Consider the following 72,089-nt stretch of genomic DNA (forward strand, 5'->3'; position numbering starts at 1 on the left):
TGCTTGATTTGGGAAATAGCCAGGCCAGATTATAGGTAAACAATTATATTTAAGGGTTATAAGGGGAAACTCACACCACAGGAATGGGAAGTCCCGCTATGTCCACAGGAATCACCCAGAAAGCGCGCAGCTGGTCCATCCCAGTTTTCTTGTTGGGCTCCAGGTAACCATGCCTTGGGCTCCATTTCTTAAAGGTGATTGGTTAACAGCGAGCTTCCCCATCATTGTCCCACAGCCTGGGTCCTCACAGACCACAGCCTCTGTGAGAGTTTACCCTGAAGAAATATTCCCCCAAAGTAAGATGCAATGACGTTGTATCTTCTCAATCACACCCGATGCTTCAATCCCAGTTAGCCAGCAAATTTCCCCAGAAAAGCAAAGGGTTCACTTCTAAATCCGCTCCATTCAAAGTATCAACAACTGATCATGACGGAGTTTCTGCTTCCCTACATGAGTAAGTACATGAGTCAGGCTTCTATTGCCTTTCCCTATCCCACATTCCCAACCTCCCACAACATCTCACTAAACTCTGAGCACTCAATGGCCTTTTCGAGGCCAAATTCCCACAGTCCTTTCATACACACACACACATCCCCTTAAAAAAGCAAAGCAACAACAACAACAACAAAACTTTTCGGGTTCATCTCAACAAAACCACTCTTCATGGTTCTAATTTCCGAGTTACTTAGGTTCTTGTTGTGATGACAAAACACTGATCAAAACAAATTTAGGAAAGCAAGGAGTTTATCACATCTTACATGGAAAACCAAAGTAGGAGCCTCCAGGCAGAAACTAAAGCAAACACCATCGAGGAATGATGCTGACTCACTTGCTTCTAATGGCTTTTCTGTCCTGATTACTCATACCAATTGCAGTCATTTGCTCAATGGAGGCACTGCCTAACAGTGAGATGAACACTCCAACACTGAACATGAATCAATAAGATGCCCCACAGATATGTCCATAGGTCAGTCTGTTAGAGCCAATTCCTTAATTGAGTTCCCTATTCCCATGAATGCCTAGGTTTTGTCAAATTGATCGAAACTAACTAAAACAATTTCAATGCCTTCTTAGCAGTCTGTTGGCATTTCTTTCTTGTCATGATGACCTCTTACCTCTATAACATTGGGACTATAAACCCTTTCTTCCTTAAGATTCTTTTGTCAAAATTTAGCAGATTTTGTCCAGCAATTAGAAATCATCAAAGATAGGAAGTAGGTACAAAACATTAGCTACTTTATGTATGTCATTTTCTTTTACTTTATAGCAAAGTAAAATGTTACTAATAAGAAACTATTTCATTTTAACACCATCCTATACACATCTAGTTTTGTTCAGACAATAAATTATAGAAGACAAGTACTTATTTTTATTTTGATTCAGAATAATGAGGAGAATTTGCAAGACTGTACCATAATTTATAGTTATATAACTTCAAAACAGAAATTTTGTTTTCAAAATGAATATCTGACTTTCCTTGTGCCCCATTGAAAAATTACCTTCTTTATTTGATGAACTGCAAGTTTTGCCCTTAATTGTGACCAAAAGAATTAAAAATCTTACCATACATAATTGTGAATACTAAAGCCAAATATTTTTAAAAGTATAATAATGTTAATAAGATTTTCAAGAGTTTTTTTTTGTATTTACTAATTTAGTCTGTATACAACAAGCAGTTTATCTACTGAACTATTTTCCAAGGCTCTTCCAAGACAGCTTTAAAATAACAATCTTTGTACCTCTGGGGGAAAAAAACCTCAAGTGTCTAGATATATTGAGACATAGTGCAAAACACTCTCTAATAGTACTGTTAGTGTTCCAACAAACATACAGAACCACCTACATTTGATCAAAGGATATTTAATATAATATTAGGAAACTTCCAATTGATTGGCATTTTTACAATTGGTTTTAGTTGATTGATTTACACGATGCAGAAAAATATACCTCACTTTTCAGCCATAAAGTCTGAAAGCATAGACTATTATACACAGAAAAATTTTATAACACAGAGAAACACTGAAGATATTAGTGGTCAAAAGAAACATAAAACATACTGGGTGAAATGTTTGGCCAGCTGTTATTGCTCCCACAGAAACTCAAAGCTGTCCTGGGTTAATTGGTGGTTGCTGCTGCTGTTTAATGGAGTACACCCAAGTGAAAGAGATATTGATCACAAACAACTCAAAAGAGATAAATAGCAGTTTCATGAGTATTGTGTTGTTTAGGGTATTCTCGTATCTTATCATTGGGCAGGTTTAAGGATGTGATGTCTGTGAATGTAGGGTTGATTTATTTTAATTATATAAAGGCATGAGGTGCACACACGTGCTCAGACAGACAGACAGACAGACACACACACACACACACACACACAAACACACACACACACACACACATATATATATATATATATTATAAAAAGATTAAAGAGATAAACAGATGAGCAGACAGGTAGATAATAGATATGAGATTGATATTTTTCTCACTATAACTTAGTAAATACCAGTATGAATATAGTATTCTCTGTTTAAAAATAAGCATCATAACTGGTATATTTCAAATACTTTATTAAGTTAAATTGATATTCACTCCTTTGCAAAACAGAGGACAAGAAAACTAAATGACCTAAATACATTAAATTGTACATTAAAATGTACCAGTGGGAAAAATTTAGATCAAAAACATCATTAACAGATTAAAAAGACCTGATTTTCCAGGGTTATGGCTTCAGAATATTAGACTCAAATACAGAGTAACAGTTCTTTACCAAAATTATGAAGAACCAATGGAATTTACTGCCTTAGTATTTTGATCAGTTAAGAACGTGATATGACAATAGGTGTTGTCATTGCTGCATATTTCTAAACCACAATAATTGTTCATTAATAGACATTATTTATTTCAGTTAATGGGCATTATGTATTAGGAGACATGTTCCTTCCTTCTTTCTTTCTTTCTTTCTTTCTTTCTTTCTTTGTTCTTTCCTTTTCCAGTCTGGTCTCCAACTCATAGAGGATTGTCTGCCTTTGCCAGATTGAAAGATGAGTGCAACCATGCCTGGGTTAAACATGTTCTTATCTGTGATTACAAGTTTACTCTCGTGAACACAAATATTTAAAGGTCACTATAAAATGCTAAAAGTAACCCAACACGCAATAGAATAATATGTGCTTCTCTAAAATGTACAGAAGTGAACTCTCCTATTAAAATACTGTCGTTTTTATTTTCACAAAACTTGCCACTGGGGTGAAATAAGTGTAAAAATTGCTGGTTGTGAATTTCCCTCATCCCATTTGAACAATATTTGACCTTTTATAACTCTTAAAGAGTACCAAGCATCAAATTAAAATTGCTCACAAAATAACTTTAAATGGGTTCATTATTAATACCAAATGAATGAAGCATTGGGGGTCATTTCAAGTAATAGAATGAAAATTACATGTCAAATCTTGAAAGCCACTCATTTAAACCTTGGAAAATGTGTTTCAACTTGCCTAAATTTAAGCCTGCCAACTTGAGTCCAGATGCAACTTTTCCTGAGGTGTATGCAAGTGATATTACACTAGCTTGCCAGACAATTTAAATTGATATTTTGTTAGAAACAGAATATGCGGGAAGAAAAGATGAACACCATTTTATCCTTAATCATAAGTCAGTTTTATTCTGTGTACAAAATATAGAAAGTCCTGAAACCCTAGGTGCTAAAATGCAGCCTGTGAAGAAGAGCAACATTCTTTTCTTTCCTTGTAGAACCTAAAGAATTCATGAAAACTGAGAACAAATGGTATATCCCAAATAATATCAGAAGCACATGAATTTGCAGCAGCGATTGTTAAAACATATCTATCTTTAATTTTTAGAAACATAATTGTCTAATAAACAAAGCTAGTCACTCATATACACAATCTAACATCCTGTTCATCTAAATTTACATGAAGCACTATCCTAACAACTCTATAGGTAATAGTATTTTATTATCTTCATACTGATTTTGTCTCTTCAGTGGAAGAGTAGTATGTAGTAGTTATAAGCAAGTTGTGTATTTTGATCTTTATATTTCAAGTTTGACCCATCTTAGTGATCTTGCTGAAAAACAACTCCTTACTATAAGACATGATTGACCTTAAAATATTTTAAGTCCATAGATAAACTCCTCAGTAGGTTTTAATTGTCTAATGTTGTTTAAAGATTATATCTACCTATGCTTTACTTTTCCTATTCAAAATGTGAGACCTAATTTCAGTACTTTAATCCCAAGTTGCATTGAGATGCTAACTTATATTTACTGAAATTTATAGAAGTAACTGTGACACACAAGATATGATACTAATGGTATTGTTTTGCCGAATTCCATTCTCAGTTTAAGAACTTCCATGAGGACCACATCATATCAGGACCTGCAGTAATGGCCTTGTGAGCTAATAGCCCATCTTAAGAAATTCAGACACAGCCCTACACAACACCCCATAGTGGTTCAACCTGCCAGATTATAGAGATTCAGGAGCAAACAGATGGAGCAGAAGGATATTCTGCATGTTCAGAAACTGTGAGTTACAGATATTTGTTGGTTTAAGTTTTAGGGTCATTGATGTATAGACAATTTCTTTACTTTGTCACCATTTGGAGGTGAAAAGTTGAGTAGAGCTAGAGTTGGAAAGTCTACTTAGAGAGGCAGAGCTCCTTCCTTAGTTTATGGAGATTTCATCCATTTATACACTGTATCTTGATTGTATCTACTTCTAACTAACCCTTTGCAGCTCATCCTGATTCCTGCAACAAATCCTAACTTCCAACTTCATGTCTTCTTAATTTTTAAAACAAACCAAAGTTCGGTTATTACTGTCTATATGCTCATGTGGCAGGGGTCATTCCCTGGGGCCTGGAAGGCTGACCAGAGGGCACCTCTCTCCAGTTAAAAGAGACTGCCTCTCCTTCAGCAGCCATCAACTTACATTATCACCTCACATTAGATGAGGCATCAGAAGTAACTTGTATTTCATATTGGAATTTTTAACTTTCTTGATCTTGTAGTGATCTTATGTGGATAATCATAGCTATTGGGAGTTCATATGAGTACTAGCCAGATCATTTCCGGAAACTATGCTTTCACAATACTCATTGGTATCTTCCAACTCCTACACTTTTCCACTCCCCGTCTGAGATATTCCCTGAACCTTAGGAATAGGAAAAAAGATGAGCAATAATATCCTTTGAGAGATGTGAACAAATATTTACCAACCCCAGATAAGGATCAATGACACCTGAAGTATGAATCCCAACAAGGTTCAGACAGGTCAACCAATGTGTTTTATTGGAATTACCTATAGAAGTGTAAATGAATAAAACACAGAAGTACCACTAAAGGTCACCCCAGTCCGGTTATAAGCTGGTGATGCTGAGGTACTGGCTCGAGTGTGTGACACCTGAGATGAAGAACTGGGAGAGTAGGAGAATAGAGACACAGAAATGTAGTATGGTGTGGGAGAATTGTCTGTATTCTGTCAATCATGTTTTAAATAAATGTTGATTGGCCAGGCCGGAAGTGTAGGCAGGAAAACCAGATAGGAAATGGAAATGATGCTAGGAGAGCAGGAGAATTCTGGGGAGGAGGAAGTTGATTCCTCCCACTCCTGCCCAGATCACCGAAGCAGCAGGATGTGAGCAGCCCCACTGAAAAAGGTACTGAGCCACATGGCTAACATAGATCAGAAAAATGGGTTAATCAAAATGTGAGAGTTAGCCAGTAAGAAGCCTGACCTTATGGGCCAATCAGCTTTATAACTTATAGAGATTTTTGTGTGATTTTTCTCTGGGACTAAACAGCTGGGGGGCCAGGCAGAACAGAAAAACACAAACAAGCTGGCCCCCTCATGTTACAGTAGTAATTGAATGGCTTAACAAAATTTAAAGACAAGTGAAAAGAGCTTGATATCTCACTATTTTTTAAGTTAATTCAAGCACAATTGTCAAAGAAGGAAGAATTTGAACAACACTATTGTACATTGACAACAATACAATGCCCAGAAAACATGTGTCATTAAGTGAAGATCACAGTGCTTGTTACAGATTACCTCTCTATTAACTATGGGTCACCAAAGCCCATTGAAAGTACTATTGGCTATTCTAAACATCCTCTTGATCTCGCCTCTGTCTCTGACTCTCTCTCTTTTCTTCCTTCTTTCTGTGCTATAAGTTTTGTTATTGGATTTGTCATCTACTCTTAGATTTTCACTGTCACATTGGTGCAAAGTATTTATAAAGATACATTAAATTATTGCTCACTTTGAAAGCTCACAGCACACTTCTGCATTGCCTCAGTGCTGGTGAGGGATCTGTGACCAAGGACAGATAGCAGATATGTACCATGTGGGTATGTGTATCATGGCAAAGAGTCATAATTAAGGCAGAAATATTGGAGATGTGGAGGGGTGGTGTTCATTCATTCTGTAACTTTCATCTAATATGTGCAAAGAAATTAAAAGATCACTTGATAATAATTTACTAGTGACAGAAGGGTTTCCCACTAGGCCCTACTCATCAACATTCAAGTAGCTCACCACCCTCATCATAGGAACCATTCCTTTGATCACATAAAATTGTAGAAGAAAAGAACCATGGGTAAGCACACACTATCATTAATATTCTTTATAAGATACTTTATCTGTTTAAAAATTCTCCCATTCATTCTTATGGATTTTTTTAATTCATTTTTCTCTTTCTGAGGCTGTAATTAGAGCACTTATCCCTTCTATTTTTCCAACTACAAACCTTCCTCTATACCTTTTTTTACTCTTTTTCATATTCATGTCCTCTATTTTCTTGATTTGGTGTTATATGTACACACGTTTGTGTGTATACATAAAATATTCCGAGATATACTGCTTAGTTTGTATAATGATAAATATGTTTCTCCTGCTAATTATTTAGTTTTAGATAACCAATTGGTGTCTTATTCCCTTGTGAAGACTATTTTTCTCACTCTCTAGTTGCCTGGAGTTGGTTTATTTATTTATTTATTTATTTATTTATTTATTTATTTAAATAGGGTTGAGATTTCTTTTGTTTGCCCTGTCCACTTTGACAAGTCTATTATTATCTCTGTTCAGCTTCTATTTAGGCAGTCACATAGGCAAAACATTTCGGTTATAACTTCAGATATTACTAAGAGACACAATCACCCAGCAAACCCTCGATCCTCTTGCACTTATACACTTTCTACCTCCTTTTTATAACCATTCCCGAGCCTTAGAACCAACCTTTAAATTTTAATATTTCTTCTTTATTTAGCTTTCTGATTCAAATACACTCTAACAATATGTTTCCCATGCAGATATCTGTACACAAAATATTCTTTTTCAATGTTGACTCACCATATACCCCACTTTGATGCATACGTAGGACTTTATTTAATTTTTTTTTATTTATTAAAAATTTTCACCTCCTCCCCGCCTCCCTTTTCCCTCCTCCTCCCCACCTCTCCCTCCCTCTCTAGCCTTAAGAGAAGTCAGGGTTCCCTGCCCCATGGGAAGTCCAAGGTCCTCACCCCTCCATACAGGTCTATAAAGGTGAGCAACCAAAAAACCAGGCTCCCACAAAGTCAGTCCATGCAGTAGAATAAAAATTCAGTGCCATTGTCCTTGGCTTCTCAGTCAGCCTTCATTGCCAGCCATGTACAGAGTGTCCATTTTAATCACATGCTCCATTGTCCATGAGTCCAGAGTGTCCAGAGAGTCCAGAGTGTCCATTGTCCATGTCCATTGTCCATGAGTCCAGAGTGTCCATGTTCAGAGTGTCCATTTTAATCACATGCTCCATTGTTCCCAGTCCAGCTGGCCTTGGTGAGCTCCCACCATCTCAGTGGGTGGACGCACCCCTTGTGATCCTGACTTCCTTGCTCACGTCCTCCCTCCTTCTGCTCCTCGTTTGGACCTAGGGCGCTAAGTCCAGTGCTCCAATATGTGTCTCTGTCTCTATCTCCATCCATCACCAGATGAAGGTTCTATGGTGATATGCAAGATATTCATCAGTGTGGCTATGAGAGTCTGCTGCCCAAGGAACAATCTGGGGACCTCTCCTTGGGCCTGGGAACCCCTCTAGAGACAAGTCCCTAGCAAACCCTAAAATGGCTCCCTTAATTAAGATATTTACTTCCCTGCTCTTCCTCCATCCCACCTATCCCATTCCCCCAAGCTTTCCCAATCCTCCCCTTTTCCCCTCTCTCTACCCATCTCTTCTTACATCCACACCCCAGCCCCACCCCCACCCCCGTGCACCTAGGTTTTGCCTGGAAATCTTGTCTCAAAGGCGTTTTCTTCCCTGGACCTTTATGTATTCATATAGATTTTGAAATTGATTTTAGCAGAGATCGCTAACTTGAAATAACATGAATTTATGCATATTCTTTAATCCATAGATAATTTGGCTATCATTTACTGAGGAAAGTTTTCTCCAACATATTTGACATTATTTTTCTGGATTTAAATAAAATACATCTAAATGTAAATTTTATTTCTCATAAGTAGATGCATCCACATTTGTTATTTTTTAATTTCTTTAAAATGTACTTTTAAATTTCCTAATTATTGTTTTAATCTAAAAGGTCATACTATCCATAGTTAAAGGGGACTCTGGCAATGCAATAAAATTGTTACATGATTTTACACAATATTTTAATTCTATGTGGAGAATACTCAGTAATCTGTGTTTGTTTATCTGCTTTATATATATATATATATATATATATATATATATATATATATATATATATTATCTGAAACAGTTCCTTAGTATGAAGTCAGGAGCTCCTAAGCAGCTTAGCCCTGTAGACAAGCAACTTTTCCTGGCAATTTCTCTCAGACTATTCTCTGCCAACCTTCCTTCTGATGAGAGGAGGGTGTAGTTATGGATCACATATGTGTGGGACTTGACATGGTTACTCTATAATCCCAATACTGTGAAAACAGAAGCAAGGCAATATATTTTATGAGTCCCCTAGTGGCACTGCTTCGCAACCTGCTTTCCCTCCCATGGAGAAACACAAGAAATTAAGAAATAACTAAAAAATACAAGTTAATTTTTAGCTTATATTTTTCTGGTGACTCTTCACCAACACAGGGTCTACTATGCTATTACTACTATGAGCACCTGAAGCAAAAACATTCACAGAGAAAATTTTCATCAATGAATAGACCAAAATCTAAAAATAAATTTTATGCATGGCTATTGACCAACAACCTTTTTGTTGTGATAGGATATTATTTTAGGTTTCCCGATGGTTCCAAAATATCAAAGAAAGGCATGTCCCTCATTTATTTTGCCATAGATTGCAGATAAGCATTGTGTGGTTGTTGCTGAAGTCTCCCATAAGCCTTGGGCATTTGTATGCCTAGCTCACAGTTGCTGCCTCTTTGAGGAATTTCAGGAAGTGAGGCTTTGGTAGCGAAAATATTCAGAAGACTTTGAACTTTCAAAGAAAATTGAGACAATTGTCTAATTCTGTCTTCTTCCTGAGGTTCATAGTTGCTGTTAAATTGATATGATAAGCAACATTCTTTTAACATTCAAAGTAATACATACACATATTGCTCTTCATCATAACAATCTTGTTTCATTTGTTTCTAGAAATGAAAATATTCTTGCCCACATTTTTCTTACACCAGTGTGTCATGAAAGCATATATCAACATGGAAATGTCACTCCTTCTCCTGAAAATTTGCACATGACAGTACTGACCTTTTCAGTGTTCTCTATCATGCCTGGCTGTTTGTTCCAATTACAGGTTCAGGTATGGTAAATTGGGAGACCTGGCATGGTAAGCGAATCAAATTACAAAAAAACTGAAAAGGTCATGATCGGTTGGTTTTCTCTTCTGAGAATATGAAAAAATGGAGAAATACAGTGTTTTAAACATGGGTAGATACGATATTATGTACAAATTTCTCAAACCACTATTAATGAAAAGTAATGACCAGCACAATTTTGTTATTGTAACATTAAATCATTTTAAAGAACGTGTAGAAATATGTGTTCGTATGACAAATTTATATAATAATTCCAATTTCAGCTTTTTTCAGGAACTGGTATTTATTATCAAAGTCATATTTGATGTCAACAAGATGCCACAACTACAAAAAAAATGTGCACATTCAATCTCAACGCAAACAGTCAAATGGAACCCTAATCATTAAAATATTAATTCAGACCATCCCAAAATGCAACTGAATTTTTAAACATCTTTATACATCCAGCCAACAAATTAAAATGCTTAACAAGAAAAAATACAAATTCAGAGGTCTGGTATTGATGTTCACAAGAGACAAAAAAATGGTTAACAAGAAAAAATACATAGAGAAGTCCGGTGTAAGTCTGATAGGTTTACCTTTATAAGTTACTTGACCTTTTTCCTTTGCAGCTCTTAATATTCTTTCCTTAATCTGAATGTTTTGTGTTTTGATTATTATATGGCGAGGGGATTTTTTTTTTTGATCCAGTCTATTAGGTGTTCTGTATGCTTCTTGAACCTTCATAGGGATATCATTCTTTATGTTGGGGAAATTTTCTTCTATAATTTTGTTGAATATATTCCCATTCCTGTGGGCCCTAGATTTCCGATTCCAATTCTTTTGTTCAGGTGGTTGGCATCAAACGGCTGCCCTCCAGGTCCTAACCCCATGCCAATACCACCAAGTCCATGGGGAAGTTGCTATGGTCATTCAGGAGGGGAAAAAAAAATCTCCCTTTGGTAAGGCCTTCTCATCCATTTTGACGTGCATTGGTCTATCAAACAGAAGGTAGCCATTAAACATAGATATATCTTGCACAGCTTCAGTGGATTGTTCAAAAGTCACAATGCCTATTCCACGACTTTTTCAATCTTTATCTTCTAGAATGTCTACTCGGACCACCACACCAGCCATACTAAATACTTCCTTCAGTTTCTTCCAGCCAACTTTATAATCCAGATTTGCTACAAATACTGTGCTTCCAAGTCTTCCGGCCTATAATGCATGGATAATCTCATTTGGGATGTTAGGATTACTTAGGAGACTGGGTGGGATATTAATCATTCCTGGGCCACCTGGTCCCATACCCATCCCACCAGTGGTAGCCATCACCTTTTTGCATTGCTCCCCTTGCATGTTCACCATCAGGATCTTCTTTGACTTTAAGTGGTCTTCCACTCAGACTATGCTTGTTTAATAAAACTTCCGCAGCTTTTTTTCATGCTCTCTTCCATCTTGAATTCAACAACAGCGCATCCCCTTGACTTTCCTTCAGTGTCCATTAAGTGCTCCACTTTTGTTACCTCACCAACTTTCTTTTTAACTAGGTCTTTAAGTGACTGCCATTTCACATCAAAAGGTATGTTGGTGATGAAGGCTCTGTATCTTTTAGTTGGGTTGGTATATGGCTCCTCTTTTTATGTTTTTCTCCTTCTGCTTCCCATTTTGTGTAGGTCGTTTTCCTTCACCCTTTGGGCTGGGAGCCCCGTTGCTGCTCGGCAGGCAGGGCGTCCCGCCCTCTTCCTCCATTTTGGGCTTTATCGCTGCCACTTCAGCCACTGCTTCCATCCCTGCCGCCATTTTCTCCACATCTGGCCTTTGTATGAGCGAGTGAGCCATGCCGAACTACGCCTGCATTCAATTTCAAGTTTTAAAATGTGTAATTTGTTAGGTCTCTTTGAACTAAAAAACTTAAGTGAATTGATACAGATATTAACAAAATCGAAACTGTTTGTTGGTAAAAAATTTCCTCCTCTCCCATTCTTTTACCTGAAGGATTAACATACTGATCAGTAGGCAGAAGAAGATGAATTTTCTTAGCTAATCTGCCCCATCGGACATTACCCCATCTGGGTTTGTTTTCCATCTTGCTATACCAACCTTAGAGGACTGATCATTTCAGAGTCCTGCTTCATTCCTAGAGAGACCATTTTACAAAGTAAAATATGCTTAAATAAAAATTAGCTGTATAGTTTAATGATCTTGAAGACATAAAGAGCTGTATGGGCGAGAGCTTCAGGTTCAGTTTTCAGTGTCAGTCACGTGTCTGAAGTGATATTGAATCAGAGCTGTGACGGGACATCTGTGCATAGAAACTGTGCTTACAAATTAAAGAACGCATGTATTGGGATGAGGCAAATTACTCCCTGATACTCACTAGATGGTCATCGTTAAATGAAAGATTCGTTTACAGAATGCCACTGTTTTAGCCAGAAACTCAGCTCATTCAGTTCTCTCAGGAATATGTACTAAGCACTCTTATCGTCCATGGCAGAGTTGGAGAATACTAGTTGAGAATTATATACACTGAAATATCATAACCAGACTGTGCTGAGATGCCTCCAGGTCTGTGGGTCCAAGAAGAAAAGTATCACCTGGTGGGTAGATACAAGGAGTTTTTATTATATTTCTCTGGCTACTGTAACAGTCATTCCATAAAGTGACAGGAACTTAGGAAAACATCCTCCCCTTTTAAATATAGGTTTACACTCTATACCACATATAAGAGCCATGTGCATTTAGAAATTCATTCTTCTTTTTCCTTTCACTAATTGAAGGTATCTGGAGCACAGAGATGAAGAACTCATGGTAATTTTCCCAAGCATGAGCTTTTGAATTGAATTATATTGCATAGGAAATCTGAAGAAGGCACAGATTCCCCCATGACTGATGGTCTATAAAAGGTCATTCCACTATCTTACCATCTGTGTGAATGACTTGTCACGAGCGTAACTCTAGCTGTCATCACAGGTGTCTGTGTTGCTTGGAAAGCAAGCCATAGTAAGTGACAGCAATAGAACTTAGGATCCCTGAAGGAAAGGGTTTAATTAGTGAAATGCCACAATGACTTCTGGCCAACAAGTATGATAACTCTCAAGCATGGAGAATGTATACGAACTAGGCTACCATCATCATTAGCTGAGATAATGTGACTCTTGCTCTTCTGATTTTCCCCGCATATACAAGCTTTGTTGTTCCTGTTGTAACTGTGATAAACCAGATAATTGAATGCCCCAAAACAAAACAAAACAAAACAAAAAACCAACTTTAAACAAAAGGAGACTCTTACATTCATAATTTCTTGGCAGTGTTCTTAATCCAACTTCTTTGTTCTTCATCAAGCTGTGCTGCTAGAAGACAGAGGGAAGTGATGGGTTTTACGTGAGTTGAGTATTCAGTGCAGGTTCTGCTTCGGGGCTGGGTGAAAAATGTCGAACATACATGCAGACCTAAGTCTTTGCAGTACATATATCCAGACAAAAGAAAGCAACTCGAATTAAAGGTATGGGTCTGTACATAAGTACCTAGACTATAGCTATGTGATCCACATTTTTGGCCTTCCTACTTGACTATGTGGGTTGAAGGCTATAATGTTTGAGTAATCATGTTGACAGTTTCTCTGCATGCTCCCCACATGTATTGGATAAACAACAAAGTAGTTACTAACCGTGTATAGCTCCTTGAAAGTTCCATTAAAGCTGTTTACTTTCACTTGTACCATTTTAAGCAGGCTTTCTGTGATGTAAAGAAATAGATTTGTTCTTCAATTGATTATATGATATTTGCTCTTTATTTTTAAAAGAAAATAGATATCATAAGGTTCTGATCAGTCTAAGAAAATATGCTTCTCTGTAATTGATGTACAGGTAGTATAAGTTGAATCAGGACCTAACAGAAGATATCCCCAAGATTAATGTCACTAGTTATGGGTAGGCGTCTATCACATATGGCTTGTCACACATGAATAATTAGCTTCTATCTTGAGACTATGAAAGAAACTTTTTTGTTTTACAGTAGATGTGAAAAAGAGAGCTAAGGGTCATACTTCTGCTAATAGCCATCTTAAAAACTTGAAAATATAAAACAGAAGCAAGAGAACTATTACAAACAGGTAAGGAGAACAGAATCTGATGAGAAAACGGCCAATTTACCATGACTGTCACATGTCCTGTTTTGTACATATTGTCATAAAAGGTAATGCTTGCATTTCTTGCCAAGCTTAACACATTCTGTTATAGCTAAAAATTACATGAATGAATTTTCTTTACTTAATATGTCTTTTCTTATACTTCCCAAGTCACTTAAAAATAAAATATCCCCTTATACAGCTTAGTGTCTTAAATCATACACATTGGGCTCCGAGGTTAACCATCTGACTAGGTAGATTCACAGACACTGGCTCAGTCTTAGCTAATGAGCAAGGCAGGTACATGTAGGGGCAGATTTCTTAGTATACCTTTAAAATGTTCTTTTCTTTATTTTCACCTATTTTTTTATGATACAATCTGAACACACCCAGTGGCATTCCTGTCAAAAATCATAGACTTATAAACATGTGGTTTGCCATACAAAGCAAGTAAAAAAAGAAAAAAAAACATGCTTACTGCTTTTTCGTCTCAAATTTTCACTCTAAAATGATCATGTCCAGGAACTCACTGCTCAAAAATGTACATGCTTTGGAATAGAATACTAATGTCAATGTTGGTTCCACAGATTAGATTCTAGTGCACTGTCTCCTCAAGTAGGGCAATGCACTGGATATAATGTCTGTGTCCTCTCTGCCTGCTTTGCTTACACCCCCATCTGTCTTTGTTTTAACTTTAACTATACAAGACACGAACCATTGTGTTTGAATAAATTCCCAAGACCAGCTTCTAAAAATGTGTTATACATGGCAAAAGGATAACTACAAAATCAAAGACAGTGTTCATCAATGATTTTCAATCTTGAAACTTTTTCCACGTTATGACTACTTCTGACGTCTCAGTAAAGCCAATGTAGACATACTTAATTAGTATTTGACAACAACTACTCTGTGTAATGCAAAGCAATTGAACAGGGTTTTACAGTTTTCCACTTCAGACATTTGTTGAGTTAGACATGTATTTTTCCTAATTATTTCACCTTATTGGTTAAAACAGTCCACTCCTCTTTGAAAAAACCACACATCCTCTGGGCACTTTCATTGTGTTAAGTTTGCTATGAAAGGTTTATTTTATGCCTTTGTTTCCTAAAGTCTCTGGAGAGAAAATGACTGTTTAGAAATGATGTCCTTAATAAACTGTATGATAGTGTCACCTGAGGATCAGGCAATATTATGCAGTGGATTTAATGTGTGAAATGGCATCTGGGATTGTTACAGCATGGGCTTTGGTTCTTGCCCTCCAAATATTAGCAGGCTAATACTGGGAACAATGTCATTTAGTACAGTTATTTTCCCTCTTTCATGTCATTTGAAAACACACAGCAACAGAACTCTTTATCCCACAGTATTTTTTCCCACCATCATTTTAAAGCAATCATCCACTGGGGACCCCTCTGGAGGTGCAGCAGAGAACACTGTAGAGCAGTCGTGACACCTCTGCCACACACAGGGTAGAAAGGACAGGCTTCACTTATTGTTTTTGCTAACTTTTTTGTTTTGGTCTTGAGGGTTTTTTTTCTTTTGGTTGTTGTTTTTAATATTTTTAAATAAGATTTTATGATATATTTCAGGGTAGGCTGGAACTCAATATTAAGATCTACTGGCTCCAAGCTCATGATATTCCTCTTCTATCACATTTTCCAAGTGTTGGAATTGCATATAGTAGGGAACTCACTCAGCAAGATCGCGAAGTTTTAAAGAGTTTTAACTGATAGGGCAGGAATTCCAAAATGGGAATAATGTAGTAGGTAGAGATGGGAGAAGCCCCTGAGGTTTATTTGCCTGAGTGGGCAGGCTTTGAGTATTCCAAATGATCCAGGCAACATTCTTACCTCCTTGAAGATAAAGACTTCCTATCATTAAAGAGGACTGTATCCTTAAAAGAAATGCAAATATAATAATTAACTGTAATATTTATTATATAGAAGAAATAACTTGCTAGAGTTTTGTAAGTATAAAGATAGTTTTTAAATGTAGTATCTCTGAGTACAGATGACATAAAAATGTAACTGATTATTAAATATAATATTCAGGTTTTATTATATTTTATATACGTATATATAATAGATATTTATATATTTATGCTACACACACTAATAAAATCATGCCATTATGTTTTAAGTTAGAGGCATTCATTTCAATTCTTTCCTACTTAGTTAAATAAAGTATACCCTAGAGCTTAAGTTGTATTTTAAATGGAAGTGATTCATTTATATATTATATGATAGATTATTAGCTGACTTTCTGTATTGCAAAGGGAAGTTCTCTAGATAAAAGATTTATACTTTCACTATGAATATGACTCCACAATTTGCATGTATTTTAGAATACATTTTCTCATTTAACCACATTTACTCAATAATTAGGTGGGAGAAAAGCATCACTGTAAGTACTGACTCTCCGAAGAAACAACAGAATTTAGACTCCAAAAAACAGTTGACTACAATTTTTCTCAGAGAAGGATGAATTTTGGTTATGAATTTTTTTTAATCCTAATCTTACTCAGCAATCTAAATGTGCAAGGTTATCAGAAGATTTATACTGCTTTGCCTTTTAGGAACATGGCATGCGAGTTTGGGAAAATGCCCACCACAACAGTGTGTGTACACACACTAAATGCAGGTTAGCTATACGTGTTACTTCAAAGTCGTATTCACTGTCAGATATCTCACTATCTGAATGATTGCACTTTGTTCAAATATTTTGATTTAACCAAATGACAAATTCTTTCAGTTAGATCTATATATTTGAAAATTACATCTTATGTAAAATATGTGTAAATTTTATGTGAAAAAATGTATTTATGATAAAAAAATAGCTTAGAATGAGGATGAGAGCTTGTCAAGCAGTCAACACACATTTGAGTCTGGCCTGCATGTGGTGAGTCATCTGTCAAGTTCTCCCTTCATCTGAAGCTTTCCCTTCCACTTTCCAGAGAACCTGTTGAGTTTTTCTGATGTGGCCGCATGCTGTCTGGTGCTAGAGTTGCTGTCCTTCCATATCATGTTTAAAACCTTTCAACATTTATCACCTTTTTCAAAGCTTTAGTATTCCATTTTGTTCACTACTTTTTCCAATTGTTTCCAAGTTTAAAGTGTAATGTTTTCTTCACGTTAACATAGTATCACTCTTTTCTGTAAAACAAAGAAACCACCTTGACTTTTCATACTCTGAATAAAACTTTAACACAAACTCCCCATTGAAGTGGGATTAAGTCCTAACTACCAAATAATATTTATGGGAACTTTCCCACCCAGTTCCTGCCAATTCAGGTTAACCTTGTACTTTGCCCCCAAATGTTGCAGACAAACTGGATCAACTGATTTTTCTCCCATGTGTACTAAACACGTTTATTCTACAGTGAACGTTTCATAATTGGTACATCCTGGTAAGAAAAATATCTTTTCTTAAAGCTAAACATGAAGCTTCTCCTCTAGAGACTAGGTTTTAGTTTACATCATATGTCCTTTTTCTTTTCTTAGCTTCCTTTATGGTTTCACTTTACTTCCTGATAGGATATGTCTCAGACTGCTACAAAAAAGTTGATATCATCACAGAGCAGTAAACACTGTGACCATCAAGAATTAGAAGGGTGGGCGGGGAGAGAGGAGACAGAGCTTTCCATTGGCTTGCATGACAGATGACAAATATACATAGGCCATAGCTCTCTGGAGCTTAACATCGTAGGGTTAACAGCTATGTGTTTTAGGTCAGCCTGGGCTAAAACACAAGGAGTTTCAGGTTATTTCAGGCTACAGAGAAAAATATTTGATCAAAAAAAATATATATGAACTAAATACTTGTGTTCTGCATGAGATTATGCAAGCAAATATCATTAACAACCATTTTATTATATGTATCAAAATGTCTAGAAGCATAGTTTTTAATGTTAACAACAAAACGAACTATTACCCTGACTTGATCACATCTCTTTCTCTATGTGTGTATGTATGGATGTATATCTGTGTATATGTGTATATATCCATGTATATAGAGAGAATCAATTATCACATTTAGCTCAAAAATATACAACTATTGTAGGTTGGTAGGCAACTCAAAATTCACCTTCAAAATTGTAGTGTTTTCTACATGAAAACATGAGTTCCAATGTAGACAAGCTTGAATCATGCTGGGTATGCAGATCCCATCATATATACAGTGCAAGATGCTGGGCGGGATTTTATATGATAGAGTCTTTGTGAACAGCAAAAAGCAGTGCTTCCAAAATGAATTAAGGAGATACTTTACAATGGGGACATTCATGGTTATGTTGCTGAATGCATGAAATAATGGTGCTGGCTATAACTCACTATAAAATAAAACAACCAACTTCTAATGACCAATAATGTGGTATATTCCTCAAATGCAGCAAAAAAATTAAAGCTGTTGCTTTGGGATTCTGGTAAACTTTGGGAGAATTTCACACTTTATGTGTCTGCCTTGTTTCATTCTGTTATTAAGTGAATGGATATAAAACATTAGCTATTTATTTTGATTTGTTCTCTTGTTTATTTTGGCCTCAACTTGCTCAAAAATCACAGATGAAATGGCTGGCTGAAACATCAGAGAGTCGATGGGATGCTAAAGGTTGTGCTCATTGGCTTGATAGCAGCTGCAGGGAAGAAACATGCTCACTGGGTCTCAGGGCTTCATCAGTGGTCCTTTCCAATGGTTGGCAAAGTATTTGCTGCACAAAAAAAATGAGAGTAATATTCATTGAAATGAAAAGGATAAGCAACCAGCTGCATGGAAAATGAAACACAAATATCATCCAAGGATATGGAGGATCCTAAACACTGATCAGTGATTTCAGAGACACACAAGTTCCTCTGCCATCAACTGTTTTTGTGGAAATTTTCATGCAATGTAATCACTGCATCTTCAAGTAAAGGTTATGTTGAACTTATTTCTGATGACATTTACTTCACAAAAATAGAATAAAAGGGATTTCATTATCAATGTAATCTCCTCAGATTAAATCCTTTTCATGAATCTTAAAATTATGTCACTATGACATTTAGTACATAAAACTGGAATTATAAAGAGATTTATTTTCTACTTTTAAGAATAAAAATATTTTTATAATATCTCAGAACATTCAGGTATGCGGATTCTGTCTTGATAACTTGTATGTGTGTGTGTTGTCAATCATGATGTGTTTGGTATTGTTTCCAATGCACTGCATACCTTTCTTGGTCTATATTAAACATCTTATATTTCCATTTAAATGTAGTTTTAAAGAATGCTTGTGACTCCATCCTATGCAAGACATGGTGAGAAAACCATTTATGTTGCCATTTTAGTACCCTTTTCTGGTCATATGTAAATAAATATGGCTGTATTACTAAAGATAACCAATCTGTATAAGCTGATGATCTTTCCAGGAACAAGAGCCCTGTCTAACATAAATCCCTTATGTATGTGAGTGGTGAATTGCTATCAAGAATCCTTAACACTGTAGCTCACTTCATTAGTGTATTGTTGATCATATACAAATTGCTTTTGTAAAACAATAAAGAATTTTTTTGCCCGTGGTACATTATCACTATAGTTTGATGTGGGAGTCCCCTCTATGTGCTGTGATTGTCATTAATGAATAAAGAAACTGCCTTGTCCTGCTGATAGGGCAGAACTTAGGTAGGCAGAGAGGGCAAGACTGAATGCTGGGAGGAAGAAGACAGAGTCAGAGAGAGATGCCATGGAGCCTCAGAAGACAGATGCTGGGAATTTTACCCAGTAAGCCACAGCCTCTTGGCGATGCACAGTTTACTAGAAATGGGTTAAACTAAGAGGTAAGAGTTGGCCAATAAGAAGTTAGAGCAAATAGGCCAAGCAGTGATTTAATAAATACAGTTTCTGTGTGGTTATTCCGAGGCTAAGCTAGCTGGGCAGGTGGGAAGAACAAGTGGCCAAGCTCCTCCTACCATAGTTGACTATAAAATAGTCCTAGAGATCAAAAGATGTATTGATACAAATGCCTTCATGTGGGCATTGTCCATACTTTCAATAGAAGGGGAAAAATCAAACTGAACAGCATTTAGACTTAGAGCATACTTACATAGATACCACAGACTACTTTTTTAAAATTGATTTTTCTTAAGCTCTACATTTTTCTCTGCTCCCCTCGCTGCCTCTCTCCTCCCCTTCAACCCTCTTCCATGGTCCCCATGTTCCCAATTTATTCAGGAGATCTTGTCTTTTTCTACTTCCCATATAGATTAGATCTATGTATGTCTCTCTTAGGGTACACATTGTTGTCTAGGTTCTCTGGGATTGTCAGTTGTGGGCTTTTTTTTTGCTTTATGTTTAAAAACCCACTTATGAGTAAGTACATGTGACAATTATCTTTCTATACCTGGGTTACCACGCTTAAAATGATATTTTCTAACTCCATCCATTTTCCTTCAAAATTCAAGATATCATTATTTTTATCTGTTGTGTAGTACTCCATTGTGTAAATGTACCACATTTTCCTTATCCATTCTACAGTTGAAGGACATTTAGGTTGTTTCAAGTTTCTGGCTATGACAAATAAGGCTACATAGTTGAGCACATAATTTTGTAGCATGATTGTGTACATTTATACAATGGAGGCCTCACTTCTTCACAGGAAACACTTTAGGAAAACTATATACATGTTTTAACTGAAATCTTCAAATTCTTTCATATTATTTTATGACTAAAAACCGAAGAACTGTTTTACTTATTATTTTTTTGTTAAATATTCGTACATATGAATAATGTAACTTGAGTACATCAGTCACCATTCTTCGCCCTTCAATTGTTCATGTCAACCACAACTTAACCTCCCAACATCATAACTTCGTGTCTCTATCTTTTAGCTTCTCTCTCTCTCAATCTATCTATCTATCTATCTATCTATCTATCTATCTATCTATCTATCTATCTATCTATCTCCTTGTCTCTCTCAGATATGCTATACAAAGAGTAAATATTAATCAAAAGATCAAGAATTTAGAAGTTTGGTACACTTAATGTTCAAATTTGACTATCTTTTATAGCATCAAATATGCCTTAAAATTTTTACCCAAAGTAAATTGATGAAACAAAATATTTCTACTTCTTTGATTTTATCGAAATGTCTTCTTCATAACTCATTGTCCTAACAAAAAAATCTCTTATTTAACTTACACTTCAATTGTTGTGCTATTTCATAATTATGATAGCTGAAATGGGCTATAATGTCATCATATTGATTCACTGTAATAAATATTAGATTTAGAAAAGTATCACCTTTGATATACACCTCATTAGATTTCACACTGTGGACACAATGAAACAAGAGTCATTTTGACAACTGAATCTCTTTCATTTGGATATACTCCCAAAACCTGATTACTGGTTCATACAGTGATATATCCACAGAGTATGAATAAAAATTATTAAAAATTAATATGGAACACCACACGAAGACAAAAAACCCTTATTTTGAGTAAAAATCAAAAATACATTGGCACTAAAAAGCATGATTACAAAATATACTACAAATATATAGTATCTAAAATAAGAAAGTACTTGGATATACACATGCATGTAAACCAAATTGTACTATATACATATATACGTATGTTTGTATGGACAGACAAATTTAAACCCAAAGATAACACATGAGGGAAAATATTCACTATTTCTTGGTATCTGCTTTAATTTGGTTAACATTAAGAACCTGATTTATGAAAGACATCATAGAGAAGAAAAGATTTATCAATGTCGTCAATGCAGTAAAGCATTTGCATATACCAGTCATCTTCAAAGGCATAAAAAAAGATCTTACTGGAAAGAAAACCTATGAACATAATTAATGTGGTAAAACCTTTGCACACCACTATCTTCTTTGATGTCATGAAAGAAGTCATGTTGGAGAAAATTCAACGAATGTTAACAATGTGGTAAATCCGTTACATTTAAAACTGTGTTAAAGCAAATTAAAGTATACATATAGTAGTAAACCTCCTACTGTGTAATCAAATTGAGAAAAACTTTAGATTTCACAAAAGACTGAGAGAAATAAAAGATTTTAAACAAAAGGAAATCTATGACTATGAAGGATGTGATAAGTTCCTTAACCACACACTTCACTTTACTGCCACAAGGTTATTTATTTCGGAAGGAAAAATAAATCAGATTAGACTATCAATCTATTCAATACTTCAATATCCTTAAGTACGAATTGAACAAAGTCCTAAGATTTTAAGCAACAAGTTAAATCTTTCAATTGTGAAAATTATCTTAAATTACAAATATCTCATTCATCAGTAAAACTTTATGCACATGTAATAGCACCTTTTCTGCCTCTGTGATAAAACACAATACTTATGACAACCAAAAGAAGAGTTTCTTTTGATTTTGGTTCCAAAGCTGTAAGAGTTCCTCATGACCAAAAGGCATGACCTCAAGTATCAGGCATGGTAGCAGAAGCAGGAAGCTGAGAGTACGAAATGAAAAAACGTGAGGATTTAAGCTCTCAAAGCACACTCACAGTGAAATATTTTTCAAGACTGTCAGCATTTCTAATAGCATCTGAAATACTACCTCCAATTAAGGAGCAAGTATTCAAATGCCTGATAGTGTGGAGACAAATTTTCAAACAAACATCTACAGAATTTAAGAGAGCAGCAATGTGCTTACATGTTCCTGTGCTCTTCTAAGACATGAGAGAAATACTGAGGAGAAGCAATCTGCATGTAAATGATGTATAAGAATGTATAGCCAACATGCCATCCTTCAGTTACATGAACAAATTCATAATGCAAAAACACTTTGCAGGAAAGTCTTTAGAACCTTAAGTTTAGATGCTATAGCGTCTAGGTTATAGGACTGTGCTCTTACAAGAGAGTTCAATATAAGTTTATTATATTTGTTTGTTTAAATATTTTATTTTGTTTCAAAATAGTGCTAATGTGTCTGCACATGGGTAACTGAATAGTTGTCTTGGTTCCCAAGGTCGTCCAAAGGTATATGGTCTTCCTCTAGCAGGTACTGCAGGAGGTTGTCAGTCACCTGATTTGCATCCTTGGAATGAATTTGTTTTAACTTCTTGGCTCTGTCTCTAGACTTGTAAATAATATTTTAAAACTTTTTTACATATTATCTCAATGTCAGGAAATATGGAAAAAATAATACAGGATAAAATCTTTCTTCATGTAAACAACTTGGCAAAGATATCACACTTGTCTTCAGTTTCAGGAAAAGTACCTTGCTTCCTACCTTTTCTCATCACAATCTTGAAGTGAATGCTTAATTTCTCAAGTTCATTTAAGTATTAAAGTGCATATCACTTCATTGTAGTCTGTGTTTGGAAATTTTGGGAATAGCTATTGGAGTGAGCATTTTATGTGGCAAATCCCTTTATTGAATTTTATTTGGAGGTTCTTACATTCCTTCCTTGGTTTATATTCCTCTTCTAATATTGTGTAAAAGCACAATATTACTTGTTGATAAGTATTTTTCTGCTTGGATTTATAGAATGGGAAGTCCATTATAGACGTGGTCCATTGTTAATGTAAATATTGGTCAGTATGTGACCTTGCTATTAAAGAAATTTCATTTTGTTTTTTAGTATTTTCACAAATTCTCTTGACAACTTCTTGCTTGTGTTCCAGTCTTGCTTGGATGACATTAACTCAGCATGGCTACATATAAATTTATGATTCTTATGTGTCACCCTTTGATAACTTGGATAGAATATATCCTCCCAATGTTTACTGTTCAGTCAACACATTTTAGTAATGTAAATATTAAAATCATTAATAGTATAGGATATCAAAAAGATTAAATTATCACATATGTATCTAAGCAGCATTTTTGCCTACCTAGTAAACATGTATTTAAATAGGATATTCAGCAATCAGTATACATCTAATGATACTGAAAGATACATGCTGTTTTATGTCACAATTAGTTATTCCTTTGGGCAGTTACATCATGAAGTACTGCTCCCTAAGTGAATTAGCCAGAGATTCAGAAATAATTAGTTGCAGAAATATTTTAACCAAATATTTCTGTAGTGAGTGAGTGAGTGTGTGTGTGTGTGTGTGTGTGTGTGTGTGTGTGTGTGTGTGAAAGAGAGAGGGGGCCTATGGGCATGTAGACAATGACAGATATATTGATGCCAGATGACACTCTTCTGTAATATTTTTTTTATCTGTTCTTTACATTATTTCTGGGGATTAAGCTCAAATTAACAGAATCCCAGATCAGATCACTCATAGACTTTCTTTAAAATGGTAATTTTATTTTTCTTAAGAGTTTAATAGACGTCCATTATGTATTTTACCACATATTCTTTAGTCATTCACTTGTTAACTAGACATCTAGACCTGGTTACATTTCCTGGTTCTTGCAAACAGTGCCTCAAAAAGCATGAAGGTACAAGTATCAATAAAATACACAGGCTTAGAGCACTTGAGTTGTACGTCCAGGAGTGCTGTGGTGTGGTTATATAGAGCACTTTTATTATGTTGAAGAATTTCTACATTGATATCCATATTTGCCAAACTAGTTTTCCTTCACACCAGCAGTGGAAAATGTTCCTATTCCAGCACATTTTTATCAACGCTTGTCATCATCTATTTTCTTTTTTTTTTTGTAATTTTATTAAATTATAAAAAGTTTCCATTTACGCCCCTCCTCCCAACGCCCTCCCACTCCCCCCCCTCCCTCTCCTCCTCCCTCTTTGTCCCCTAGGGAAGTCAGGGTCTCCTGCCCTGTGGGAAGTCCAAGTTCCTCCCCCCTCACTCCAGGTCCAGGAAGGTGAGCATCCAAACAGACTGGATCCCAAAAATCCAGTATATGCAGAGGAAACCAGTCCCAGTGTCATTGTCAATGGCTTCTCGGAAAGACTGCAGGCCAGCCACATTCAGAAAATCCGGCCACATTCAGAGAATCTGGTTGGATCACATGCTCGTTCAGTCACGGTCCATCTGGCCTTGGTAAACTCTCATTAGATCCGACCCCTTGTATCAGTGGGTGATAGTATCCCTCGCAGTCCTTCGTCATTTTCTTCCTCCTTTTGCTCCTCGTTTGGATCTTGGGGGGCTCAGTTCGGTGCTCCAACGCGGGCCTCCATCTGTATCGTCATCCAACGCCAGATGAGAGATCTATGGTGATAAGCAAAATATTCATCAGTATGGTCACGGGCCAAGACCGGTTCAGGCACCCCCTCCTCTGTCCAGAGAACAATCTGGGGATCTCTCCTTGGACCTGGGATCCCATATATAATCAAGTTTCCTGTAAACTCTAATATGACTCCCTTAGTTGAAATATATTCTTCCCTGATCCCACATTCATCCTTCCTCCCTTCCCCCCATCCCGGTCAACCGAGCTTTCTCCATTCCTCCCCTACTCTCTTCTCTCTAACCCTCTCCCCTTCCATCAACCCTCCCACCCCCCCCCATGCACCCAAGGTTACCTGGGACTCTTGACTATTTCCTACCTCCTGGCAGATAGGTAAATAATCTTCATCAGGTTCATCTTCTTATTTAGCTTCTCTAGGATCACGAATAATAGGCTCAAAGACCTTTAATTATGGTTAGAATCCACTTATGAGTGAATACATACCGTGTTCCTCTTTTTGGGTCTGGCTTACCTCACTCAGTAAAGCGTTTTCTATGTCCATCCATTTGCATGCAAAATTCAAGATGTCATTATTTTTTACCGCTGAGTAAAACTCTAATGTGTATATGTTCCACACCTTTTTTAACCATTCTTCTATTGAGGGGCACCTAGGCTGTTTCCAGGTTCTGGCTATTACAAATAGTGCTGCTATGAACATAGTTGAACAAACGCTTTTGTAGTATGTTTGGGCATCTCTAGGGTATATTCCCAAGAGAGGAATTGCTGGGTCCTGAGGGAGGTTGACTCCCAGTTTCCTGAGAAACCTCCACACTGATTTCCAAAGTGGCTGCACAAGTTTGCATTCCCACCAACAATGGATGAGTGTTCCCCTCATTCCACATCCCCTCCAGCATAGGTTATCATTGGTGTTTTTAACTTTAGCTATTCTGACAGGTGTAAGATGGTATCTCAAAGTGGTTTTGATTTGCATTTCCCTGATCGCTAAGGAGGTTGAGCATGACCTTAAGTGTCTTCTGGCCATTCGAAGTTCATCTGTTGTGAATTCTCTGTTCAGATCAGTACCCCATTTTTTAATTGGGTTAATTAGAGTTTTAGTGTCTAGTTTCTTGAGTTCTTTGTATATTCTGGAGATCAGACCTTTGTCTGATGAGGGGTTGGTGAAGATCTTCTCCCAGTCAGAAGGCAGCCTTTTTGTCTTACTGACAGTGTCCTTTGCTTTACAGAAGCTTCTCAGTTTCAGCAGGTCCCATTTATTCATTGTTTCTCTTATTGTCTGTGCTGCTGGGGTCCTACTTAGGAAGTGGCCTCCTGTGCCTATATCTTGTAGACTACTTCCCACTTTCTCTTCTATCAGGTTCAAAGTGGACAGATTGATGTTGATGTCTTTAATCCATTTGGACTTGAGTTTTGTGCATGGTGATAGATATGGATCTATTTTCATTCTTCTACAGGTTGACATCCAGTTATGCCAGCACCATTTGTTAAAGACGCTTTCCTTCTTCCATTGTATACCTTTAGCTCCCTTGTCAAAAATTAGGTGTTCGTAGGTTTGAGGGTTAGTATCTGGGTCTTCTATTCGATTCCATAGGTCGACTTCTCTGTTCTTATGCCAATACCAAGCTGTTTTCAATACTGTAGCTCTGTAATAGAGTTTGAAGTCAGGGATAGTAATGCCTCCAGAAGTTCCTTTATTGTATAAGATTGTTTTGGCTATCCTGGGTTTTTTGTTTTTCCATATAAACTTAATTATTGTTCTCTCAAGGTCTGTGAAGAAGTTTGATGGGATTTTGATGGGGATTGCATTGAATCTGTAGATTGCTTTTGGTAGAATTGCCATTTTTACTATGTTGATTCTCCCAATCCAAGAGCAGGGGAGGTCTTTCCATTTTCTGGTATCCTCCTCAATTTCTCTTTTCAAAGGCTTAAAGTTCTTGTCAAATAGGTCTTTCACATCCTTGGTTAGAGTAACCCCAAGATATTTTATGGTGTTTGTGGCTATCGTGAAAGGTGATGTTTCTCTGATTTCCCTCTCCGTTTCTTTATCCTTTGTGTATAGGAGTGCCACTGATTTTTTGGAGTTGATCTTGTATCCTGCCACGTTACTAAAGGTGTTTATCAGCTGTAGGAGTTCTTTGGTAGAGTTTTTGGGGTCGCTTATGTACACTATCATATCGTCTGCAAATAACGAAAGTTTCACTTCATCCTTTCCAATTCGAATCCCCTTGATCCCCTTATGTTGTCTTATTGCTATTGCTAGAACTTCAAGCACTATATGGAAGAGGTATGGAGAGAGTGGACAGCCTTGTCGTGTTCCTGATTTTAGTGGAAAGGCTTTGAGTTTCTCTCCATTCAATTTGATGTTAGCTGTCGGCTTGCTGTATATTGCTTTTATTATATTTAGGTATGATCCTTGTATCCCCAGTCTCTCCAACACCTTTATCATAAAAGGGTGTTGAATTTTGTCAAACGCTTTTTCAGCATCCAATGAAATGATCATATGATTTTTTTCTTTCCGTTTATTTATATGATGGATTACATTGATAGATTTGCGTATGTTGAACCATCCCTGCATCTCGGGGATGAAGCCTACTTGATCATAATGGATGATTTTTCTAATGTGTTCTTGGATTCGGTTTGCCAGTATTTTATTGAGAATTTTCGCATCGATGTTCATGAGTGAGATTGGCCTGTAATTCTCTTTCTTGGTTGTGTCTTTGTGTGGTTTTGGTATTAGGGTGACTGTAGCTTCATAAAAGGAGTTTGGCAGTGACTTTTCTTTTTCTATATTGTGGAATACATTAAGGAGTATAGGTATTAGCTCTTCCTGGAAGTTCTGGTAGAATTCTGCATTGAAACCATCTGGTCCTGGGCTTTTTTTGGTAGGGAGATTTTTGATAACAGCTTCTAGTTCTTCACGACTAACAGGTCTATTTAGATTGTTCACCTGGTCTTGGTTCAAATTTGGTATATGGTACTTATCTAAAAAAATGTCCATTTCTTTTACATTTTCCAACTTTGTGGCATATAAACTTTCGTAGTAAGATCTAATGATTCTCTGTATTTCCTCTGTGTCTGTGGTTATGTCCCCCTTTTCATTTCTGATCCTATTAATTTGCAAGTTCTCTCTCTGCCGTTTGATTAGTTTGGATAGGGGTTTGTCAATCTTGTTAATTTTCTCCAAGAACCAGCTTTTTGCTTCATTGATTCTTTGAATTGTTTTCTGTGTTTCTATTTTGTTGATTTCAGCCCTCAGTTTGATTATTTCCAGTCTTCTACTCCTCCTGGGTAAATCAGCTTCTTTTTTTTCTAGAGCTTTCAAGTGTGTTGTTAAGTCTCCAATGTGTGCTTTCTCTGTTTTCTTTAGGTGGGCACTTAGTGCTATGAACTTTCCTCTTAGCACTGCTTTCATTGTGTCCCATAGGTTTGAATACGTTGTGTCTTTGTTTTCATTATATTCAAGGAAGACTTTAATTTCTTTCTTTATTTCTTCCTTGACCCAGGGGTGATTTAGTAGTTGACTGTTCAACTTCCATGAGTTTGTTGGCTTCATGGGGGTACCATTGTTGTTGAATTCTAATTTTAATCCATGGTGATCTGACAAGACACAGGTGGTCCGTAATATTTTTTTGTATCTGTGGAAGTTTGCTTTGTTACCAAGTATGTGGTCAATTTTCGAGAAGGTTCCATGAGCTGCAGAGAAGAAGGTATACTCTTTCCTATTTGGGTGGAGTGTTCTATAGATGTCTGTTAAGTCCATTTGATTCAGTACCTCCAGTAAATCTCTTATTTCTCTGTTAGGTTTCTGTCTGATTGACCTGTCCATTGGTGAGAGAGGAGTGTTGAAGTCTCCTACTATTAGTGTGTGTGGTTTGATGACTGCCTTGAGTTCTAGAAGAGTTTCTTTTACATATGTGGGTGCCTTTATATTAGGGGCATAGATATTCAAGATTGAGACTTCTTCCTGATGAATTGTTCCTGTTATGAGTATGAAATGTCCATCTCCATCTCTTCTGATTGATTTTAGTTTGAAGTCGATTTTGTTAGATATTAGAATGGCCACACCCGCTTGTTTCTTAGGTCCATTTGCTTGGAAAACCTTTTCCCAACCCTTTACTCTGAGTAGGTGTCTGTCTTTGTGGTTGAGGTGTGTTTCTTGTAGACAGCAGAATGTTGGATCCTGTTTTCGTATCCAATCTCTAAGTCTGTGCCTCTTTATAGGTGAGTTGAGACCATTGATATTAAGTGATATTAATGACCAGTGATCGATGACTCCGGTCATTTTTTTGGGTAGTAGCGTGTATGTGTTTTCCTTCTTTGAGTTGTGCTTGTGGAGGGTCACTAAATGTCTGAGTTAATGTAGGCAGTGTTAGGAATGTTGGATTCCTTGGGTTGTGATTTTCCTTCTAGTATTCTCTGTAAGGCTGGATTAGTAGCTACGTATTGTTTAAATTTGTTTTTATCCTGGAATATTTTGTTTTCTCCGTTGATAGTGAACAATAGCTTGGCTGGGTAAAGTAGTCTGGGTTTGCATCCATTGTCTCTTAGTTTCTGCAGTACCTCTGTCCAGGACCTTCTGGCTTTCATGGTTTCCATAGAGAAGTCTGGTGTAAGTCTGATAGGTTTACCTTTATAAGTTACTTGACCTTTTTCCTTTGCAGCTTTCAGTATCCTTTCTTTAGTCTGAATGCTTTGTGTTTTGATTACTATATGACGAGGGGATGTTTTTTTCTGATCCAGTCTATTCGGTGTTCTGTATGCTTCTTGAACCTTCATAGGAATATCGTTCTTTAGGATGGGAAAGTTTTCTTCTATAATTTTGTTGAGTATATTTTCTGGACCCTTGAAATGCAATTCTTCTCCTTCTTCTACTCCTATTATTCTTAGATTTGGTTTTTTTATTGTGTCCCACAGTTCCTAAATGTTTTGTGATGAGAATTTGTTGGATTTGCTGTTTTCTTTGGACAGAGTGTTTAATTTCTCTATGGTGTCCTCAGAGTCTGAGATTCTTTCTTCTATCTCTTGTATTCTATTGGTTAAGCTTGTTTCTGAAGTCTCTGTTCGTTTACCCAGATTTTCCATAGCCAGCCGGCCCTCGGTTTGTGATTTCTTCATTGACTCCATTTCAGTTTTCAAATCTTGAACTGTTTCTATTACCTGTTTGATTGTTTTTTCTTGGTTTCCCAGAATTTCATTTACGGATTTACTCATTTCTTCAAACTTTTTGGTATATTTCTCTTCCATTTCTTTACTCATTTCCTCAATTTTTTTGTTATACTTATCTTCCATTTCTTTACGGCAGATTTTCACCTCCTGTTTAATTTCCTCTATTATTTTCATAAAGAAGCGCTTAGAGTCAATTTCTTCTATTTCTTCTGGCGTAGGGTGTTCAATTCTTCTAGTTTCGAGCTCCCTGGATTCTGGCGGTGTCATGTTGCCTTTCAGGTTGTTGGAGGAATTCTTGCATTGGCGCCTGCCCATCTCTTCCACTCTGGATGAAGCTCCTCAGCACTTTCTGTATAGAACTCCTCAGCACTCTCTGGGTAGGACTTCACAGCACTCTCTGGATAGAGCTCCTCAGCCCTCTCTGGGAAGAACTGCTCAGCAGGGCAACAGGGCTAGCTGGTCTTCCCAGGACTCAGGAGACAAAGGGCCCGCAGCAGTGGGGGGAGGGGAGGGGTCCCTTGGAACACCAAAGACCCTGCTGCAGATGCTGGGGGGGGGCTGTGCTCTCTTCCTGGGCAGTGGTGAGCACCCACTCACCTCTCTGGGAAGAACTGCTCAGCAGGGCAACAGGGCTAGTGGTCTTCCCAGGACTCAGGAGACAAAGGGCCCGCAGCAGTGGGGGGAGGGGAGGGGTCCCTTGGAACACCAAAGACCCTGCCGCAGAAGCTGAGGCGGGGAGGGCTGTGCTCCCTTCCCAGACAGGCAGGCAGGCTGCCCAGGCTAGCACCCACTCACCTCTCTGGGAAGAACTGCTCCTCATCTATTTTCTTGACAATAAACATTTAAAATGGAGTATCTTTGGAATAGTTTTACAATAATATTATTGATTATTCCACAAATTATGAATAATGATTTAAGCCAGGGAAAAAGTATGATGCCACAAATAACTGTAGCCCTTGAATTGAATAATTATATCAATTTCACTATTATATTCATAAAATATTTACCTAGTAGTTGATGTAGGATATTCTTCTGTTCATTGTGAATATTTTTTGCTTTTATCTGCTATGAATAAAGCTATTTTGACCTAAGGTAAAGTAGAATATAGCTATGTGGGAAATCTAAGCAGAAATACAGGTGAACAAGGGCAGGTTCAGGAGAGATGTTAATGCATCACTGATGCAGCAAGATGTAATAAAGAAAAGGTAGCCCCATGAAGCCACATGGTGATACACAGATTGTTTGAAATGGGTTAATTTATGTGTAAGAGCTAACCAGTAATAAGCTTGAGCTACTTGTCAAGCAATTATAATAAATATTAAGCCTCTAAATGATTATTTTATAGGGGGGTTTGGACACCTGAGGGAGAAAGAGAGACTGGACCAAAGGTACTAGACAGGACAGTGAAAAGCTTCAGGCTAAAAGTAGGACCACAAATGCATCAACAATCAACAGGCAGTGATTATTATGTGCAGTTGCATGTACCTAGTTCTTTAGTACAATAAATTCAAATAGACCTTACTGCTGCCATAGGCTACTGGCATATAAAATTAAAATTTAGTTCATTTAATTCATGATGATGCAATTCATTAGAGGTAATAACGCAAATACATATTTTAAAAGGCATGTTTTATCTTGTGCCTGAAAAATATACTACTTTATTTTAATTACTCAACTCTAGAAAATAACAAAATACTTCCAGTTTGTTCTACTGGAATTTAGTCTTTTTGTTGTTTTTGTTCAGGTTATTATTATTATTATTATTATTATTAAAAATTTTCACCTCCTCCCATTCCCCCCCCTCCATTCTCCCTCTCCCTCTCTCTCCAGTACAAAAAGCAGTCAGGGTTCCCTGCCCTGTGGGAAGTCCAAGGTCCTTCCCTCCCCCCCCCATCCAGTTCTAGGAAGGTGAGCATCCAAACAGGCTAGGTTCTCACAAAGCCAGTACATGCAGTAGAATCAAAACCCAGTGCCATTGTCCTTGGCTTCTCAGCCAGCCCTCATTGTCAGTCACGTTCAGAGAGTCTGGTTTGATCACATGCTCCATCAGTCCCAGTCCAGCTGGCCTTGGTGAGTTCCCATTAGATCAGCCCCACCATCACAGTGGGTGGGTGCACCCCTCATGGTCCAGACTTCCTTGTTCATGTTATCTTTCCTTCTGTTCCTCATATGGACCTTGGGAGCACAGTCCAGTGCTCCAGTGTGGGTCTCTGTCTCTATCTCCATCTATCACCAGATGAGGGTTCTAAAGTGATATGCAAGATATTGATCAGTGTGGCTATAGGATAGGGCCAGTTCAGGTGCCCTCTCCTCAGTTGCTCAAGGAACAAGCTGGGGACATCTCTTTGGACACCTGGGAATCCCTCTAGAGTTCAGTCTATTGCCAACCCTAAAATGGTCCCCTTAATTAATATCTATACTTACCTGCTCCCATATCCACTCTTCCTCCATCCCAACCGTCCCATTCCCCCAAGCTCTCCCCATTCTCCTCTTCTCACTTCTCTCTACCCATCTCCCCTTACCACCAACACACCCCCACCCCCAAGGCTGTCAATTTTTGACTAACAATCTTGTCTACTTCCAATATTCAATAGTCTTACACAATTCTTACTTGTAAAATGCTATGAGTGTCTTTGTTTATTTGCATTATTTCTTCACTGGAGGTTGAATAGACCTGCTGCTAGTCAAGCAGTTCCCAGTTGCCTTGAACAGTAGATTCCAGGAGCCATAAGTTAATGTCTAAGTATTTCCAAATAAACTATTACTGATGTTATATGCACAATTCTATCTATATTTATCAGTGTATGTCAAATAAAATATGTCATTACAACATTGTTCAGTCATGGCCAATTTAGTATAGCTCCATAATATTCCAAGTTAAATAACTAAATATGCATATAAACACACATTTACATATATCCTTTGATGTGAACTACTGGTGTTAATATTTGTAAATCCAAGCATATAATGGAAGCAAAATAATTCTATAAATGACAATGCAACTCTACATCCCTAACTTCCAGTGGCATGAACATTTCTTGTTACCAAAGAATTACTGGTGCCAGGAGCAGAAACCATTGGACAATTTCTGTGGGAGAATGAATAAAAAAGTCATGAAACAATATTTCATTCCAGCTCTGGGAACGGAATACAAATGAGCAGAGGGGACAGAATTATGGAGTGCCATACACCTCTAGTGTGTATGAACATAGAAATAGTTCACTGGAAATAGAGCCCTGCACCTTCTGTTGACTGAGATGGGATATACTTTGTGTATATGACTTTGGTTATTTTTTGGTAATTTAAGTCATGAATTATTTTATCTCAGTTGGAAATACCTTTTCTACAAAATATAAAATCCCCCAAGTACAGTTAGATGATCTCTTTTAGCTAAACACAGTGAAAAAGATTTTGTAAGACAGTGACTCAAACTGTCACATGTTTGCTACATTGTCACATATAATTATCTAGTTCCAGAAACTGACTTTTATTTTCCCAGGGACTGTGCCAACAGATGTTAATGTGGTATAGATGAACATGTCAACTGCCTCCTAACTATGCTGACAAGTGTTAAAGAATTCAGCTCAATAAGAACATACTATCTGACCACAGTCTTTCGTTATATCAACTTACTGTGGTCCCTGTCCTCGGTTTAGAGCCTAATCCTAGAATAGCATATAACAATTCATCTAAAACACTGTAGTATTTTTTCCTCCATACTAACTCTGAAGCAATGCCCTGCATGCTCTTTTGTGAAGATGGCTTGCCTCCTATGCCTCTTCTGACCAGAAGAACTGATCAAGGAAGCAGGAACACTCTGTTCCAAGTTTCTGATTTGACAGAACAAATGGTTTTATTTTGTGTATTAGGATTTTATTATTACTAGGTGAAAGTATATTTTAGAAGTGAGTCAAAATAAGTACAATTAAAACATCACCTTCTCAGTGCACAGTATGGATTGAAAATAATTTTAACCAATTACATGTACAATATACCAAAGTGTGCATTACCAAGTGGCATCACAAGGTGGCTATACTATTGAGCATGTCTCTGTGATATGTGTGGGGAAGTGTGGGTGTGGGCATGTGTGCCTGTGTGCAGTAGACTGTTGAAGAACTGAACCAGATATTTAAAACATATCTTTGGAATTGAAACAGTATTGGTGTTAAAGTTTCCATCTCAGATTACCACTATGAAGCCTAAATATGTTAGCTACAGGTCATTTGAATATTGCTTTACTATCAGAAACATAGAGATTATTCTGGGTTGCCATGATTCTGTCGAACATGGGTAAACAATGCAACTGCCTTTTCAGCACTGCTGATTTGATTCAAGGATATTCTAAGCAGTTGTTGTTCAGGAACATTGAGTACAACATACAAAAAATATTTTCAGGGTTATTTCTAATGTATATATAACATTACCCTGTAATAAATGTCAACAATTTCACATTCTTTGGCATAGTATTTGGCTGCTCTCTGGAAAGATGTGTAGATATTGCCAAATTTGAATTTTATCCATTTCAAGATTTCAGTTCCTTCAGTAAAACCTTATATGGTTCTAAAGAGCTTTTAGTAGAATTTCCATGTTCTAGCCTCTATGTTCATTTAATTTAAAAGTCTGGCTCTTTATTCTTTCTCTTCATAAAAATATGTGAAAAACTGTGTGTCTTTTGAATTCTTTTTTTTTGACAAAAATAATTCAGTCCTTCCATACTCATATGTGGGCATGGATGGAAACACGTGGAATCCATTATCATACAGTCTTCTCTTTGAAAACATCTAATGATGTCATTGACAGCCACGCCCTTACAAATATGTGCCATAGAAGTGCTCTCTACAGTCACCAGAGGGCCCTTACAAAAGCCTTCTCTGTCTTCTTTGTTCATCTTGTCTCTAATGTCCACATGCCACTGAGCAGTGTCCACTGTGATGGATTCTAGCAATGTGCAGAGGAGACCTTATGTCACTCAACTTGGACTTACTGAAACATTTTGTGAATTGCGATATAGTGGAGCTCAAATTCTAACTCATCATTGGCTGTGGATTCACTGTTCTACCTGGCACACTGCTTTAGCTGGTAAGGTCTGGAGAATTCCATGTCCGAAGTATTATACTATAAGCGTGAAAATACATGGTCTTGTATGTTTGGGGATTTTAGTTACAATTGAGAATATCTCTGGGGCATAGGCAGTTCCCAAGTGACTATCAGAAAAGACCGTGGGTACAACTATGAGAAGGAAGTCATGCAAAGCTTAATCTCATAAGACTAAGTTATGCAGGTTGATTGCCTCTGAAACATCAAAAATAATAAATGATAAATTTGATCACAGTATGTACTTGTTTATGAAAACATCACTGTTCTATATTTTTTGCATAATTGTCACCTTTCAGATTTATTGGCTGCACAAGCTAATTCTACAGAGAAGTTGCTATTAACTCAGGTAAGATTTGCAGACTTTTAATGGTTCTAAATCTCAGCGAAACATAATTGAAAGAACTATACTGTTCGTGTTTGCTATCTATAATATAAAAACTCTATAAGTAAAATTATTTACAGATTTTTCTTTTATCCTTGAATCTCAGCTAAACTTTAAGGAAGATTTGTAACCACATTGTCATTATGATATATTATTTTGATGATATACACCAAACTGTACATGATTCTTTACATATGTGACCAATATTGTGAAACAATATTGTGGGATTTAATAAAAACCCAGAGACAGATTTTGAAGTTCAACCTGAACAGCGGAAAATGAAAACAGCCAGCCTTTGGCTCTTTCCTCTACCCCAGTCTCATTCTGAGGATTCTAGGATGCAGTATCACCATTTTTGGAATCAGATAGAGGTAAGAGCCAGGGGATGACTGCTTTGCTTTCTGGTCTTCAGCTTTATCTGTCTCTGGGGTTTATTCATCATGCTACATTATTGAGCTATTATATGTAGTTTTAAATATTTATGGAGGAATTTTGGATCAATGCAGTCCAAGGAAAGTAGAATAAATATTAAGACACTGGGTATATAGTTCAGTGAAAGAGCACCTGCCTTGAGTGTGTGAGTGATTAGATTCAGTTCTTTGCTGCTCACACCTACATGTGCATGCACATACACTATATATAATATATTGCATACATATATATTCTATTTCTTAATGTTGAATTTTATGTTTATGACTAATTTGCCTACATGTTTGTATATATGTATAGTACGTCCACATCTAAATGAGGTCAAAAGAGTGTATCATTTGAAGTGGAGGGTTGTAGACTACTTTGTGGGTACAGGAAAATTAACTCGGGTACTCTAGAAGAGCAGCCAGTACTTTACTCACTGAGATATTCCTGCAATTATTTATCTAACCTATTTTTTTGCAATAAACATACTTTAGCAAAATGAGATTCCAACAGAATATATGGAACAATTAAACACGTACTTAAGTTCCTGTTGTTGACCTGGCACCACAACTTTCTAAACACTTGTGCATTTCAGAAAGGGAACTTGGACTGCTGAGATTTATGGTGCATAATCTCATGCAGTTTCATGCTTTTCTTCATGAAAGGAACTTGAACCACTCTGCAACACAACTGAAATGGAGAGGGTCCAGCAGATCTGAACAATTTGAAACCCTAACATTAGGTGTAATAACTGGTAATCTCTCCACAGCTAGAGCCAAAGGCAGGCTTAGCAGGTGTCCTTTGCACTCTTATTTAAGAGTGACAGCAATTTTCTGAGCTGCACATGAGAAGCAATTGCTTAGGTATTGTTGTTATTTCAGACTTGGAAACACATGACTGTACTTTAAATGAAGCAGCTAGATTAGAATGCCTCACCATTTGTGGTCTAATAGTAAAAGCAAAGGAAGGGATCTGCAAAAATAAGCATAAATTAATTTATCTTATTTAAAATAATTATTCTTCCATGTAATATATCCTGTTTATAGTGCCCCTTCCCTCTACTCCCACCCTAATTCCTACTATACCCACCATATTCATTCCATTTCTGTATCTTATTAGAAAAGAACATAATTCTAAAAGACAACATACAAGCATGGCAAAATGAAATATAATAAGATGGGGCAAAAACTAATATCTCAAATTTGGTCACAGCAACCCAAGAGGACAAAGAGGTCCAAGAGAAGGAACAAGGGTCAGAGGCAAACTGATTCTCACAATCAGGATTCCCATCAAAATACTAAGCTAATTGCTATAATATATATGGAGAGGACCTGTTAACAATGTGTGTAGGAAATGTGCTTGCTGTTTCAGTCCCCACGAGCTCAGTCACCTTTGGCTCTTCATATTTCTGCTTCTGTTCCACGGGCTCCCCTTAGCTCTAATTGGAGTAATTTGATGAAAAATTCTAATTGAGACTCTCTCAGTATAAGGTACGGCTGTGGGTCTCTGCATCTGTTTCCCTCAGCTGCCAGAGGAATCCTCCCTGATGATGATCTATGTGTATAATACAATATCATTAGAAATCATTTACTGATTTTTTTTCTAGACCAGCAGTGTTTGGCCTTACCCTATGTTTCTGGTTATCAAGCAGTATAAACAATGAATTTCTTCTCATGGAGTGAGCTTCATGTCAAATCAGACAACGGTTGACTAATCCAAGTTCTGTGCCACTACTGCCCTAGCATCTTTTGTAGGTAGGAAAAGTTGTAGGTCAAAAGCTTTATAGCTGAATTTGTATCCAAGTTTCTTTTTTTTGGTAACCTGCACCAAAGAGACAGGAAAATAGGAGTGAAGGTTCCATATAGTCCCCTGCTTAACTTATTCAATGAGTAATGTTGGTATTGTCCTCAACAATGTGGCACTGTGTCAGTTTATAGAGAACCACCTTTGTCTTAATAACAGCCAGGGTTGTTTGGGGATTTCCATGGAATCTACTTGACTAAGAACTAAATTGAATGTTACCAAGTGTCACTTGAAGATTTGCCTGACTATAGGAGAAAACCAGTTGAAACACTGTGTTCTCCATTCTTGGAGTCGTCATCAGGATCAACTTCATATAATCCAGGAAATTTCCACTACACTAGGATTCCTCAGCACTTTCAAAAAAACCCATTCCATCTGTCTTTCCTAGAACTCTCTCCCTCTACCCTATCTCCCTGTTCTCCTGATCCTTTACCCCACCCCATCCAATCCCAGTCTGCCCAGAAAATCTATTCTGTTTCCCCATTAGAGGCAGATCACTGTACACCCCTGATGTCTCCTCTATTCCTAACCTCTCTGGGTCTACAAATTGTAGCTTAGTATCAGTTGCTAAACATCTAATATCCCCTTATAAGTACAAATACATAACATATTTTTCTTTCTGGATCTGAGTAACTTTAGTCAGAATGATTTTTTTTCCTAATTCTATCCATTTGCCTATAAGTTTCATGATTTGTAGTAATACAACCACTGTGTAAATGTGCTGTCATTTCTTTATCCATTATTCTATTTTTAATATCTAGTTTTTCCCAATTTCTGATTATTATGAATAAAGCCACAATGAACATGGTTAAGCAAATAGCCTTTTGGTAGAGTGGAATGCCCTTTGGGTATATATACCCAGGAGTGGTATGGGTGGTATTGAGGTAGATCAATTCCAAACTTTTCTGAGGAAACTACCATGTTGATTTAAACAGTTTGCATTCCCAAAAGCAATGGAGGAGTGTTCCAATGCTCTACACCCTTTCCATGATGAGTTCACACTAGTGTCCTTGATCTCAGTCATTCTTAGAGGTGTAACATGGAATCTCTGGGATATTTTGGTTCACATTTCTCTCATGGCAAAGTATTGACAATCCTTTGTTTAGATCTGTTCCCCATTTTTAATAGTATTATTTGAATTTTTGATATCAAATTTCTTGAGTTCTTTATATATTTTTGATATTAATTTAGGGTTATTAAACATTCTTCCCATTTTGTAGTCTGCTACTTCGTCCAATTGATACTGTCTTCAGTTTTATTTCATTGATCAATTTATTTGTTTTAATGTCAATAACATGAGGCTTTTATTACTACAGAACTGTAGTATACCTTGAAATTTGGATTGGTGGGGGCATCCAAAGGATTTTTAAAAATTGTTCAGCATTGTTTAAACTGTCCCGGGTTTGGTTTTTCTATATGAAGTTGAAAATTATCCTTTCAAGGTATGTAAAGAATGGTTTTAGAATTTGGGGATTGTAGTGAATACATAAATTGTTTTTCAGAAAATGGCCATTTTTCTGTTTATCTTCTAATTTTTCCATCTTCTAATATCCTCTTCATTTTTCAGAGGCTTAATTTTTTTATTATACAAGTCTTTCACTTGTTTGGTTAAAGTTACCCCAAATACTTTATATTATTTAAAGCTATTGTGGATGTGTTGTTTACATGAATTTGTTCTCACTCCATTTGTCACTTGTGTATAAGAGGACTATTGATTTTTTGAGTTACTATTGTACTCAGATATTTTGATAAAAATGTTTATGAGCTTTAAAATTTCCTAATAGAATTTTTAGGGTCATAAGTGTATACTATCAGATTATCATATCAGCTAATTTGTAAAGAAGGTAAAAAAACAACCTTATTACAAATCTGCAACAATGTTTCTTAGGCAGAGAAAAAACCTACTTCTATTTCATTCTGCACATTATGACTTTTAATGAAGGTTAAGATTGAGTCAGGGTGACATGGAATTCTGGATATAAAAGAGCAGGCTTATAGAGACCTTATAGGCTTTCTGAGACAGACATTGACAGTACAGAGCAGATTAAGAAAAATTCCCAAACACTCAGACACCCATTGCAAAGATTGGATCAGGAAGCAAAGGCACTGCTGACCTCATTTGAAGGAAAAGGTGAATAGGTGTCAAGGCAAGAATTCCTCCAACAACCTAAAACACAATTTCGTGACACCAGAAGCCAGTGGTCACACAACAGGAAGACTTGATCATTCTAACCCAGAAGAAGCAGAAAAAAAAATTTAAATGATAAATAACTTTAAAGAAGAAATAAAAAAACTTCCTTAAAGAAATGGAGGAAAAGACAAATGAAAAACTGGAAGAAAGTAATAAATCCTTCAAAGAAACCCAAGAAAAAACAATCAAACAGGTGAAGGAAACAGTTCAAGATTTGAAGTCTAAAATAGAGGTAATAAAGAAAACAAAACCAAGGGAATTCTGGATATGGAAAATCTGGGTAAATGAACAGGAACTATAGAGACAAGTATAACCAACAGAGTACAAGAGATAGAAGAAAGAATCTCAGGTACTGAAGATATTATACAGGAAATAGACTCATTGGTCAAAGAAAACATTAAATGCAACACATCCATAACACAGAACATCAAGGAAATCTGGAACATCACGTAAAGACCAAACCTAATAATAATAGGGGTAGAAGAAGATGAAGATCCCAACTCAATGGAACAAAAATATATTCAACAAGATCACAGAAGAATACTTTCCCAATCTAAAGAAGGATATTCCTATGAAGGTACAAGAAGCTTAAAGAACACCAAATAGACTGGATAAAAAAAAAATCCCCTTGACATATAATATTCTAAACACAAAACATACAGAATAAGAAAAATTAAGAGCTACAAAGGAAAAATGTCAATTAATATATAAACCTAACAGAATTATACCCGACTTCTCAGTGGAAACCATGAATGCCAGAAGGTCCTGAAAAGATGTCCTGCAGTCACAAGAGACCACAGATGCAAGCCCAGACTACTATACCCAACAAAGCTTTCAATCACCATCAATGGAGAAAACAAGATCTTCCATGACGAAAACAGATTTAAACAATATGTATCCGCAAACCCAGCTCTACAGAAAGTATTAAAATGAAAACCCAAACCCAAGGAAGCTAACTATAGCCAGAAAAACACAGGCAACTGGTAACACTTCACCTGCATTATCCAAAGAAGGGAAACACACAAACACTGCTACCTAAAAATAACCAGAATTAACAACCACTGGTTATTAATACACTTAATATCAATGGACTCAATTGACCTATAAAAAGACACAGGTTTAGAGAATGGATACAAAAACAGGACCCAACCTTCTGCTGTATATAAGAATGCACCTCAACATTAAAGAGAGACACCACCTCAGAGTAAAGGGTTGGAAAAATTGTGTAGGAGGTTCCTTCTGTATTTGTATTGCTTTCATTGGCTGAATAAAGAAACTGCCTTGGCCTTTTGATAGGGCAGCACTTATATAGTTGGAATAGACAGAACGGAATGCTGGGAGGAAGAAGGCAGTGTGGCAGATGCCATGAAATTTCTGTCTGAGACCGCCGCTGGTTAGAATCTTTCTGGGTAAGCCACAACCTTGTGGTGAAACACAAATTACTAGAAATGGGTTAGATCAAGATGTGAGAGTTGGCCAAGAAGAAGCTAGATATAATGGCCAGGCAGTAATTTAATTAATACAATTTTCATGTGGTTATTTTGGGGGTTTAGCTAGTTGGGTGGTAGCATGCAGCCTGCTCCCCCCTTTTTTACAACACAGATACAGAAGGAACCTCCTACACCATTTCCCCTTTTTCTGTTTAAACAAAAAGAAAGGTTTTAACTTTAACACAGTAAAATTATATATGACAAAACAGTTATCAAGCAAGAATTACAGTTACAATATTTATATCTATTTTATTTTTTATCATAACAAAGGAAAACTATAACTATCCATCCTTCAACTCCATCAAAGACTCCAGAATGATATAATGTTACCTAAGTAAACAAGAAGTAAGCAACTTCCAAAACTCTAGAAATGACAGTGACATCTTCCTGCCTGGACAGTCACTCAATGTTCTTTTGTACCTTTGGGGCATCCATCTTCAGCCTGCAGGCCCATAGGATCCAGCAGACTTTTCCATGAAGCAGGAAATTTCAAAGACATCTCAGTCACATTCTTCTGTGTCCTGCAGAATGTTTCACAGACTCTTTCATGAAGCAGGAACCCCAAAGGACCATCTCACCTTTAGGCAAGTTCAGCAGTCCTCTCTCTGTGGGTTCTTTATGTCCAATTTATCCAACAGTCCAGGCAAGAGTAGTTTCTTGTCCAAATGGTTATCAAACTCCATAAGGAGCCTCTTCAATGCCGATCTTCCTCTTGAAGTAGATGGGTGTTGTCAGGAACAGATGTGTCTCATTGTCATGAAAAGTCCTAAATTATTAAAACATCTTAAATGTTTTAATTCTGTAGTCTTTGGAAGATATGATAAATGACTATCTAACTGCAATATATCTCTATATATCTAGAAAATCTAACTAACATGACTACAAGCTTGACTATTATTGATGATTATACATTAACAACCTATATTTTCTAATTATGCATTACATTTTTAAATGTACTACACAATCACAATACCCTAATCAAGAGCAGAAATATACATTTAACAAGATTGACCTTAAATTTATATCAATAAAGCTAAATCCATACCAATACAAATTATTCATATCTATAGCTTATGCCCCTTTAAATGTAAAAGAACATTTATAAGCAATATTTGGAAATATGGGCATAGATTTTTTTCTCTCCAAACTTCTCCTGCTGTATGGGGGAACTGTTAATCAGGTCCTTCCTGGTATATCCTCTATGCTAGGTTCATCTCAGTCAGTAGTTGAGTAAAGTAATTTTTCAGGGTGTTTACAGGAACCTTTCAAGGAGGGCATGGGCTATCACACGATATTGGTCTAGAAGCAATCCACAAGGTCTCATTTTCTGTGAAAACAAAAGAATCTGTTTTCCAAAGCATTATATCGTTAGACTCAAATTCTGAAATCAAGATACCTTTATAATATACATGTTGATTTAGTTTAGCAGCCCATACAATGAAAAGTCTCTCTGTACTTAGCTCCTTCATAGTCAAAAAATTCAAAGAAAACACAGTAACACACATAATCCAGACTCTTTGTGAATTTTCCATTTTTACGCGGCTTATTTTTACTCTATTATTTTACTCTGTTTCTTTAAAGACTTTACCCTTTTTTTTAAAGCATTAGCTTTATTTTATGACGTTCTATACTCCCTTTATTCTCTCTCCCAAGCCTCCATACATTTATCCAACACTGTGACCCATTTAGAGGTCTTTTATGTCTGAATCGATCCTATTGTGAATCTGTAATTTTCTTGTCTTGAAGAGCTTTTAAAATGCTAAACAGCTTGGTTGCAGCTGCTCTCGATGTTGACTCCATCTCTCTCCAATTTCAAAATGGTGGACGTACCATTTCTGCTAGCTCTGGGGCCACCAGGCAGGAGCTGCGCTTAGCAGCCCAACTGAGAGAATGAGCATGATACACATAAATCCTTTTTATCCAAATATGCCATGCAGAGCACTGCACAGCCTGGAAACATCTCTCTGTATGGTGGCAGAAATCCATACCTGCTTGTGCATGCCTAGTAAACCTGATCCGCAGCCTGCCCAGGCATGTCACAGGCATGGTCTCAGCCAGTTTCCTCCCAATGCTAGTGGGCACAGAAACACCTGGGTCCCACAAATGTCATTAAAATGCTTTATAGCCGGAGTTCACACTGGCAGCACCGTCCAGGAAGCTGCATTTTAAAAAGGCAGGACTTTTTTTTATTGCTGAGTCAGGAAAATCTCTCTGTGGCATGCCACCAGCAAACAGCAAAAAGCTGTGTTAAACTCTAGATTTGTGTCTAGAATTCCTTTTAAAGCCCTCTCCATTATTACGTGGAGTTAGTCTACCATTTTGGGCACCACTCTGTTGTAGAAAGGTGAGGAGCAGGCCACATCCCACCGACTGGCTAGCTTAACCCCTGAAATAACCACATGGAAATTGTATTAATTAAATTATTGTTTGGCCCATTATATCTAGCCTCTTCTTGGCCAACTCTCACAGAAAAACGGTTTTTCAATGAAATAGACCTAAGAAACAAGCAGGAGTAGCTATCCTAATATCTAACAAAATAGATTTCAAACTAAAATCAGTCAGAAGAGATGGAGAAGGATACTTTATACTCATAAAAGGAACAATCCATCAGATGTGGTCTCAGTCCTGAACATCTATGCCTCTAACTACAAGAACACCCACACATGTAAAAGAAACAATATTAAAACTTAAATCACACATCAAACCACACACTCATAGTAAGAGATTTCAACATTCCACTCTTGCCAATGGATAGGTCTACCACACAGAAACTAAACAGAAAAATAAGACTACTAACGGGTGTCATGAAACAAACGGAATTAACAGACATCTATAGAACATTCCACCCAAACACAAAAAAATATACCTTCTTCTCAGCATCTCTTGGAAACTTCTCAAAAAATTGATCACATACTCAGTAACAAACCTCTACGTGGTGATCAGATCACCATGGATTAAAGTTAGAATTTAACAACAATACTACTCTCAGAAAGCCTAAACTCATGGAAATTGAACAGCGAACTACGGAACCACCCCTAGGTCAAGGAAAAAACAAAGAAATTAACAACTTCCTTGAATTCAATGAAAATGAAGACACAATGGGATGCTATGAAACCAATGCTAAGAGGAAAGTTCATTGCACTAAGTATCCACATAAAGAAAATGGAGAAAGCTCACATTAGTGACTTAACAGCACACCTGAAAGCTCTAGAACAAAAAGAAACAGACTCACCCAGGAGGAGTAGAAGACTGGAAATAATCAAACTGAGGGCTGAAATAAAAAAACAGAAACAAAGATAACAATACAAAGAATCAAAGAAACAAAAAGCTGAATATTTGAGAAAATCAACAAGACAGAAAAATCCTTATTCAAACTAATCAACAGGCAGAGAGAAAACATCCAAATTAATAGAATCAGAAATAAGAAAAGGGGACATAACAGCAGACACGGAGGAAATTCAGAGTATCATTAGGTCATACTACAGAAACCTTTACTCCACAAAATTGGAAAATGTAAAAGAAATGAAAAGTTTTTTAGATAGATACCATATACCAAAATTAAATCAAGACCAGGTGAGGAATTTAAATAGACCTATAAAACTTCAAGGAAATAGAAGATGTTATCAAAAACCTTCCAAAAATTAAAAAAAAAAAACAAAAGCTGAGGACTGAATGGTTTTAGTGCAGAATTCTACCAGAACTTCCAAGAAGAGCTAATACCTATATTCCTCAAAGTGTTACACATAATGGAAACAGAAGAGGCATTGCCAAACTCTTATTATGAGGCTACTGTTACCCACACACCAAAACCACACAAAGAGTCAACCAAGAAAGAGAATTAGAGATCAATCTCACTCATGAACGTAGACACAAAAATACTCAATAAAATACTGGCAAACCAAATTCAAGAACACATCAAAAAAAAATCATCCACCATGACCAAGTCAACTATATACCAGAGATGCAGGGCTGGATCAACATACAAAGATCTTTCAATATATGAAAGAAAAAAACGTATGATCATTTCATTAGATGCTGAAAAAGCATTTGTCAAAGTCCAACACCCTTCCTGATAAAGGTCCTGGAGAGATCAGGGATAGAAGGAACATATCTAAATATAATAAAAACAATATACAGCAAGTAGACAGCCAATATCAAATTAAACAGAGAGAAACTCAAAGCAATTCCATTAAAATCAGGAACAAGAAAAGGCTGCCCACTCTCTCCATATCTCTTCAACATAGTTCTTAAAGTTTTAGCAATTGAAATAAGACAACAAAAGGAGACCAAGGGAATTCAAATTGGAAAGGAAGAAGTCAAAATTTCATCATTTGCAGATGATAGGATAGTATATATAAGTGACCCAAAAAACTCTCCCACAGAACTCCTACAGCTAAAAAATACCTTAAGTGATGTGGCAGGATACAAGATCAACTAAACAAAATTAGTGACCCCCTTATACACAAATGATAAAGAAGATAAGATGAAAATCAGAGAAACATCACCTTTCACAATAGCCACAAATAACATAAAATATCATGGGGGTAACACTAACCAAAGAAGTGAAAGACCTATTTGACAAGAACTTTAAGTCTTTGAAGAAAGAAATTAAAGAAGATACCAGAAAATGGAATGATCGCCCATGCTCTTGAATAGGAAGTATCAACAGATTAAAAATGGAAATTCTACCAAAAGAAATCTATGAACTCAATGCAATCTCCATAAAAATCCCAAAACAATTCTTAACTTACCATGAAAGAACAATAATAAAATTCATATGGAAAAAATCCATGATAGCCAAAACAATCCTGTACAACAAAGGAACTTCTGGAAGCATCACCATCCATTACATCAAGCTCTATTACAGAGCTACAGTATTGAAAACAGCTTAGTATTGGCATAAAAACAGAGATGACCAATGGAATCGAACTGAAGACTGGGATATTAATGATCTAATGAACACCTGATTTATGACAAAGAAGCTAAAATTATACAGTGGAAAAAGAGTATTTTAACAAATGGTGCTGGCATAACTGAATGTCAACATGAAGAAGAATAAAAATAAATCCATATCTATTGCCATGTACAAAACTCAAGTCCAAATGGATTAAAGACCTCAATATAAATCTAACCACACTGAACCTGATATAAGAGAGAATGGAAACAGTCTTCAATGCATGGGCACAGGTGACCACTTCCTATATATAACCCCAGTAGCACAGACACTCAGAGAAACAATTAATAAACGGGACTTCCTGAAACTGAGAAGCTTCTGTAAAGTATACGGCACAGTCAATAAGATGAAATGGCAACTTACTGAATGGGAAAAGATCTTCACCAACTCCACATCTGACAAAGGAATGTTCTACAAAATATAGCAAGAACTCAAGAAATTAGACATTAAAATGCTAAATAATACAATTTAAAAATGGGGTACAGAACAAAACAGAGAATTTACAACAAAAGAATCTTAAACGGCCAAAGATACTTAAGGAAATGTTCAACATTCTTAGCCATCAGAGAAATGAAAATCAAAGCAACTCTGAGATACCATCTTACACCTGTCAGAATGGCTAAGATCAAAAACACCAATGAGAGCTTATGTTGGAGAGGATGTGTAGTAAGGGGAATAATCATCCATTGTTGGTGGGAATGCAAACTTGTGCAGCCACTGTGGAAATCAGAATGGCAGTTTCTCAGAAAATTGGGAATCAACCTACTTCAGGATCCAGAAATACCACTCTTGGACATATACCCAAAAGATGTTCAATCATACTACAAAGGCACCTGTTCAAGTATGTTATAGCAACATTATTTGTAATAGCCAGAACCTGTACATAACCTGGATGCCCCTCAACTGAAGAAAGGATAAAGAAAATGTGCCACATTTAAACATTAGAGTACTATTCAGTGGTAAAAAAACAATGACGTCTTGAGTTTTGCATGCAAATGGATGGAATTAGAAAACACTACCCTGAGTGAGGTAACCTTGATCCAAAAAGATGAATATGGTATGTACTCACTCATAAGGGGATACTAGCTATAAACAAAAGACAGTAAGCCTAGTTCATGATACTAAAGAAGCTAAGTAATAAGGTGAATGCAAAGAAAAACATATAGACCTACCTGGAAATTGGAAACAGACAAGATCGCCTGAGAAAATTGAGAGAGTGGGAGTTAGGGGTGAAGGGAGGTTGAAAAGGAAAGGGCAGTGGAGATGGGGAGGTTTGAGAACTTGAGAGAATGGGATAGTTGAGATGGAGGAAGGACAGAATTGAGAGCAAGGAAAGAGATTTGATTGAGGGAGGCAATATTGGGTTAGCAGAAACCTGGCTCTAGAGAAATTCCCAGGAATCAACAAGGCTGACTTCAGCTAAGACCCTAAGGAATAGAGGAAAGGGGGCTCTAACTCGATTTGCCCTGTAGTCAGACTGATGAATTTCTTAAAAATAGAACCTTCATGCAACAACTGATGAAAACAGAAGCAGTGACCTGCATCGGAGCACTGGACTGAGCTGCTGAAGTCCAGTTGAAAAGAGGAAGGAATGAGAATATGAGCAAAGGGGTCAAGACTATGATGAGTTGACCCACTGAAACAGTTTATCTGAGCTAATAGGAGCTCACCAACCCCAGCCAGACAAGGATAGAACAAGCATAGGACCAAACTAGTCCCTCTAAATGTGGTTGACAGTTGCATGGCTGGGGCAGACTGAGGAACCACTGGCAGTGGCACCAAGATTGATACCTACGGCTTGTACTGTCTTTTTGGGAACCTATTCTCTTTGGATGGATATCTTGCTAAGCCTAGATATAGTAGGGAGGGTCTTGGATCTTCCCCAAAACAAGGTGTTTACCCTCTCTGAGGGTTGGAGGGTGGTGTGGTAGGAGGAGGTGTGGAGGAAATGGGAAGAGGGGAGGGAGCGGATTGGTATTTTTAAAAAATCTAATAAATTAAAAAAAAAGAAAAAAAGCAACTGAGAGACTGAAGCAACATCAGAGTTTCTACAGAAGTCTGCACCGGAGCTTCTGCATATAGCTTTCAGCTAGTACTTTTCTGCTGCAGTGGAATATGTAAATGAGTTGGTCTCTTTTCTTGTTTCTTCTCTTGAACTCTTCTGTTTTATTTTTCTTGATTTGTCTTGTCTAACTTAGATATAAAGTTTTTAATTTATCTTAAGAAAATAGAAATTAGCTTCACACCAAAAAAATCCAGCACCCACATAATACCAGGTTCTCATTTTGGGAATCTTGGATATGAACATTTAGTTTTAGAAATGTAACATGAGGGGCCAGGCTTGTTTGTATTTCTGTCCTGCCCAGTACCCCGAGCTGTTTAGTCCCAGAGAAAAATCAGAGGACTCTGTAAGTTATAAAGTTGATTGGCCCATTAGATCAGGTTTCTTCTTAGCTCTTGGAGCTTATATTAACCCATTGTTCTGATCTATGTTAGCCATGTGGCTCAGTACCTTTTTCAGTGGGGCAGATCACCTCCTGCTGCTTCGGTGATCTGGGCAGGAGTGGGAGGAATCAGCTTCCTCCTCCCCAGAATTCTCCTGCTCTCCTTGCATCATTTCCACTTCCTGTCTGGTTTTTCCTCCTACACCTCCTGCCTGACCAATCAGCATTTATTTAAAATATGATTGACAGAATACAGACAATTTTCCTGCACTACTTCCCCCTCTTAAAAAAAAAAAAGGAAAATATCCATAGTCCATTTTGGGGAAATGTGGGCATAATATTCCAGGCTACTTCCAGCTGGATGGGGGCACTGATAATCTTTTGGAGACCTAAAGGAAGTTTAGAGTTATGATCAAGTCCTGACTGGAGTATCCTGTGAGTCTCGATCATCTCAGGCAGCATCTTGAATCCGTTCTGGATGAAGAACTCAGACATCTGGGTCATCTGTTCCTACCGGAGATTTCTCAGGTGGTCTCCCTTGGTCAAAATGGATTTTTCTTAATTTAGAATGAATCCATAGCCTCTCATTTTCTGTGGAAACAAAAGCAAAAATCTCTTCTCCAAAGTAACATACCTTTTGACTTCAATTTTGAAGCCAAGGTATTTTCAAAATACCTATCTTGGATTAATTCTGCAGCATTTCTAAGCAAATATCTTTTAGCAGCTGTTGCTCCCTCCTCAGCATTCAAACAATTTAAAGTGAGCATAATAGCATACAGTATCAAGATTCTCTGTGTATTTTCCATCTTTACGTGGCTTTATTTTAACCTCTATTTCTTTTATATTTATTTTTAACTTTTGGCTTTTTGAGACAGGTTCTCTGTATATCTTTGACCTGGAATTCCCTCTGTAAACCAGGCTATCCTTGAACTCACAGAGATCTGTCTGTCTCTGCCTCCCCAGTGCTGGGATTAAAGGTGTGTACCACCACACCCAACTATTCTTTTTCGTTCTTTTTTACTTTAAGGCTTTAAACCTTTTTTTTTCAAGCCTGCATATATTTTTTAGCACATTGTAAACCATTTAAAGGTTTTTTGTTTTACTCTTTGAATTTCTCTTAAATGCATATTTCTCTTTTCTGACCACATGGGTCTTTAATTTGCTAAGGAATATGAAGAAGACAATACTCAAAAGCTTCTATGCCGTTTCAAGGTCCTTGCTAGGAAGCAAGATGCAACAATGTTTCCATAAAAAGACATTCAAAAGCTCCTATGGGATTTCAAGGTCCTTGCCAGGAAGCATATTGCAACAGTGTGTCCATAGTTCCATAGTCCAGACAGCCTGCTTGAAAGAGAGTTTTCCCTGCCAGGACTGCCCAGAAAACCAGATTTTAAAACAGCGCAGCTTTTTTCCTGCTACAGTTGAAAACGAAAATGTTTTACTCTAGTCTTTCCCAAGCTATGTCAGGCTTTCTGTGGATACAGTTGTCCATGTGGGTGCCATTCTGTAACATGAACAGGGCCTGCTTGTTTGTGTTTCTGCCCTGCCTAGTACCCCGAGCTGTTTAGTCCCAGAGAGAAATCAAACAGAGGACTCTGTAAGTTATAAAGTTGATTGGCCCATTAGGTCAGGCTACTTATTAGCTCTTGTAGCTTATATTAACCCATTGTTCTGATCTATGTTAGCCATGTGGCTCAGTACCTTTTTCAGCGGGGCAGATCAACTCCTGCTGCTTCCGTGGTCTGGGCAGGAGTGGGAAAAATCAACTTCCTCCTTCCCAGAATTCTCCTGATTTCCTTGCATCATTTCCACTTCCTGTCTGGTTTTCCCTCCTACACCCCCTGCCTGACCAATCAGCATTTATTTATAACATGATTGACAGAATATAGACAATTCTCCCACACCATGGAAGGTTATAGCAAATAGAAAGTTAAATACCTGACTGTGTGCCATGGATTATAGCATTCATATTCAGAAAGTACCTTTAACACATGTATGTCTAGAGGTGCTATTTGTTGAAGGTTCTCCAAAAATAATTTATATTCAATGACTACTAGAACATATCTAGGGTTTAAAATTTAGGATATATGCTTTAGATAGAGGGAATGAATTATTTACATATTTTGCTAATTTACCTTTTCGCTTTGCTATATAGACATTATTGTGTTATTTAATGAAAATTAATGCTAGTTTATCTTTCTAAGTCTGTAGGTATAGAAGGTGTGCAAGTATTTTCACTACTTAAAGAAAATGGCCATTTTTTTGAAAGTAAATTTTATTAAATTATAAAAGTTTCCATTTCCGCCCCTCTTCCCAACACCCTCCCACTCCCCCCACTCCCTCTCCTCCTCCCTCTTCGTCCCTTAGGGCAGTCAGGGTTTCCTGCCCTGTGGGAAGTTCAAGTTCCTCCCCCTTCCCTCCAGGTCCAGGAAGGTGAGTATCCAAACAGACTGGATCCCCAAAATCCAGAATATGCAGAGGAAACAGGTCCCAGTATCATAGTCAATGGCTTTTCAGAAAGACTTCGGGCCAGCCACATTCAGAGAATCCGGCCAAATTCCAAGAATCTGGTTAGATCACGTCCTTGTTCAGACCCAGTCCAACTGGCCTTGGTAAACTCTCATTAGATCCGTTTCCTTGTATCAGTGGGTGATAGCATCCCTCGCAGTACTGATTTCGTTTTTCATGTTCTTCCTCCTTCTGCTCCTCATTTGGACCTCGGGGGGGCTCAGTCCGGTGCTCCAATGTGGGTCTCCGACTTTATAGCCGTCCTTCGCCAGATGAAGGATCTATGGTGATAAGCAAAATATACATCAGTATGGTTATGGGCCACGGCCGATTCAGGCACCCTCTCCTCTGTCCAGAGAACAATCTGGGGGATCTCTCCTTGGACCTGGGATCCCATATATAATCAAGTCTCCTGTAAACCCTAAAATGACTCCCTTAGTTGAAATATATTCTTCCCTGATCCCATATTCATCCTTCCTCCCCCCCCCCATCCCAGGCCACCGAGCTTTCCCCATTCCTCCCCTACTCCCTTCTCTCAAACCCTCTCCCCTTCCATCAACCCTCCCACCCCCCCCCATGCACCCGAGGTTACCTGGGACTCTTGTCTATTTCCTACCTCCTGGTGCATAGCTAAATAATCTTCATCAGGTTCATCTTCTTATTTAGCTTCTCTAGGATCATGAATAATGGGCTCAAAGACCTTTAATTATGGTTAGAATCCACTTATGAGTGAATACATACCGTGTTTCTCTTTTTGGGTCTGGCTTACCTCACTCAGTAAAGCGTTTTCTATTTCCATCCATTTGCATGCAAAATTCAAGATGTCATTGTTTTTTACCGCTGAGTAAAACTCTAATGTGTATATGTTCCACACCTTTTTTAACCATTCTTCTATTGAGGGGCACCTAGGCTGTTTCTAGGTTCTGGCTATTACAAATAGTGCTGCTATGAACATAGTAGAACAAATGCTTTTGTAGTATGTTAGGGAATCTTTAGGGTATATTCCCAAGAGTGGAATTGCTGGGTCCTGAGGGAGGTTGACTCCCAGTTTCCTGAGAAACCGCCACACTGATTTCCACAGTGGCTGCACGAGTTTGCATTCCTACCAACAATGGATGAGTGTTCCCCTTACCCCACATCCTCTCCAGCATAGGCTATCATTGGTGTTTTTGACTTTAGCTATTCTGACAGGTGTAAGATGGTATCTCAAAGTGGTTTTGATTTGCATTTCCCTGATCGCTAAGGAGGTTGAGCATGACTTTAAGTGTCTTCTGGCCAGAAAATGGCCATTTTTTAAACTCTGTATCACCCGGAAATATCTGCACTTGTTCATACAAAAGATTGTATGCCTTTGTTACATTTACAATCACCCTAAAATATCTGCACTTGTTCATACAAAAAAGATTGTATGTATTTGTTACATTTACATGTCAAGCAATACATGATTGATAATCATTTCCTTAAAATATTTCAAAGTTGAAAACATAAGTTACCTCCCCAAAAATAAATTATCAGGGTATCTGCTAATGTACCATATATCAAATAAATAAATAATCTGCTATATTATGCAGGAATATCCTATCTGAATATTTATTTAAATGTACAAAATCTATAAGAAATTTCTTTTTTTGTTGAGACAGAGTTTCACAGTGTATTTTGGAGGCTCTCTTGGAACTCACTCTGTAACTAGTTTGGCCTTGAACTCACAGAGATCCACCTGCTTCTTCCTCCCAAGTGCTGGGACTAAATGTATAGGCCACCACGGCACAGCTTGAAATTTCCATTTTTAATAGCAAAAATGTACAAATAACTCAGTGAACAAAAAAGGACAAGTAGATATTCAAAAGGCCAAATGAGTATGAAAGAATATTTAACATCATTGGTCATCAAATAAAAGAAAGTTCAAAAGTCAGTGATACATCTTAGAACCTGCACATATTCAGGAAGGTAATTAATTAAAAATAATGGAGCAGAACCTTAAAAAGCAGGCTGGCTAACAAAACTACTACTTGTCACACAAGACTGACGACCTGAATTTAAACTCTAGCAACTATATAAAGGTAAAAGAAGAGAACAAAATTCACAATGCTGTCCTCTGACCTACACATTTGTCATGCACGAACAGAAGCTATATTTGTTTTAAGGAACTTCTTTTCTTTCAAAATACTTGGAGATTATACTGAAGGAAAAGAACAATTGAATGTTGTTTTGGTGGTGTAGAATGTTTTAAGCTTTGTAGAAAACAATACAAAAAAGTCTTTAAAATTTTTAACTAAGACTAGTTTGTGTGGCCAGGCATCGTGGCGCACACATTTAATCTCAGCCCTTGGGAGGCAGAGGCAGACAGATCTCTGTGAGTTCAAGGCCAACCTGGTCTACAGAGTGAGTTCCAGAACAGACCAAGCTACACAGTGAAACACTATCTTGAAAAACAAAAACAAACAAAGGAATAAAAGACTTATTTGTGCTGTGGACACTGCATGTGACTCAATGCAGTGTAAAGTTTCTTGGAACCAGAAACATGCACGCCCCTGTTGTGTGCGCTTCACTCTGCAGTGACTTCTGACATCTAACCCAAATGCTGTTTCCCTCTCCTGACTCCTTTCAAGGTTTAGGAACAGATGTCAACCCAACACTCACCCCTTTCTTACCTAGTCACAGGTTATTGGGGATGTTTGGTCATATCTCTTTCTTTCTTTGCTTTATTTTAGCCTGTCTTGGTAAAATCTAACCCTCATGTTCTATCCTTATAGGTTAGTGACAAGTTCTGAGACCCATAAACTTTACCAAGACACAACCACTTCTATAGTCACCTTTTTCCTCTTTCTATTTCTTTTCAATTGCTAAATACTAACCCTGTTTGGTTTAAATCAATTTGCCCCCCACCCCTGCAACTTTATCTGGCATTGTGATGTCCATGCTTTGTGAATTTTGTAAAATAAAATGTGCATTGCCTTAGTTATTGTTGTGATAATGACCATGACCAAAAGCAGGCTGGGAAGGAAAGGGTGACTTCATCTTACAACTTTCAGGTCGCACTGCATCACTGAGGGAAGTCAGGGCAAGAACTCAAGGCAGAAACCTAGAACTAGGAACTGTTGCAGGGACCATGGAAAGCTGCTACTTACTGGCTTGATACTCATAGCTTGCTCAACCTGCTTTCTTACAGCATTCAAGACCTCTTATTCAGGGGTGGCACCATCACCTTATGGGAAGGGCCCACCCCATGCAATCAATTGCTTATAGGTCAATCATATTGGAGGAATTTTCTCAATTAAGATTTCTTCCCAAATGACTCTAGCTTGTGTCAAGCTGGGGGATTAAAAGAATCAGAAAATACATCTTGAGATTTTTCTGCCCTTTTGGGGTGTGGTGCATGTTCTGTACCTGGGGTGCTCTGTGTCAGGAATATACATGTCAATTCTTAGAGAAATTCAAAGTCTGTTGCATCCTTATGAAGACATCCCAAGCTACTCTGTAAGACAGATCACTGTTCAAAAGATTGCTATGGTTCTGGAGCTGGGCATGGTGGTGCACACCTTTAGTCCTAGCACTCAGGAGGCAGAGGCAGGTGCAGCTCTGTGTTCAAGGCCAGGACATATGGTTCTTACATCTCTCTCTTGTATTAGTCTTTTTCTTTCAACTGCTTTCTTATGTTGGTTGCATAAAAGGTGTATATTCTCATATTGGTAATTCTTATCATGAATAAGAGTAGTCAAAAGCAAAAGGCAAGAAGTGTTTCACATATAAGAATCCTTTTATAAAGTCAGGAAACCTGCATTGTGGTACCACCGAAAGATTTGGAAGCAAAATATGAATAAGCTCTGTAGACACAATGCATCAAAATGAACACAGAGAAACAGTCTGCCTGTGGTCGTATGTGCCTTTGAGTATGGTGCATAATTTTCCCTAAATCTCCATTTGTTAAATAAGAACATTAGGACATCTGAAATCAAAACTGGATTCATTTTCATAAAATCAATACTAAGCTCAAAAAAATTAACATAAATGCTAGGCATTGGTGGCACATGCCTTTAATCCCAGTACACAGGAGGCAGAGGCAAGCAGATCTCTGTGAGTTCGAGGTCAGCCTGGTGTACCAGAGCTGGTTTTTGGACAGGCTATGAAGCTACAGAAAAACCTTGCCTCAAAAAATAAAATAAAATAAAATAAAATAAAATCCACATAGATACTTACCATGGCATGGTGCTGCCCACATCTTATTCCATGTAGGAAGCACGTAAGTACTTGTGCTTAGTGATATTCATTGGAAAAAGCAGGCATGTTAAACACGCTAGGTTCTTTCTTCAAAGAAACAGATGTTTAACCTATTTCCCACCCAGAAGCCTAGGAATGGATGGAATCAATAGCCTTGTATTTCTGAGGTATCTGCATTGCCAGGTCATACTGGCTACCCAACTTGTTTTCAGTCAATCTATGCTGATGTTCTCCCACAGACCTTTGTTATGTACTTTATTACCTTGAGACTGTTTTTCCAGTTAATCTATAGAAAACATATTTATAGAAGATGTTACTTATACTTTATAAGACTTTCATGTAGTTATGTCTTAAGCTTTGTTATACATATAGGACTGAAGAAGAAAACTGTTTTCCCAGTTGGACTGTGTTTAAATATACCTGAAGTAAAGTACGCAATTTTAGACTCTTGAGATCTGAAACAACAGCTTCCAAGCTGTACTGAATCAGATTTCCCTCTTACCTCTCATGCGTCTACTCTCTGATGGCAGTGGAGGCCATTGAGACCCTTCAATCCCAGCACTTAGGTGGTAGAAAGAAAAATAAGAATTCGTGGTCATTCATGGACCTAGGCTACTGAGACCTACCTCAATAAATGAAACAACAACAGCAAAAATAAATAATTCAGTAATCTTCTTTCTGAGTTGTCTTAGTTAGGGTTTCTATTGCTATAATGAAACACCATGACCAAAAAGCAAGTTGGAACCTGTTACACCTGGACTAAAGGTCAGAGATTTGAGTTTATTCTTGAGTTCTCAAAATTGTTAACAACAGGTGTGCCAAAGTTGTGGTTAATTAGTGTTTTGAGTACAGAGGTAGATCTGCTCCACCTTGACCAAAGAGCAGAGATCGCAAGTCTATTCTTGCTCCTGCAAAGGAGACCGGCAAGAGGTTTCCTGGAATGACTGCCTATAGGATACTTGACCTAAGGGTGTAAGCCTTAAATGTTCTGTCCAAACAAGAGAGTGCTTGACTTCTTTATATCATGTTAATGGTCTCCCCTTTTGGTGTGGGGTATGAAAGTATGTGGAAAATAAATGTGGGTGACTTCAGTATTCACTGAATTTTCCTCCTGGTGCTGTTCTGTGTTTCTGTCTTTTATTTCTGTCATATCTATGTTCCCTTTGATTAATAATTCTAATCCTCACCCTCCTACCCTGGAACATGGGAACCCTGTCAAGGCTGGACCCTGAAAAGGAGGAAAAGGCTTATTAGGCTTATATTTCAACACTGTTGTTCATCACTGAAGGGATTCAGGACAGAAACGCAAACCAGGAAGGACCCCAGGGGCAGGAGCTGATGCAGAGTCCACGGAGGGTAGCGGCTTACTGGTGTGCTACTCATGACTTGTTCAAACTATGTTTTTTTATAGAATCAAGGACCACCAGCCCAGGGATGCCACCACCCACCATGGGCTATACCCTCCCACACTGATCACTAAATGAGAAAAATGCCTTATAGCTGGATCACAAGAAGCCATTTCCTTATCTGAGGTTCCTTTCTCTGATGACCCTTGCTTGTGTCAAAGTGACACACAGAACCACCAAGTACATTGGTTAAATGAATTTTCATTAGTAAATTAAAGTAATAGCTTTCCCCCACGATCACTAGAGAAATATTCACAATTAAGATATGAAAATCAGATTCCTGTCCATGAAAAGATTATTAGATAATGAAAAACTGATATAATAACAAATGTATGTTATTTTATTTTAAAATAGCAGAAATACTAAATTTGTGGGAACATGAATGAGTCTGGGAAACATTATTGCTAAGTGAAAGAATTCAGAAGAAATGACTGGTAATTTCTGAACTCACTTAAATGTAGAAGCTCGAATTAATAGGAAAATATCAGATAATAAAGTAGAAATGTCACAGAGCACACCAAGAGGTAAGTAACCAGCCCCTGGCCTGGACAGCCCAGTTTATAGGACCTATGCCTCAGGACAAAACCCTGGCATCCTCCCCTACTCATCTCAGCTGCACTAGCAGGTCAGTGGGCAAGCTTCCTGCAGGCAAGCTGCTCCAAAACCCCACATAGGATCCTGTAATCTACAAATACCACTCTAACCCCAAACCCAGCCATCCCCACTACCTCAGAGGCTGTCAGAGGAACAGACTGCTACTGCACAAAGGGGAACAAGAGGTGAGTGGCCAAACCACAGCAAGACAGCCCAGTCTCCAGGCCCTAGACTTCAGGACAAAACCACAGGCCACTCCCCCACAAGCCTCAGCTGTACAAGCCAGTCAGTGGGCAGGCCTCCTCTAGGCAGGCTGCTCCAACAACCCACACAGAATCGTTTAATGTACAAGTCCCACTCTTCCCCCACACCCACCCATCCCTGCAACCTCAGCAGCTTTTAGTGACTCAGACTTGACTGAACAATGTAGACTAAAGAGTGAATGGGCAAACCAGTTTCTAAGCCCTAGGCCTGGGGGCAAAACCCCAGGGGCCCTGCCCCACCCACCTCAGGTTCATTAGTTACCCAGCTGGCAAGCCTTCTGCAGACAGGATGCTCCATACCCACTCATTGGACCCTGTAATCTACAAGTCCCACTCTGCCCCCAAACTCACCCATCTATGGAAACCTCAATGACTCCCTGAGACACAAAGAGCAACTGCAATGATCTATCCAAAAGAAGATTTCTGAGACACAGACACCAACTATGAGGATTGAACCAAGAGGCAAAGACACAGCCTGCACCCACTGGAAGAACAGATACATAGGCACTAATGTAAGAATATATTCAACAATCTAAAGATCAATATGGCAATGGCAACACCAGAACCTAGTGGTCCTACAACAGGAAGACCTGAACACCCTAACCCAGAAGAATCAGAACAAAATGACCTTAAATATACCTTTATAGAGATGATAGAGACCCTTAGAGAGGAAATAAAATTTCCTTAAAGAAATGGAGATAAAGAGAAACAGAAAAGGAAGAAATCAATAAATCTCTTAAAGGAAAAACCAAAAAAGAAAAAAAAAATCAAACAGGTGAAGCAAACAGTTCAAACAGTTGAAGACTTCAAAATTAAAATAGAGGCAATAAAGAAAACACAAATTGACAGAATTCTGGAAATGGAAAAGCTGGGTAAACAAACAGGAAATATAGATTAAAATATAACCAACAGAATACAAGAGGTAGACGAATCTTAGGAGTTGAAGATACAATAGAGGAAATAGATTCATCTGTCAAAAATTATTAAATCCAACAAATTCTTAACTCAAAACATCCAGGAAATCTAGGACACCATGGAAATATCAAACCTAAGAACATTAAGAATAGAAGAAAGAGAAGAACTCCAGATCAAAGGCTCAGAAAATATAATCAAAAAAATGATAGAAGAAAACTTTCCCAATCTAAAGAAGGATAAGCCTATGAAAGTACAAGAAGCTTACAGAACACTCCCCTTACCATATTATAATCAAAACATTAAACATAAAGAATAAAGAAAAATATAAAAATATTAAGAGTTGCAAAGGAAAAAGACCAAGTAACATATAAAGGTAGACTTATCAGAATTATACCTGACTTCTCAGTGGAAACTATAAAAACCAAAAGGTCCTCTTAGCGTGTTGCATATGCTAAGAGGTCATGGATGGAAGCCCAGACTGTTATACCCAAAAAAGCTTTCAATTGCGATAGACCAAGAAAACAAAATATTCCATGACAAAATCAGATTTAAACAATACCTATCCACAAACCCAACATTATAGGAAGAACTAGAAGAAAAATTCCAAACCAAGGAACCTAACTGTATCCACGAAAACACAAGAACAGATAACCTCATACCAGCTAACCCCAAAGAAGAGAAGCACAATAACACTACCACTGAAAAGAAGCAGGGATTTACAATTACTGGTCATTAATATTTATTATTATTCATTGAATCATCAGTTCACTATAAAAAGACACATGCTGGGCAGTAGTGACACATGCCTTTAATACCAGCACTCAGGAGGCAGAGGCAGGTGAAACTCTGTGAATTCAAGTATAGCCTAGTCTACAAGAGCTACTTTCAGGACAGTCTCCAAAGTCTTCAAAGCCAAGAGACAAAAAAAAAAAAGACACAGACTAACACAATGAGTATGAAAACAGGATCCACTTTCCTGCTGTATACAAGAGACATACTTCAGCCTCAAAGATAGACATTACTTAATATTAAAGTGATGAGAAAAGATATTCTAATCCAATGCATCTCAGAAACAAGCAGGTGTAGCTATCCTAACAAATAACAAAATAGACTTCAAACTAAAATCAATCAAAAGAGATGGAGAAGGATGTTACATACTCATAGTAAGATGAAGTCTCAATTCTGGGCATCTATGCCCAAAGTACAAGCTCAACCACATACGTAAAAGAAATATTACTAAAGGTTAAATCACACACCAAACCCCCCTACACACACTAAGAGTAGGATAGTTCAACACCCCACTCTCACCAATGGACAGGTCTGCCAGACAAAAACTTAAGAGAGAAATAAGAGAATGAACAGATGTCATGACTCAAATGGAGTTAACAAACATCTATAGAACTGATGTGGGAGTTCCCTCTGTGTGCTGTTATTACCAATAATAATGAATAAAAAAACTGTTTTGGACCTATAGCAATGCAGAACTTAGGTAGCAAGAGAAAGCTAGGCTGAATGCTGAGAGAAAGAACAGTGGAGTTGTAGAGAAGCCATGGAGCCGCTGCCAAAGTCAGACATGCTGAAACTTTGCCAGTAAGCCACTGCCACATAGAAATACACAGATTAATGGAGATGGGTCAAATTAATATGTAGGAGTTACCCAATATGAACCGAGAGTTAATGGGCCAAGCAGTGATTCAATTAATATAGTTTCTGAGTGATTATTTTGGGGCTAAATGGCTGGGAACAAACAAGCAGTGCTCTTTCCAACATAGAACATTTCACCCAAACACAAAAAATATGCCTTCTTCTCAGCACCTCAGAGACTTTCTCTAAGACTGACCACATATTCAGTAACAAAGCAAACCTCAATGGACACAAAAAATTTGGAGTGACACCCTGTATCTCGACAGATCACTATGATTCAAGAACAACACTAATTGCAGAAAGCCTAAAAATTCATGGAAACTGAACAATGTTCAATGAATAATCCCTGTGTCAAGGAAGAAATAAAGAAAGAATTGAAAGACTTCCTAGAATTCAATAAAAACAATGCACAACACGCAGAAACCTATGGGACACTGTAAAAGCAGCACTAAGAGGAGAGTTCATCACTAAGTGTCTACATGAAGAAAGTAAAGAAGCCTCCTGAGAGTGACTTAACAGCACAACTGAAAGCTCTAGGGGAAAAAAAGAAACAGACGCATCCAGGACTAACAGACAATAAAATAAATTGAGGGCTGAAATCAATAAAGTGAAACAATGAAAACAATACAAAGGATCAATGAAACAAAGAGTTGGGTCTTTGAGGAAATTAACAAGAAAGACAACTCTTATCTAAACTAACCAAAGGGCAGAGAGAGAATATTCAAATTACAAAATTAGAAATAAAAAGGGGGACATAACAAGAGAGACTAAGGAAATCCAGAGAAACATTAGGTCATATTTTGACAACCTATACTATAGAAAGTTGGAAAATTATAAAAGAAATGGATAAAATTTTGAATAGGTACCACATACCAAAATTATATCAAGATCACATGAACAATATAAATTGACCTATAACTCCTAAGGAAAATGAAACAGTCATCAAAAGTATATATTTTAGTATATACTAAAAATATTTCAGAGCTGGATGGTCAAGTGTAGAATTCTACCCGAAGTTCGAAGAAGATCTAATACTTATACTCATCGAGTTCTTCCACACAATAGAAACAGAACACTGCCAACTTTTTTAAACAACTATTGTTACATTAATACCCAAATCGCTCAAAGATTCAACTAAGAAAGAGAACTACAGACCAATCTCCCTCAAAAACATTGATGCAAAAATACTCAATAAAATACTGGCAAACCAAATCCAAGAACACATTAAAAACAGTGTCCATCATGATCAAGTTGGCTTCATCCCAGAGATGCAGGGATGGTTCAACATACTAAAATCTGTCAATGTAATCAACCATATAAATAAACTGACAAAAAATATAGTCATCTCATTAGATGCTGAAAATAACCTTCAAAACCTAACACCCATTCATAATAAAGGTTTTAGAGAGATCAGGGATATAAGGAACTTATCTAAACATACTTAACGAAATATATAGCAATCTGACAGTCAATACCAAATTAAATGGAGATAAACACAAAGTGATTTCAGTAAAATCAGGAACAAGAAAAGGCTGTCCATTCTCTCCATATCTATGCAACGTAGTACTCAAAGTTCTATCTAGAGCAATAGTAGAACAAAAAGCAGATTAAGGAGATACAAATTAGAAAGCAGGAAGTCAAACTTTATTTATTTGCAGATGATAAGATAGTATATATAAGTGATCCCAAAAATTCTACCAAGAAATTCCTACAGCTGAAAAACACCTTAAGTAATGTGACAGGATACAAGATAAACTAAAAAAATTCAGTAGCACTCCTATATACAAACGATAAAAGGGCTGAGAAAGAAATCAGAGAAACATCACCCTTTACAATAGCTACAAATAACATAAAATGTCTTAGAGTAACACTAACCAAAGAAGTGAAAGACCTGTATGTCAAGAACTTTAAGTCTTTGAAAAAAGAAATTGAAGAGAATATTAAAAAGTGGAAAGATCTCCCATGCTTTTGAACAGGTAGGGTCAACATAATAAAAATGGCAATCTTACAAAAAACAACCTACAAATTCAATGAAATTCCATCAAAATCCCAACACAATTTTTAACAGACCTTGAAAGAACAATATTCAACTTCATACAGAAAAATGAAAAGCCAAGGATAGCCTAAACAATCCTGCACAATACAAGAATTTCTGAAATCATCACCATCCTGAAATCAAGCTCTATTATAGAGCTACAGTAATAAAACTCGCTGGATATTGACATAAAAACGTATACGTGGACCAATGGAAGTGATTCAAAGACCTCCGATATTAATCCACATGCCTATGAAAACCTGATTTTTGACAAAGAAGCTAAAATTATACAATGGAAAAGGAAAAGACCATCAACAAATGGTGTTGGCATGAGTGGATGTCAACATGTTGAAGATCGAAATAGATCCATATCTGTCCCCATGCACAAAACACAAGTCCAAATGGATCAAAGACTACAACATAAATCTAGCCACACCAAACCTCATAGAAGAGAAAGTGGGAAGTAGCCTTGAATGCATGGTCAAAGGAACCACTTTCTAAATTTAATAGCATGAGTATCACAGACACTAAAACCAACAGTAAATCAGAGGACCATCTGAAACTGAGAAGCTTTTGTAAGGCAAAGGACACAGTGAATAGGAAAAAAATCGCAGCCAACTGAATGGAAAAAGATCTTCACCAAACCATGGGACAGAGGACTAATCTCCAAAATATATAAAGAACTCAAACTAGAACTCAAAATACAAAACAATCCAATTAAAATATAAAGTACCAATCTAAACAGAGAATTCTCAAATGAAGAGTCTCAAATGTCCCAAAGACACTTAAGGAATTGTTCAAAATCCATAGTCATCAGGGAAATGCAAATCAAAATGATTCTGAATACCATCTCACACCAGTGAGAAATAATACTAAGATGGAAAGCAGTGATGATAGCTTACACTAGAGAGGATGTGGAGTAAAGGGAAATCTCCTCCATTGCTGGTGGGACTGCAAACTTATAAAACCACCTCGAAATCATGATGATAATTTCTCAGAAAATTGGAAACCAATCAGCCTCAAGACCTAGGAATACCACTCTTGGGCATATACCCAAAGGATGCACACTCATGCTACAAGGACGTGTGCTCAACTTTATTCATAGCAGCATTTTTTGTAATAGCCAGAACCTGGAAATAACCCAAAAGTCCTTCAACTGAAGAGTGGATAAAGAAAATGCAGTACATTTACACAATGGAGTACTAAAAAAAATACAATGAGATCTTGAAACTTGCAGACAAATGAATGGAGCTAGAAAAAAAAATCCTGAGTGAGGCAACAAGACCCAGAAAGACAAACAAAATTATGTACACACCCACAAGTGGATATTAGAAATAAAGCAAAGGATAACCAGCCTATAGTCCACAATCCCATAGAAGCTAGGTAAGAAGGGGAACCCTAAGGGCGACATAGATAGATTCCCCTGGGAAGGGGAAATAGACAAGAACTCCTGAGAAAATTGGGAGCATGGGACAGGAGGGTGGGAAGGGAGAAGGATGGGAGAAGGGCAGGAGAGAGGAGAACAGAGGAAACAGTATGACAGAGAGGGAAGGACAGAAAGGGAGAGCAAGGAAAGATATCTTGATTGAGAGAGCCATTATGGGGCTAGCAAGAAACCTGTCACTAAGAAATTCCCCAGAATCTGTAAAGATGACCCCAGCTAAGACCCTAAGCAATAGTGAAGAGGAAACCTGAACAGGCCTTCCCCTGTAATCAGATTGGTGACCACCTTAATTGTCGTCATAGAAACTTTATCCAGCATCTGATGAAAGCTGATGCAGATATATTACAGAATAACACAATACTATATTTCTAATGGCTTAAGATCCTTAGGTCCACGCATGTTGCTACAATTTTTCCTCTAAGTTCTACCAACTCAGCTGTAGACTAGATTTATAAATTCAAGCAGAAACACTTGCTGGGACTTGTTGCATCTTTCATCATCCAGTTGTCAGTGCAGGATATCTAAGTGTGGTGCATCATCCTGAAACGCAAGTCTCAGAAAAGGAATATCTCCTTCCATTTGGATTTGTTTTCCACTACCTTGTCAGGGTGGACTAAATGTCAGATCAGAGTTCTTTCTCTGATTATAAAAAGTCATCAGCTTTGTGATTTTGAGGACATTACTACTAAACTTCAAACTTTTATGTACTTTCCATCTACAGGTCTTCTCAATTTATCTGACGCTTCCTGAAAAGCTATTGCAATCATCTGCAGGCCATTATAAATTTCTCAGATCCCTGTGAGAGGAACAGGCAGGTGTTGTGGGTCTCAGACTTCTGCCAGTTCCATCAAAACAGCTGCAAGTTCGTATGAATGATGTGAAGACAATCCTCAGCGCTAATGACTGTTGTGGAGGCGAGACATCCCAGATGAGATGCTTTGATACTGTCAGGCTTGGAATGGTAGTGGCACTTGATTACTGTTCTCACTGGGGTTTTCTTCCAGAACCAGAGACAAGGTGCGTCTTGAGGGTAGAAGATTTTGCCGGAAGCCCACTTTTCTCCACTGAGAGAGGTTGACAGGTTTGCAGTCCCCAGCAGAGACGAGCGCCTGACTAAACCAGATGCTTTGTGTACTTCTTTATGTTCATGCTGAATTGGAAGTCTAAAATCCCACTGCTGACAGGAAGAAGATGGGGCTATGATTTTCTTTGGTATTTGACTGTGAAATATTTACTGTCTAAAATTTTAAACTTTATGTGATTGCTCTTTACGAGTTCTTCGACAGGGGTGAGCAGGCTTTTCCTGTGGATTTCTATGTCAGCTCCATTAGGATCCAGGTTATTAGTTTTCTCTAGTTCACAGTCCAGAACACATAAAGAAAGTAGATAATAATAATAATAATGATAATAATAATAATAATAATAATAATAAAGAAAATGGCTTAGATGTACATTTTATAAATCTTGAGGTGCTAATTGCTCTTTTTCTCCACTGTGCCTATTTTCTTGTTAGTCTTATTATATACAGAGGATTTCTATTTACTTAATGGAAAATAGGGGAAAGCATGAATACCTAAGTTATAGGATTTTGTATTTCTTCCTTATTTGTCTTCAAAATCCCAATAATCATGCCACCAGTGATCATTTAGAGAATCGATATTCTTCCTAAACAAATAAATTAAATTACAATAAACTTGACCATTTATCTTCTAATTTTCCATCTTAGTCTTTCATCTGTCTTTGCATACAGACATAAAATGACCCTCGTGCATTTGAAAATATAATTTATGGCTTTGATGGAGGAAATGAGTCTCTGGGAGCTGAAGTTTGAGTACTAGTTTCCAGCCCTAGTCCACTTTCTGTTACTGACTGAAGATGCATGGAACCATCTTCTTCTAGCTGCAATAGACTGTGTCCCTTCTTCAGTGCCAGTAAAGAAGTGATGTGAATACACCTTCCACCTTTTAGTTTGCGTTGGTAACAAAAGGAAAAAAAGAAATAAGCAGAATGATCAACAATAGGACATGTTACTTCTGTCTCCCTCTAGCTCCTCCTAGCTATCTTTTCTTGAACCTCACCCATTTTTCTCTCCACATACTCTCAATTAGTCACTTTCCACTTGACTGTGTGTGTGTGTGTGCGCGCGCGTGCACACACCCGCACGCACATAAATGTGTATATAACCTTCTGAGTCCATTTTTGTTTGTGCATGCTTGTCTTAAGTGCTGACTACAATGCAGTGGACAGTCAGTAACAGTGCTCATTGCTGGGAATAGCTAGTTTTCCTTCTTCAACTTCCTATAGGTCTTTTGGGGGACGGGGACCCTATGAAATTTCCACCTCCACTTTAGCATGTCTATGGATATTGCTCTTGGTCTGCTCTTGTTTATGGAGTCAGAGTCATTGCTAGGAGATACTTTTCACAGTCAACTTTCTAGTGTTCTGGCTCTTAAAATCCTTCCATTCTCTTGTCCATCATGCTTCATGAGACATGAAAGCAATGTTTTTCGGGCAGGTTCATTCTCTCATGTTTTTTCCTGAATAAGCACACTTTAGCTATCCATCTTGCCTCTGTCTTCCATCTCATTGTAGGAATTTGACATTAAAGATGAGAACCATCTCTTCCAGCTTTTATGTATGTCTTAGAGATTGAATTCAGATCAGCAGACCTAAAGGGTAAGTATTTTACCCTCTGAGCCATCTCCCTAGCCCCAGATGTGACTTTTAATTAACTATAAAACATGCAAATATATGAAGTACTTTGCGGAACTAATTCAAGACTATCAGCAGACTTGAAGCACAAGAGCAGAACAAACTTTGCCCCCCTACACTTCTGCTTCCTGTGTTAATGCAGACATTACTCTGTCCCCGAGTCTCTCTGCCTCATGTCCAACTTGAACTGAGAAGTACTCTATGGACTTAAATACAAGAACAGATTCATGAAATTGCCCAGTCCTCTATGCCACTTTACACTTACTAAATTTTAGAAGAGCCAACTATGTATGTGTACATATTTAGACATTAAAATATGTTAGCTTGACCTGAAAATAAATTATCAGACTTCATTTCCATTTAAAAAGTTTTCTCACTATTTCATAATAAAATGTATTAGATTAAAATAAGGCAATTATATTCTCATTGTTTTTAGTTGTCTGTGTTGATGCTAAAGAACTGAAAATTTCTTGAAGTTTCTGCATAGACACAAAAACCGTTTCTGTTAAAAGTGATTTGAAATGAGGATAGAACGATTTCATTTAAAATTCCCTATATCCTAGTTTCCAGGGAAGGATAAACCATCATATAAGCAATTCTCTATTAAGCAGTAGAGGCTTTAGTGTGGGGATGCTGTGGGGATGTGTATGACAGAATTAAAGAATAGTTAACTAAAATAGCATATTCAAAAGAACTGATGTGATTTTAAAATATGCTTAGATTTCTCATGTACTAAAATATCTTCAGCCAGTTAGATGAGCATTCTGGTAAGAAGCGGGGAAATATTATCTATATTTAAAATACTAGGAACAAATTACATTAAAACTGGTTACTAATGAGGAATTGCTGATGAGTTCAATTTTGAGAAGTGACCCTCATGCTTCAGTATTGTGAATTAGCTCCAAGCTAGTAACAGAGAAGCAAAATTAATAATGAGCCTACCCTTGATGGACTTGCAGTTCAATATCCCTTGAAACTGCCAAACCTACAAAAATTAAACAGTAATTGAGATCTATTTTGGGGTTCTAATGCATATATCTCATTGAAATCTTTTGGAAAAATTTCTGAACTTTGTTAGCTGCTATCTTACTATCTTTGCTGTACAGAAAAAGCAACTCAATTATTTATGAAATAAATGTGGCTTATTTTCATACTTCAAATCTAAAGTAAGATATTCATCCTCCAGGAATTTCCCCCTGGAATTGCTAAAGTAGATATAGTCTATATTTTAGAGTTCTTTGTTATAGCTTTACTGCTCTTTTAGAGCACCTGACATCATTAAGAACTTTTCTCTCTTTCCTTTCCTTTCCTCCCCTTTCCTTTTCTTTTCTTTGTTATTCATTATTTCATTATTATCACTCTTACTGTACCACAAGGCCATTGAGTGTCGATACAGTATTTAATTTTTCAGCTATGTGCCAGCAAAGTTGAGAAGACTATCTTTACTCAGAAATGGGAGCAATGATAACGCCTCATAATATATCTCGGTTTTTGATAGACTTAAATAGAAGGTTGCCCATGAGTTCCCAGCCATCCTGGGTACAGAGAGAGTAAAAATGGCTGTGTTAGAGTCCTTCTCTTAAAACTGAAACAAAACAATCAGTCACCCCAAAAAACTCAATAGAAATGACAAAGAATAAAGAATATTAATTTAATTTTTTGTATGTTGCTCTCACGTTTTTAAAAGTTTACTTACTGATAAGACTCTCATAGATTGTTGACTTGCCCAGTTGTCTTCAGGAGGCTTCACCCAGCTAGTGATGGAGACAGATGTAGAGACTCACAGCCAAACATTAGAAGGACCCCAGGAAATCCCGGGAAGGATTGTAGGAGACAGAGGCACCAAGGACACCATGGAATATCACAAAGAGTCAAATGACCTGGGTTTGTGGGGACTCACAGAGACTGAATCCCCAAGCAGAGAAAAATACATGAGACTCATCTGGACCCTCCGCACATGTGCTGCATTTGTCAGACTTAGGCTTCTTGTGGGAATCCTTTCAGAGGGAGCAGAGACTGTCTGTGATGCTCTTTTATGCTTCTGGTATCCTTTCCTCCTACTGGTTGCCTTTTCTAACCTTAATAGGAGAGGAGGTACCTAGACATGTTGCAACTTGTCTGACTGATGTACATGGAAGGTATGATCGGTTCTGAAGGGAAGGGAGAGGGAATAGCTGAGGGGTGAGGTTAGAGCAAAGGACTTGAGAAGAGGAGGGAATGAGAATAAACTATGATTGGATTAAGAACAATTAATTAATTGATTAATGAATAAATAAATTAAAAATAATATTTTTTCTTTAAAAAATATTTTATTTTCATTTTTATTCTTCTTTCATACAATTCATTATCCCTACCCAGCTTCTCAGTCCTCTCTCTCCCACAGCTACTCCCTCCCAGATATACTGCTCCTTTGTTTCCCTTCAGAAAAGAGCAGGCCTCCCAGTGACAACAACTGAACACTACATGAAAAGATGCAAAGAGACTGGGCATAAGCCCTTATATCAAGACTGGACAAGTCAACGTAGTAAATGTAAAGAGTCCCATCAGCAGGCAAAAGAGTCAGAGACAACCCTACTCCCACTCTTAAAAGTCAAAAAAAAAAAAACCCTAAGATAAACAATGCCAGCACGTATGCAGAGGATACAGGACAGACCAATGCAGACTCCACCTATCACTTCATTCTCTGGGAGCCCCTATGAGCCATGCTTAGTTGATTTTGTGGGTCTTCTTCTCCTCTTGTCCTTGACCCGTTCAGCTCCTACAATTCTTCTTCCCCCTCTTCTGTGGGATTTTCCCAAGCTTCATCTAGTATTTAGATGTGGATCTCTGAACCTACTCCCCTTTCTGATGACAACTGAATTATGCAGTGATTATGAGAATAACATTATTATTATGATTGACTTTTATTATTTATTATGATTATCATTGACTTATGTTTATGTCAGTTGTGTTTGGCTCTATCGTAGGTCTTTGAGCCATCCATAATATTCTACATCAAAACTTCCTTTTATTTTTTGATATAGTCTCTATATGAAACTTGCCTGGACTTATTATATAGCTTAAGATAACCTTAGATTTGCAAGGTCTTGCCTACATTCCCAAGTACTGAGATTTTTCGGTATGTATTCTACATACGCCCTTTAAAATTGCTTCTTTTAAATTATAATTAGGGATTTCAGAAAGCAACTAAATATTTTAAGATAATATCAAATAAATGAAATAAAAAAACTTAGTTGAGTATCTTCAAATTTTAAAAATTATCCCAAAACAAGTAATTATTATGAATGAAAATGTCAACAATTAAACTTAAGAAGTTTTAGAAATATAGAATAGATTTACCATTCTGAACTCCAGTTGCACAGTTTGTTTTCTTAGCAACTCTGAAGTTGTGTTTGCTAAAAATTATTTTAAAAAACGAACATGTTATATAAGAGAGAGATTTTAGGTTAAAAGCCAGTGTGATGAGCAGAGTTTTAAATTGGCTAGTGACTATTTCTCATATGATATTAGCTAACAGCATATTTATTAATTGGACTAAGGGGAATGATGGCTCTTGTTCAGTTCTAATTTTACAGAGATCTAATATATGTAAATTATTCTTGGGTCCAGAAATATATAATTTACAGAAATATGAGCAACATCACCAAAGTTCTCAGAAATGTTCTTACCATCTCACATAACACATGTCTTGGGGTTGGAACTTAGAGGTTGCTTCCTTATGAGGAATTATCTGAGCTATTGCTAACCTGGACAGAACAAATACATTGTGAGATAGTCCTGCTACAGAACCTGATATTCATACAGATTACTTTAAGTGCCTTCCATTATCCTACACATCATGCCTCATAAACTCATAAATTCCATGTTTCGTTACAAAAAAAATTATCCAGTCATATTTAGTATTACCTGTTAAAAGCATTTTATACACAGAATTACTGAAATGCATCTACTTTTCCATTAATAATACTAACTCCCCTTCGGATCCAATGATGAAAATCAGGAGGAAACTGTTTATTAATATAAATAGACTTACTCAAATTCTTTCACTTGTTTTGGTACTTCAATCAAAACAGAAAAGAGAAAAAGAAATAAAAGGAGTAAGTGACTTTATTACTGCAGTTAATTCTTCTTTTATAACAGAGAAAACCCTTATCAATGCTGAAGAGTTCAGAGGTAAACAGTATTGTCTTACCTCCTGTTTCTTAAAAAACAACTGAATTTTAGTGCATGACTTGAATTACCTGATTTTTTTTTGTTTTCTCGTATACTTCATAGGTCTCCCTTAGAAACTGTCTTTCTATCTGTCCTTGGAAGGTCTGAGACTCACTTGTGGCATTGTATTATCCTCCGTCTTGTCAGCGCAGGTTTTATGTGTGAACCACCATATTGGGCCTAAGTTTGTTATCCTCAAAATACATAATCTGTATTAAAATTCATCATCTCTCAAGCAAAAGGTTAAGACTGCATGCATGATAAAGATGTATATTGAATACTTCTCTTGTACACAAAATTAATTTTCTAGATAATGCAAATAGTCAAATTGATTCTATTTATTTGACATGGTAGACTTTTTATTGTATATAATTTCATGTTTGTAGTTGTTTGTATACATGAATACAGTAGAACTTTGGCTTCTGAAGTGTGTACAGGTGAACCTCTTATAAAATATATAGATAATAAATATTTTATACAATAAGTGTCAAACTATTGGAACTATGGGTTTCTTCATAGTCTTTCACAGAAGCAAAACTTTGCTTACATTTTACCTCTATCAGAACAAAAGCTACAGGAGATAAAAAGTTTGAAGTAGCCACCAGCTCCCATAGCAGAGTTCCAGAGATCCATGGAGGACTGGCAGGATTATTTAGTGCCAGAAAAGGATTCTACAGAGCCCACAGTAGCTACAGAAAAACCTTTAAAACAAAATTTAAACAAAAAAAAGCAAGAAAGTAAAAATAAAAGGCAAATTCATGAGAGGATGCCTTTAAAAAGTAGTATCACAAAAATGGAAGGAAATATGGCGGGGCAGAACCACCTGTGAAGCAGAGTGATTCTAAATCCTTTGCTGATGCTTCTCAGTTGGCAGGCTGGGAGCGCAGGTGGTGGCTGATGAGACAATGAATCTGTTGGCACCAATGACAGGGAGATGTGCAGCAAACTGGCTCTCCTCAGAGACATGTTATTACTGAATAGGACCAGTCCTAGGTCCACTGACTGGACCCTAGCATGGAGTCACTGGAGGCCAAGAGTATGTCTGAGGCTCTCGCTATATATAGCTAGAGCCAGGTGGACTTCTGTAGTCTTTGCCGCTTCAGGAAGTCATGTTAGTATGTGTAGTCTGGGTTGCCATCGTAGGAGATCGTTTGGAATGAGTAGCCTGTTCTGC

General features: G+C 37.2%; 1 long non-coding RNA gene across 2 annotated transcripts; it reads right to left on the reverse strand.

Annotated features, from left to right (window-relative positions):
• Positions 1–18,436: 18,436 nt before the first annotated feature.
• LOC146891831 (uncharacterized) lies at positions 18,437–49,100 on the reverse strand. Of its 2 annotated transcripts, XR_015734782.1 has the most exons (3): positions 49,033–49,100; positions 41,987–42,332; positions 18,437–18,616 (listed from the first exon to the last, which is right to left on the reverse strand). It is a non-coding gene; the product is annotated as an uncharacterized LOC146891831 (long non-coding RNA). The 2 variants fall into 2 exon arrangements; XR_015734781.1 differs by lacking the exon at positions 18,437–18,616 and having other exon boundaries at positions 41,790–42,332.
• Between the last annotated feature and the right edge of the window lie 22,989 nt (positions 49,101–72,089).

The sequence above is a fragment of the Myodes glareolus genome, chromosome 13, assembly GCF_982192425.1.
Source record: "Myodes glareolus chromosome 13, mMyoGla1.1, whole genome shotgun sequence".
NCBI lineage: Eukaryota > Metazoa > Chordata > Mammalia > Rodentia > Cricetidae > Myodes > Myodes glareolus.